General features: G+C 40.3%; 1 protein-coding gene and 1 long non-coding RNA gene across 3 annotated transcripts; one reads left to right on the top strand and one right to left on the bottom strand.

The window, feature by feature from the left end:
* Window positions 1-22,670: 22,670 nt before the first annotated feature.
* On the top strand, window positions 22,671-32,284 carry LOC110469750 (uncharacterized). The gene is made up of 2 exons (XR_014953385.1): window positions 22,671-30,589; window positions 30,973-32,284. It is a non-coding gene; the product is annotated as an uncharacterized LOC110469750 (long non-coding RNA).
* Window positions 32,285-41,358: 9,074 nt separating this feature from the next.
* Window positions 41,359-71,759, bottom strand: INO80C (INO80 complex subunit C). 2 transcript variants are annotated; one of them, XM_021528772.4, is made up of 5 exons: window positions 71,259-71,759; window positions 51,212-51,322; window positions 48,192-48,303; window positions 46,445-46,512; window positions 41,359-42,097 (listed from the first exon to the last, which is right to left on the bottom strand). In XM_021528772.4, exons 1-5 carry the CDS (start codon window positions 71,742-71,744, stop codon window positions 41,966-41,968), a joined length of 909 nt encoding a protein of 302 aa, XP_021384447.2. In that variant the 5' UTR covers window positions 71,745-71,759; the 3' UTR covers window positions 41,359-41,965. The 2 variants fall into 2 exon arrangements, with proteins under 2 accessions (XP_021384447.2, XP_021384448.2); XM_021528773.4 differs by lacking the exon at window positions 51,212-51,322.
* Window positions 71,760-72,089: the final 330 nt, after the last annotated feature.

Below are 72,089 nucleotides of genomic sequence, written 5' to 3'. Positions count from 1 at the left end.
CACATAAAGCCTTCTTCAGACAAGCTGGTATTTTTGATACTACCTTGTCATTGCTTCCCAGGGGCATGGGAGTAGTGGTCTACAAACAGTGGGATAAACACCAGTAAGTCTTGCATCCGCCACTGTTTCAACGAGCACTTGTGCATCACCCTTTATGCCAAATCAGTTGGCAAAGGGACAATTTTTGCTTGCAACAATTGGCTGTGTGCAGTTCAAAGAGCTCATCTTCTGCTGCTGTCCTGTGCTAGATGAGCTCACACGTGTGCGGTGGCTCACTTTATCTCTAACCCACACACGTGTCCTTCCCAGCACGCACCACCTACGGCCTGGATTAAGCCACTAAAGACAGGCATGGGCAGGCAGCAGTGTGTGGCTGGCTGGGCTCCAGGGGCCGTTCCCAGGGAAAGCAGTGCTTCATCAGGCTCCCCTGTGCCTTTTGGGAGCACACACATTGTGCTGCATGTTGAGTCAACATGTGGCTCATGGTGAGTCTGTTCCTGTCTCCGCTCCCAATCTCCCATGTGACTCTGTGGTGAGGAAGGTGACACGCCTTTCCTTCTGCCTTTGCTCAATAATCAACCCAATGCTCAGATAATGGGAGCAAATACTCCTATTAATGTCCCTATGGGACTGCTTCTTCCCTCAGGCAGAAATGTCTTCCCTTCATTTATCGGCTAGGGGATCCTGGAGAAATTCAAAGTTGCCTAGATATTAACCACTTCAAGGAAATAAGGCTCTATGAACTATGTTATCCCTTTAAATGGCCAAAAAGAGAATTAGGATGTGTCTGAACAATGTCTTTTTGTATGAAAATCAGTCTGGGTGAAGTAGCATCATTGCCCTTGCCCAGACACAATCAGGAGGGCTCAGAGAGTCTGCATGGTTTATTTCCTATCTGCTTTTACACCCAATAAGAATCACTTCCTCTATTAATAGCAGTTTCCTACAAGGGTAGTGTGTAGTGTTCCTGTTCAGTAGCAATGAAGTGGAATAGGCCATATCTGAATGAATTTAATACATACATGCACACTAAAAGCAAACTCAAACCTAATGTTAATGAGAACATTGTGTTGGACATCTGAGCTGCACTAGGCCCTCTGATTAAATAAAATCTGAACTTAATGTGATGAAATCTCTGCAGAAACCCTTGTAGGGTCTTCATTTTAGCAAATGGGGGAGAGATGGCTGAGATAATGAATGCCACTGTGGCCAGCAAATTTTTATGGCCAGATTGCACTGCAGAAACTTGTCTCATTCCTTGCTGCCCAAGCAACTGATTTGACATTCAACATTGCTTTGGAAAGAGGCAAGCTTAGAAATGGTGATTCCTGACAAGAGCTAAGCAGGATGATGAACAGCACTAGCAGATATATGAAAAACACCAGGAAAATTGTTTTCGTGACTATTTAGAGTTTTGAGAAGTAATCTCATACCCACGCTCCGTTTCATGTGTTTACTTTGCTAGATGTGATATTGGAGGCACACCTGCTTGCATCAGCTCCGTGGCATGGGTCCAGCTGTGACATGGAAGCAGTGCTTCTCCTCTGTGAGCAAGGACAGCTGCTCCTGCAATCAGCCACACCTGGTTCTTAGTGAGCAATTTTGTAGTCATAACCATAAGGCACTAAAATTTACTTAGTGACAGCTCTGTTTCATTTTAAGTAGGATTGCTTCAGAGTCCGAAGTTCTGTGGTGCTTACTAGAACAGGGGTGATAACTTGTATTCTTACGTTTCCAGAGAGGAGCACCAAGTGTGACACTAGAGTGTTAAAAGGCATAGAAGAAAGGGGAAATAAGAGAAGAAAGAATGGGAATGAAGAAAAGCACTTTGAGTTTATTCCCTGTATTACAGGCAAAGTTCATAAAATATTCAGCACTTGAACTCTGAATATGTGGTCAGAATTTCCTCTCACTTCTGCATGACCTGCTGCACAAACATTGGCTTGTTTACATATAATAGCTGCCTTCAAACAGGATATTATTCAGCACTCTAAAATAATCTAAAACTCATTTGAAATAGCCACGTTAATCCCCATCACCTGCTAGTAAGAAATAATAAATAAATTATTCACAACCCATTACTTCCCTAGTAAAGCACCACAGATTTTTGCAACTGTTAATGTGGCTGGAATCAATTAAACTGCTGTGCATTCTTTTAGAGTCTTAAAGTATTTGTAAGTGTGGTTTTAAACATGGACAGTGGAATACTTTCCCAAATGTGAATTCACAGCATGTGTTTCAAGGTGTTTTGGACCAATTAAGACTTGTTTAGAAAATAAACCCATAAAAAGCAGAAAGGAGAAATATTTCCCTTTAAAGAAGAGGGTTTGGCTACAAAGTGTTTGCTTTTAGCTTAAATCATACCAAGTGAGCTGGTAAGAATGATGAGATGGGGATAGATTCACAAAGCTTACTGGAAAGAAGCAGTTGCATCTGGTTTGTTTATATGAGATAAAAGCAACATGGGTCATAGTTGTAGAGTACCAAAATCTTTCCTTTGTGAAGAAATATTGAATGGACTTATTTAATTTACATTCTAATTATTTATCCTTAAAGAAATGGCAAACAGAAATGTGTTATGGAGCAAACCAGCTATCCCCCTCTATTTTCCCTGCACTTTCATCAGGGCTGGATCACCCACAGTCAGGTTTTCCACCTGCCAACAATTAAGTGCTTCTTCCTGTAACCTACATAAACCCTTTAAAAGATATGTCCTCCCAACCTGTTTTCCTGTGTTTTTACAGTCTGTTGAAGGATGACAGAGCACAGAAGTGTGCTGGAAAAAACATCTTCCTGAATAGGGAAGGATGAAAGGTCAATTATTTGTGCCCTCTCCCACCCCCTCCCCCACAAAAAAAAAAAAAAGATGAAGATGTGGGGGTAAACAATTTGGTTTATATTTTGGGGCAATATAATTTCAGATTTTTATTTACTTTGAGATTTCTCCCCATTTATGGAGGTGACTGCACAAGCTAGCTGACCTCTCTGGAGGCCTTCTGGTGATCAGCTATCCTTGACAGTTTCAAGCCTTTTTTGGGGGTACATTCCCTAGTATGGTGGATTTCACAGTTAATGAGAGGATCTCAGTGAAATCATCCTTTTGTCATGAGGGGAAAATACTTCCTAGGCTGCCCTCTGAGGCTCCTAGGTCTACTACTGGCTTTTCTCCACCATTCTTGACCTTTCTGCTTCCATCTGTTCTCAGAAATGTGCTTTTGAGAGGTGAAAGGGGATACTTCTGTCTGTGTATTTTGCTGACAGTGATCACAGTAACAGCTAATACCACAGCATTTAAAACATGATGATTCCAGTTGTACATTTAACAGCCTTCAAAGGCAATATTAGAATATTTCTTTTGCCAATCTAAAGAGTATAAATTCTGTCAGACAGCTTTGGAAGCAGGTGTGTAATGTGCTGGATCTGAAAATAAAGCATTTCATTTTCAGCCCAGTGAGCCAACAAAGCTGTGCTGAGCTTTTCCAGCTTCATATCCCAAAAGGATATTACACTGAGCTAGCAACTGGCCTTGGAGAAGGAAGGACTGAAACCCAAGAGCAGACACTGACACTTTGCCTGACCCTGACTCAGTGGAGAAGCTAGCATTGGCTAACCAATATCTGCAAATGGGCTCTTCTGGAGCCACCTTCTTGTTCCATGTATCTCATAAGATTATAACCACATCTAAACTAATCTTCAGCAATTTAGGATTTTTGGAAACACTATTGAGTCACTTTTTTACCATACAAAACCCTATTGTTGTTAATGCTGGAGAGATGTCAGCAGTTATCTGAGTGAGAGCTCTTGCTTATTTTCTTATTTATTCCTAATCATCTTGGCTTCCTTTGGTTTGTTTTGAGAGGGCAGAGCAAAGTAATACTCACAGGCACCAAAGCACCTCAGTTTGTGGTAGGTCAAATCATTTCCATGACTTGGAGGAGTACAAATGAGGAAGATTGCTATGGGGAGAGAAGTTCTGGCCATGGTTGTCCATGTGCTGCCAGAACAGACTACAAACGGCAAGAAGACAAGGGAGAGCAGTGATCAGTGCCGTGAATGTTGGCCTTTGAGGAGGGAGAGTAGTGAATGGACTGAAAGGGAAAAGAAGCAGTATGTTTTGTGATGATGGGAGAGGGAGGACACAGGTGAGCATAGAGGTGGTGGCAAAATGAAATTTTGGGGTAAGCAAGGGAAAGGGATGCGAGGTAGAATTGTTTGATCAAGAATAGGTGGCTTTAATTGAAATTCTTTGTCTTTTAGATCTGTTAGAGCCAAGCCATCCTAGTGGATTTTATTCTCAGAATTTCAAAGCCTTCCCATTAGAATTCCCTAAGGAAGCTATCTCACAGAGACACCAAGGCTTCCTGAATAGTGACACTCACCTGCCAGAGCTCCTACCTTCTGCACTTTTTCTCAGTGGATGGCTTATGCCATGATCCCTACTTCAGAAAGACTTCATCCTTTTAAATGTGCCAGACAAACAATCCTAGATCTGATAATCATTGGTCAATTGAATTATTGATTTATTGAATTATTTATTTATTGAATTATTGATTTATTGAATTATTGATCCCCTGCATCCACACTGCTTTTCTGTAACATAATATAAAATAATATAATATAAAACATAATATAAAACTAAAAGTGGGTGTTGGTCTCTCAGTGTCTTGGCTTAGTCACTTTACCACAAAGAGTCCCTCTTGCTGATCTGTCTGTGCTGATGGCTTCCACGCAGGTGAAGTCCCTTCAACAGCAGCTTGGGAAGCTGAGTTTCAGCTCCTGTCTCCTACTAACAGACCATGGCTAGAAGAAAGGCATGCTGTTTTAAGTCTGGGCACAGCTGGAGTTATAAGCACCATAAATGATAAATGATAAGTGATCCAGATGGATTACAGTGAAGATTGCCTTCATCTTAAGGCACAGTTCTCAAACACAGCTTAACTAAATCTTGCAGTGCCTGTTTTCATTCTCACAGCTTCTGCTTCAGGATCCTCTAGAACCTCAGTGCTGTTTGTGCCACTTCTGGCTGGGTGTTATAAATAACACTGTTCTGGGACCTCTTTGGTTTTGGAGCCTTCTTTAAATTTTCTTTAAATTTTATATTCCTAACAGATTAGTGTTGCAATGCTTCCTGAAGGTAAAAACTATGCTTTTACCAGGGTGGCTATCAGGATGACAACATCTTGACAACTTCTGTTTGTTAAGAGTTCTTCTAGCACAAACTAATTTTAAAGAGTTGTCAGCATGGAGAGAATAGCAGCTGCAGAATTTTCAGCTGCAGAATCTCATTGTAAAGACATCGTAGAAGATAAGGGCAACAAGGGTGGGAAGTCCTGGATAGAATTTTAACTCTTTCCAGACACCATATTAGTGACAATTCCATATTGCAGTAAATACTTTAAGTGACATTTATGATGTCCCGTGATGAATTAAAGCAGATGAATGTGATCATAAAGCCATGTATCTTCTCCAGGAGGGTGACCAGAAACAGTAAACAGTAGGACTTCTTTCTAAGCATGTTATACTAGAAACAGACATGTAGTAAGGGTTTGGTGGTTTGGGCTTTTTTTACTTAATTCAAAGCCAGGCATGATCAGTTAACACTTGTTTTAAGATACTTGATTTAGTTTTGTTAGGTTTTTTGGTTTGTTTGTTTTTTGGTTTTTTTTTGGGGGGGGTGGTTTATGGGGGGTTTTTTTGGGTTGGTTGGTTGGGGGTTTTTTTTGGTTTTTTTGTTTTGGTTTTTTTTTTATTTCAACCTGTTTCTTCTGTGCCTATGTAACTGAAGGGAAGAATGCAATGGAATTGACTTTCTAGAATTTTTTAGTCTGAGAAACACAGTGGCTAGAAGAAGCATGTGTGTACATACTTGTACCTGGACACTGGATAAGCCATTCTCAGCTAGACCTGAGTAATAATTAAACCTACTGAATGATAGAGACTGGAGTTTATTGTGAACAACCTCCTCCTGACTATAGCTCACTTTCTGTTCTGATAGGCATGGCACCAAATCTTTACTGTAAGGACACTGGAATTCATTCAAATGATCAAGGAATGAACTTGTTTAAATTAATAAAATAGGCATGCTTTTAAAACTACACATGAGGTGCTTCTGAATGCTGCCACTAAGCCTACAGACTGGGAATTGGGGAACATCTGATAGTTCATTAAGATGTCAAGAAAGGAAGAGGGATAATAAAACAGGAAAAAGCAGGTCCACAGTTGTTTTGGTTAGACCTTGGGTTGCAAATGATTCAGTGTGTTGTTCTGAAAAATTTCAAGGGAAGAATTGACCTCATTTGTGAACTCTGTGACCCTCAGTGATAATCACAGGGCTGTTGTATGAGACAAAACTGTTTGGTTTCTTTTTTTACAAAACAGCAAAAATGATTCAGTGTTGCTCCCTAAAGGAAGAACTGTTGATAGAAATACCTGCATCACTGGTTAATGGACTGGTGAGGGAAGTGATACAATATTCTTGTGTTTAAAATAAGAATTCATTCCTATGCAGATCTAAAACTACACATTTTACTTTCCACAGTTCTTTGGTCTTAAAAGTAAGCATGACCTGCAATTTGTAATTTGTGGCCATGTTCCAATAAACAGTCTGTATTATTTATTCTAAACCCCAGGTATTAAAAGAAGGATATTAAAAGGGAGGAGGGAGGCTCATAATTATTTTTATTTCAGTGTTAGCTTTCATTAAAGTAAAACAGGTAGAGTTACAGTATTAGTAACAATAAAACAGGGAAGCAACTAAAAAAGACTGATGCTTTATCTGTCCTGGGGCTATACATATATGTGTATATATATATATGTGTGTGTGTGTGTGGGTATACACACACACACACACACGCACACACACACACACACACGTATGTATCTTTTCAGTGGGTTGACCTTAATTCTATTTTTGATTTTAAAATTTGCTCATCCTGATATCCCTCAAAGGCCAGGATTTCCTTAAAGCTACAGGTTTCTGACTGACTGCAGCCAATCCTGCCCGCATTGAGGAGCAAAAGTAATCAACAGCAAGACACCTACAAGCTCCATGTACCCGCTACACAAAAAGCTCCATGAGCTGGGAGAAAGCCCTGCAGTGTCTTTTTTTGCTCTCACAATCTGGAGGCTGCTCTCAATTTCACAGTCAGAATGAAAGCCATAACCAACACATCTGTTCCTTAGGCTGACCTCTGTAAATCTAAGTTTTTATAAATGAAAATTAAAGCAATCACATTATTCTGAATATAGTGTGTCCCTCTTTTGCTTCTACTCCATTGCAATTAAGTGGGTGCGACTACTGTAAACTGCTGCTACTATGCTTCCCATAGTCTGAGGACAATTTAATCATTTATTGGTTTAATGGATCTTAAACAGAGGATTCATTCTTTTCTTGAAGCTTGGTAACACTGAGCACTTTCATTTTCTACTTGCAAATATATGATTACTGCTTAAGTGCTTTTTTTGTGGGAAATTCTTCATCCCTTTTTATGTGATCATAGTACAAAGATCCTGGCCTATCATCAAGTTAATATATGAGAGATATGATTTCAGCTATATAATTTGTGTGCCTGAAGGAAATAATTTTCCTAGGAGTACCAGAGATATTTCTAGGCAGCCAGACCTTAAAGCTTACCTGCACTTTCTAATTTAAAAATAAAGAAAGAAGACAGTTGATGGCAATTCTCCTCTTAAAGCTGGTACTTCAAAGGACAGGATGAAACCTTTAGTGTCAAAAGTCTCTCAGGTCTCATCCATTTGTATAATATTATGTTTTCATTCTTAAAATATGCTTTACTTTATATGTATAAATATATGCAATTTTGGATACATATTTTTGCAACAAAAAATATTGAAAAGGATGAAAGTCTATGCATTTCAGATAATGAAACTATAAAGAGAACGTATCACATAGCAGTCATATTATCATCATCTCAAAGCCAAAGATATCTAAAAGAAAACAAAGCAAAATGTTGCTAATATCTCTTGGTCTTGACTTAAAACCTAGCTGTGGAGTTTTTCAAAGGCTTCTATCAATAAAATCTGGTTGTAGCTTTTTATTCATCTAGTAAGTTATAATTTCTTCATTATTCATCTTAAGAGGCAACTATTACAGAGCCTCCCCAATGCTCATCCTCTGGGAAAAGAGATCATTGCAATGTGAGCTTCCAGCCTCATCCTGTTCCCATATGCTGAGTGTTGTGAAATGTGATGAGTACATTTACAGTGCTTTTGAAGGGTGTGCAAATGAAATTAAGAAATAAATGAAGTAGCTGAATTAATTCAGAGAAACAGCCCTGCTAAAATGAGCCCCTGCACCAGTCTTGATTCAGTCCTGCTGATAGTTGGGTCCGGAGCAGGGGGAGTCTGGGCCAGGCAGGACCCCATCACTGCTTAAGGCTGTTGCTTCTCTTCTGTGACAAATGTGCCCAAGTATCCACTCCCAGAATGCAGAGCACAGAGTTTAGGCTTAACCTACCCAGCCTAAGATCTGCAGCAATCTAGCCATTCAAACTTTGGCTGCAGAGGCTCCACAAGGAATTAGCGAGGTTGGGTGTGATGCTTGAGCTGGCCTGCTTGCCTGTGACCCATATAAACTGCAGTCTCAGCATTCCTGAAGCACACAAAGCTGGAAATCACTGTATCTGCTTCTAATGAATGTAGGTTCTGTCCACACTTGGCAGGTTTCTTCCTCTTGCTGGTTAGACTAATAAAAGATATTATCTCTCTCTATGAGTTTTACCTCACTTATATCCTGAGATTATCACAGCTCTGCCACTTGGAGGTCAGATAGAATAACTTTTTGAGATTAGGCAAAGCTACAGTGATATCAGAAGAAATAACCTGAGAATTATGTTCTTAAACCAACACAATTCTGAAGGCCAGGGAGTGGGTATTTTGCAGTCCCTCAGGGTGCTCTAGTTTAATTTAGTGACTCACTGCACTGCCAGAGGCTTTCTACCACTGAACTCCTTTGGCATCATGCTAAGCAGTGTTTCTTCCTAAGGTATTTACTGTGCCTGGTCTTGGGCAGGAGCTGTTGTTTATTTTATAAAAACCTGGCTATTTTTGCTGGACTTTGAATCAAGCTGGTCTTAGAACAATACTGGCATGATCTTTTGAAAGAATTTCTGTGGACTGAGGGGAATTTTGAAAGCTCTTGTGTGCAATTGTTGCATGGATTTTACCTCTTTGTTTCCTACTTGCTAAATCATAACAAATAGAGGATTGTGTTTCATACTCTTTACTGACTCGGTCATATTTTCAAAACCTATTTATTTTCAATATAAACAAATGAAACAACCTGCCTTGCCTTTTCATATCTACAATCCTCCCTCCTCTCCCTGTTTGCAAAACACTGCAGCAGCCTAGCAAAATACTGTGTGTGGTGTTTCCTGCTGTGACCCAAAACACCCACTTGTGCTGTAGCCTAGCCATGCAGGTTTGCTGCTTTTGGCTATGAGCGGTGAATGCTTTATGGCAGTGAACCATTATATTCCATAGACACACATTATCCTATCCACATTCCCTGCCAAGGCAGTTTCCTCTTGCAAAACTTCCTTTGTCATTTTCCCACATCTTTCCCATACTTTTATTTTTTGTTTGTTTCCTCTTATCCAGCACAATTATCTGGTGTTTTGAAATGCAAAACCATCCCATACCTTGTAAACATTTTTCTTTTTCTCTTCTGGTGCATCTCTGTTGATTTTGATATTTGTAAATCCTCATCTCCTATATTTTCTTTGCATACTTAATTTCTGACACACCTGTAGTTCTTGTGTCTTTCAGAGCCATGAGTTATTTGTGCTATTATTGCATTGCAGCCTTATTCAATACTCTTTTCGTTTCTATCTTTGCCCATTTGATCTTTAGTAAGAAGCAGTGATTTACAAGCATTACAGTAATGATTGTGTTTAAATGCACAGTATTATCTGACTTGGAAATAGTTGGATTTCCAGGCATGTTCTTTCATCAGGATGTATGTCTCCATATTCTGGTAAAACTCCTTAGAGTACAGTGTGTCATATAAATGGCATCCTGCTTTTCCATCCCATGCCAATATTTGTTGTCCATTATAAAAAAAAAAAAAAAAAAAAAAAAAAAAAAAAAAACAAAACACAAAAAATACACAAAGAAAATCAAAACCAGCTGTCAGTGCTTGCTTGCTTGCTTATTGCAAATTAGCAGTAGTCCAACCTCATGCAGAGCAACAACTTTCAATTTCTGCTATAGACAGGATACGAAGTTTTTTGCAGGCATGCCCTCTTTTGAATTGAACTAGGCAATGGAATGGGAACTGGTGACAAAATTAAATAATTTTTCCTATTATGGTGAGATGCAGAGGTCCAAGACATGTTCAGTCCTCTGCATGGGGAGGGGTGTGAAAGGACTGGCCCTAGACAGGAGAGCTGGAAGTTGCCTGTGTGGAGTGGCACATTTTCTTGAGGTAGTCAGACATCAGGTTTCACTGGTGTTTTCCCCAGTCCTCTACATTTTTTTTCTTTAAATATAGTTCTTTAAGTTACTAAAACAAAACCCATCTCTCAAAATTCTTATGTGTTACAAAACTGCTGGGGAAGAGAGAGTATATGTATAATAAGTAAGGGGAAAGAGGGAAGAAGAGTGAGAGAGGAATAATCACAAATACATTCCAAATTTGCATTAGGAATAATATTTTTATTAATACATAAAATACATAAAATATTCTGAAAAAATTATATTTAGCATGCAGATTGAAAAGTCAAACCAACTTATTAAAAAAACCCTGAAATATTCTGTGAAACATGAGATTGAGTTTGTAATTGGTGGGAAAGTTAATTTCATACAAATTTTCAATTGATTGCAGAGCAATGGTTTTAAAACGTCTGTAGATGCAAGTAAAAAAAATATTATATGGACGTTGCACAGGTCAGAACTGTTTTACTCATGAATTCTGAGCAAAAAACCAATCAGATTGTAACACAAAAACCCTCCACAACTTCAGTGAGGCAGTAAAACCAGAGATCACTGACAGGAATGCCTGAGTCCTGACTATCTTGACACATCCTGTGTCATTTGCATTAGTGCTAAATCAGAATGAGAATGTGTCAGTTTGGATTATTCTGTCCATTTCTCTGAGCTGCAGCAATTTATAAAAGGTCTTTACACCAGCAGTTTCTACACCAGACTTTCAGATTCATTGCACCTTGCCTGTGAATTGTGCTTAATCTTTGAAATGGGATCCTGGATTCTGGATCCCTGTTTCCAGAGTGGTGAAGTGCCCTAGGAAATAAATTTAGAACTCCCTGTTCATCAGTTTTGTCCTGTTCAGTTACAGAGGCCAAGAGAAGGCAAAGTGAAGTGGGTTTCTTTTGGTGTGTGCTGCAAAGCCCAACCAAACATGCAAGGAAATTGAAGCCCCGCACTGGCAAAATCCTTGCTGGTTTTACTGGCAGGAGAGGCAGAGGAGAGGCATGCCAAGCCAGCAGCACTGCGCTGTAGGGCCTCAGCAAGATCTGGGGTCACTGAGAAATTTGCAGAACTGAAAGTCAGCACATCCTTCCCCCTGTGCTGTGGTGTTTATAGGGATGACAGTGTCAGTACATACAGGCTCATATACAGAGTATGCTTGCCAGATATCTAAAGATTTTGTACTTCAAGGCTTTAAGGGTTCAATTCCAAAATACCATCCATGTATCTCAGGTCACAATGTGCATTTATTGACAGACTTTTCTTGGGAGAGCTGAGTAGAAACTGAAGGTGTCTTGTGAGGACAAGAGTAGTTTCTCCACACCAGACCTCAGGTCACAGGCAAGGCACAGGAGCAGACGCAGCCAGGCATGGCCTGATCAGCCCTGCCTGTACCTGAGTGACCAGACAACCAGCCTTCAGCTCCCTCCACTTCTTCCTTTCATCATCCTGTGCTTCCATGGAAAAATAATTTCATACAAATTTTAAAGGAACATCCAGTTAATCAAAACACAGCAGGCTGCCAGCACAGCCTGAGCAGAACGGTGCTATCGCACACCATGGCACTTCCAATTCTGCTGCTTCATTCACTTGACAGGGATATTAACAAAAAGAGGAAACAGGCTATTACCGTGACAAAGGCTTTGACAGCACAGGGAAAATGGCATGTTAACTCAGCATCAGGCAGGCTGAAGCTGGCTGGTAATAACCATGCTCCACACATGGCACTCAAATCCTTTCTCACCACTGCGTGGGTGGGTTTGTCTGTTTTGGAGCAGGGAATGTATTTCCATGCACTTTTACCCACATTTTACCCATCTGTTACTCAGACATTGTAGTTAAGATCCACACTTTTAATAGAATGGGATATGAAAAGATCATCTTTAGCAACCTTTTTTCAGATCTGATACCTGGATGAAGCAAGTCAGAAGCTACACTGTATTTAGTGGATGGGAGGGCTCCTATTTTAAGGGGGAGGCATCTTCCGCTGTACATGTAGAAGGACTGTCATCTGATTTTATTGCAAGCAGATGTTGGAGTGTGCTTGACTTGGAAAAACCCATGAGGCTCAGAATTATCTACACTAATTGAGGTCATTTGGTAAACTGGGGTATTTTAGTTTCTTCAAGATCCAATTCAAGGTTGCAACAAACAAGGATCAGTTTTTTCTGGGTCTCTAAGAAAGTTCTGGCCATCATTCCATTAATTTCTCCCTGTTTGAGACCGATTAATGATCAATGTTGGGGAGGCTGCTTTCTTTGGGTTAGGATTAGGTTTAGGGTGTTTTCTCTCTGTCAGTCCTATGCCATGGGTCACTGCTGCAGCAGCACACCTTAAGTAGCCCTGACATAGCAGTCTGTCAAACCCCTGTCATTAAACTGGTCAAAAGATGATCAATTACAGTTTTGGATGGTACTCTGGCCATTTTTGAGCTATGACTTCAATTGCTGTTGCTGTTCTCTGGAATTTGATATTCAAAATAATTTTCCTAACCTCCTCCCTCATAGTCTATTTAGGTCCTGAATTCCTTAAGCCAGGAACTGCCCCTCTGCCCACAGGAATAAGTGGGCTCACTGTGTTCTTGATCAGTGTGAATAGTAACAGAGACCAGTTTTCATAAAGGTATATCATCTTCTGTTACATCTGGTAATATAAAAGAGAAAGATAGACAAGCCTTGGGATGTTTATCAAGTCTGACAAAGCAACAGTAAAAAAACCCAAAGATTTACAAGGTCATGATCATTGGAGGGTGTCCAGCTATCCAATCTTTTTAAGTGATTTTCCTGGAAAATAGAATAAGTGTAAGCAACTGGTAAGTCTCTTCTTTTTCTTTTCCCTTAGTAATTGAAGTTGGTTTAATTAAGTTAATCCAAGACCGAGCTCCTGGCCATCTCCTTTCCCCTGCCCCTCATTCCTGCTTCTTCCACTGGGCAGGCACTGATGCAGAGATCCTGAATTCTGGTTAAAGGAGCTGATCTGTCTTGAAACATTTCCCTGGCCCCCAGGTGTTTGTTCCTGACCCCAGAGTAGCCTTATGCTCAAGCTAGCAGAAGTATTTCTGTATCCATCCAGTGGACCACATTGGGAAACTGATCCAGCTGAAGAATAAACAGGGAACATAATGCATTTTTCTCCCACGTGAACCAGATTCCTAATTTGATAAACTGAGCTGCTGAGAAAGTATAGTTAGAGGCAGAACACAGGACAGGGGCAAGAATGAGATCATTGGAAATGAGGATAAAGTGAACCTGAAGACATGTGGGTTGAGCGGTGTCCTTGGAGCTACAGGCAGATCCAGGCTGCAGGGGAAAGCAGGGCATTGCGACAGCTCTGGCTTATCCCGGGACGAGGGGATGTGCTCCCACAGCAGCTCTGTGAGAGCTCATAGTTAGATGCTCAGATACCAGGTCTTCAGAGCAGCTCTGGATACAAACAGGGAGGTGGTGATGTCAATTAAGAGCACTAAATAACATCTCCTTGTCTCCCTGTCATGGCCCAGGAATGGCAGCTGTGGGATTGGGGAATTGGCTGTATTAGGACTCCTGCAAGGGGGGAGGCCATGCTGTGGCTCCCAGCTGTGTTCAGACTTTTGTGGCTTTTCTGCTGTCCCCAGGATGTGATGGGCAGCTGCTGTTTCTTACTTGGGCAAACAGCTGTTGGTTTCAGTGTTTTCTTATGCTTCAAAGCAGATGGGAAAGAGGGAGAAGGTGATCAGATAACTTATGTTTAGAAAACACACGGAGGGTATAGGAACAAATCTTTACTAGAGATGGGAGCAAATGCTTTGACTGAAAGAGGAGTTTATATCTGGCAGTAAGATCTGATGTGGTTCCACAAGCTCCCCTCTGCCCCCAGGGCTCTGTGGGGCAGCCCTGGGCAGCACTGTGGGTCTCCTCACAGTCTTGACTCCCCAAGGACATTCCAAGGTTTTCATCAGCCCTAGCAAGGAATGTGAGCTTGCAGCTTTTTTGGAAAATGAACCAAATGGCTGAAAATTAGGTCTTGTCTTCTTTTGGCAGCTGTGCTGGGTGCTGGTGTTGTCCTCTTAATATCAACCTACTCCACCCCAGCACAACATCCAACCTAGCAATCAGGAAGCTCCAGCTCCATGTTTTGTAAAAAACCAAACCAACCAAACAAACAAAACTTTTGAAGTTTTTTTTTGAATGTCACTCCTAAGAAAAAGGAGAAGTTTAACTCAGAGGTAGATAATGTTAATGACTGTAAAATGACAAGAATAAAAATGTAGGAGCCCATAAGATGTATTTTAATGTGAATGTTTACCTGGAAAGTGAATCAGGGTATTTTGCCAGACTGGTAAATTCAAGAGAAAACTAATAGCATTTTCATTTTATCTAGTGTTTACCACAAAAATAAAATATAGCACAGACAATATTGACTGTTCAGAAATATAGATGCAGCCATCAATATAGGAAGAAAGATTGGTAGGACACATCTCCTCTCTTGAAAGTAAACTTAAAGTGGCTGCAAAATTTTTAATGATGTTGACACTTAGATGGTCACAGTGAAGCTTCAGCACAAATGTCTTCTGGAGATGAATGAAGCTGCTTATAATTCAGAAATACTATTTCAGCATATGATAGGTGCTGTTTTCAGACACCACATCAATTACACCTTTTTTCACAATAAAGATTTTCCTCACAAGCAAAGCAGAAAGGTTATACAAACCATCAACTAAAAAAAAGTCTTTATATTCTGAAAAAGAAATAATGGTGTCAAATGAAAGAAAAAAAAAAAAGGTTACAGAGGAATTTTATTTTACTCTGGATGAAAGTTTTGGTTAGCTATAATAATTTCTCTGCTAGCAAATACATTCTTTCTGCTTTACTGCTGACATAGCCTCCCTTCTTTTACTTCTCTGACCTTCAGCTTCAGACTTTGTATAGTTTTGCTTTCTTCTGCTCCAGGTTGTTGCAGAATTTGTGTATCTGCTTATTTCTGGTTAGTAATCTTGAGCCGTCTGGAGCATGTTTCATTTTTTGGTTTATGTCACTTATTGTCTATTTCTCTATAGAAAAGACAATTTTCAAATTATTCATATAAAACATAAACTCTGAATGAGTCCAGAGGAGGGACAAGATGATGATCATAGAGGGGGAACTCCTCTCCTATGCAGACAGGCTGAGAGAGCTGGGGTTGTTCAAGCTGGAGAAAAGAAGGTTCTGTTGAGACCCTTTAGCATCTTCCAGTACCTAAAGGGAGTATAAAGAGAGATGGAGAGGAATTTTTAGCAAGGTCATGCAGTGCTAGGACAAGGGGGAATGGCTTCAAGCTGAAAGAGATTTGGTTTAGATTAGATATTAGAAAGAAATTCTTTCCTGTGAGCACGGTTAGACACTGGAACAGTTTTCCTAGAGAAGCTGCCAATGCACCATCCCTGAAAGTGTTCAAGGCCAAGTTGGATGGGACTTTGAGCAACCTGGTCTAGTGGGTGGCATCCCTACCCTCAGCAGAAGGGCTGGAACTAGTGGATCTTTAACATCTCTTCCTACCATTCTATGATTCTCATTCTGTGACTCTATGATTTTAAAGCTGTTGAAAGAAATTGCCCTGACAGCACCAAGTATCTATTGTCCTGCTCTGCTGACTCAGGGTTACTAAGAGGGCGTGAGGCTCTCACAAGAAAAGGGAACACGCTGCCTGCAACCTCCACCCCAGCAGCCACTGCCCAAGGCTTTTGAAATTCTCATTGTAGGTGTGTGCAGTAAAGGCAGTCTCCTAACCTCCAAGAGACACTGTGCATGTGGTGTGAATATGCCATGTCACAGTGGGAAAATGTCTCTCCTTAGGATACTTTGCCAAGATGCAAAGAGGTGTACAAAATTTCCAGAGCTGACATCCACGAGAAATTCATTTTGATGTATGTCTGCACTGAGCAGCCAGCCTATATGAATACCAGAGAATGAACAATTAGGGTGCCTTTTGGTTTGATTTGTCTTTTCTGGATATCTGTTTGGGATTTTTTTTTTACACAATCAGAGCATCTAAAAAATGGATTGTAAACTGATGGTCAGGGAAGCCATCATTTACATGATCACTGAAATTATTTATTCAACAGTTACTTATCTCACCAATTCATCAATGTTTAAATTTTAATTCAGTGACAATGTAACCTCTGGAAAACACTGCTTGCATCTATAATTAATAGATTGTTATGCTCTGTAGTTTAAAATTTTATCTACTTCCCTCAAACTCCATGAAGAAATGTTTCATGTGATCTCTTTCCAAATTCACAACATATGAAAATGGCCTGCTAGGTTTCATACAAGGAGGTTCATTTGTAGGGAGATGCAGATCCAGTTTGCTGTTTGCTGTCTAACACAATTTAGTTGGAGCAGCACAGCCCTCCCCTTTTCTCCTGACAGCAATTCTCCCTCCAAAATGAGGTTCTGGCAGTCTGCTTTTGTACAAAGTAGACTCAAATGTAATTATGCTGCTATGACAACTTCGTCTTAGAGCAACTCACAGTCCTTTTTCTTCTCATCTTTGTAGTGCTGCTATGAGTAGAAAGTGATTCTGTTTTTTCTTCTTCCAGTATAAATAGAAATACACATCACTGAAGTCCAAGTTGTACTGGTATAAGGTTGGGGTCAGTCCCAGCGTATTAAACACTTGTCTCTTAAAAATAATATGAAAAGAGGGAGAAAATGTAAACTGTTCAGTCCCCAGCCCTGTCTGAATGAAGGCCATGTTAACCACCCTGTCCATACATCTGCGTGGGGAAGGAGGCTTTCTCTATTTGAATATTCAGATGGAAAGAGAGCAGCCATGGCCACATCTCTCCTTTTCTCACCTTTCCTCAGGAATAAGCCACATGAATTCTTCAGAGCCCTTGGCTGCAGTGTTTAGTCCTTGAAAAAGTCTTGTCATGCTCCCATGTGGGCTGCTCCTGGGGCTGGGATGGCTTACATCCTGAGTCACTGCCATGTGGGGGTGCCAGCAAGGGAGGAAAACAAAACCCAAAGAACTTCTCCGGGTATTGCACAGTGCCTCTGAAGGAAGGCAGATGGAAGGCTATCCATGGGAAGAGCCAGTGAGCAGAAACTGGCTGGAAGGACCACACTGGTCACCCAGCTTACTGGAGGGGTTGGCTATTCTGGTGGGAGAACATCACAGGAAATGCTTGATACCTGAGGAGTGTTTTATAGAGAGTGGGCACACTTTCTGTTCCCTCCTGCCTGTGTCCTGGTAGGGCTCTGAACCTGACATCTGAGCTGAAAGCAGAATCTCAGCTCTTACAGGTTTCAGCTTCCCCTTAGACCTTCTCACCCAGCCTTTGAGGCAGGCAGTACAAAGTGTCATTTCAGGGTCACCTCAAAATTTGGAGCATGGTACAGGCACACTAAGGCAGAATGCCTCAGGTCAGGCCTGAGGGAAGATCGTGTGGTTTCACCATCAAGATAACTATGTTAATTACTACCAAAGCCAGAGATTTTCCATGTGTTTATCTTTGATGGGTTATGTCCTGCAAAAAATTGTAGCCAACATAACTTAATTCACAGTGACACCCAGGGAGCTGTGGAGAGATGCCAGAGGTGTGATGGAGAGCATTTCAGTTTCATGTGGCTTCCTGAAGCTCCCTAGAGCACACTGAAAACAGTCCAGTCCTTTTTCCTTCTTATTTAAGGTAAAAAATATTCCCTTTCCAGCTGTGAAAGCAACTGCATAGGCCAGAACAGAAGGTGTTTGCGGTAAAAAGACACACAGGCTTAGCCACACTAGACCTTTTATTTTCCCCTCCCTGAATTCTCCAGGGAGGAGAGGTGCCAGCATCAGAGGACAGAAGAGAGACCCAGGGATTCTAATTTTTTTTTTGTTCTGAGCCAAGCTCTGGAAGAAGTAGGAAATTCTATCACTTGATGTCCTCTCTGTCATGTAGGCTGAGACCTGAGGTCAGAAAAAGATTGTTCCCAGCTGGTGTGTCTGACAGAGGGACCGGACCCAGTGAAGGGCAGGAGGGAGGTCATGCCACTGCTTCTGAAACAGGCTCTTGTCTAGAAACAGTGACCCAAACCCTACAAGTATCAGAGTCCCTGAGTCCCATGACCTTCACCCCCACGTGCTTCTTTGTCTCCACCATGCAGTCACTTTCCAGTGGAGATGGAATTGCGTAGCATTCCCCTTCCCAAAGCACCCACCCAGAAGCTTCCATGTCAGAGCAGGATGAGCACCAGGGCCTTAGAGGAAGTCACTCCTCCAACCACTTAGGGTGCCACACTAAGGCTTCAAAAACAAGCTAAGGAATAGGAAGTGTTCGTTTTTGGGGCCTATGGAGGCCTGCCTGTGCAGGGCTGTTTCTAAGTGTAACCCTCCATAGCCTTGGAGCACAGGTGGGACCTAATTCCCTAGACAAAGGAACTCTGACAGCCACAGTGGGTCTGGACTTGTGTTATGCTCTGCCACTCCGAGTGCTTGATTCTGGGAGATCCTGGGTGCTGCAGAACCTGTGCCTCCTTCCCTGGCTTCATCCTTTAGCGATGTCTGTCAGCATGGGCATCACCTACACCCATGGGTGGCCCAGAAAAGCTCCTTTCAAAATGGCATCCATCAGCCCTCTCTTCTCCTCTCTCCCCTGCCTCAGAAACAGAGAACAAACACCACTGCAGGTGTTTTCCCTGACTCATTTTGACATCTTTGTGAAGTGACACTGTCAGAGAAATATCTTTCCTATGAAGGAACATCTTCTTTTCCACTTGATATTCCAGTGGATAAACTAAGAAGATTCTGGCCTCTATTTTAATCAAGAAAGACAGATTTCATGTACAGGCTGGTTGCCCTAGAGCTTGAGACAGCATATGAGAGATGTCTTGTCTGAAACGTAGACCTAAATCCAGCACTTACAGCACAAACACTGTTTCTGTCTCAAGCCCCATGTTTGCTTCTGCATGTTTTCTGACCTGTCATAATGTTCCCTGCCAAACACCTCCTGGCCCAGACCTCACATTTGCTCTGGTGGGTGGCTCCTTCTCTGTCTTGCTTTCTAGAATTCCTGTGTTTTGCAGACTAAGAGTTTGTCTGAGACACTCATGAAAGCTGAGACTGATCCTTGGCAAAGTAATGTTGACCATGACTGAGAGGTAAATCTGGGAGGAAAACTTCCTGTGATTCCATTGACCTACTGGTCAGATGGTTGACTGCTGCAGCCTGTTTGTTGTGGGAGTTCCTGGGGAACCTTTCCTAGGGGAAGTCTTAATGCATCTCCATATGCATGGCATTCTAGATAATCAGTGTTCTCAGGTTGATTTTATATCATGTCCATTTGACTTGCAAACTCCCTTCCCTCTTGCACATACTGCTCCCTACACCTCCCCATTGCCAAAGGGACACCACCACCCCACTTTACCTCTCATCCACTTTGTTTTCAGCTCTGAGGGTACTTTCCACACAATCCCTGTGCAGTTCCACTCTCTGCAGCAAATCTGCTGTGCTGCAGCTGCAGGCAGAGCTGCACCTCAGCCCCACACTGGCTGTCTCATCCTGTTCACGTGAATGATTCCTCAGAAGCAAAACTCCTGGTTTTGTCTGAGATTACAATAACTGAGCATGTTCATTACTAAAGTGCACCACATTCACAAGAGAAAGGGGCACATGAAAAAAAGCTTTATGTTCTCACAGTCTTGATTCTTCCACAGTCTTGCACCATCAATCATATCCCTGCAGAGTACAAAACAATGCCCAATGCTGTCTCTTGTATTTACTTTCTGAAGATGTTAATGACTGTGGGAGCAAAATGAAGTGGTCCTTCCCTGAGGAGATAATACCATTTTGTTCTGAGAGGCAGGTCATAACAGATGGGATGTACGTGCACTTACTTCTTGTGTGCACTTCTCATTTCTCCTTCCCTGTTTTTCTTCAGAAGAAAAGTTAGGAGTCTTGCTGTCAACCATCAATTGTTATTGATAGTTGACAGCAAGACAAATATTCTCTGTTTTGAGGGGTTTGTAAGAGAAGAAATGGGAATCACACTCTTCCCTCCTTCTCTGCAAAATTAAGTCTCTCACAAAATGGTAACTTTCTTCCATATGATTCTTATACCTAATCTTAACAATAACAATATGTGATCAATGAAGTAAAAGTCAACTGATCCAGCATCATAAAAAGAGCTCAGAGCTCATTGCAATTCTAGTTTAGTTTCCTTTGTTGGCTTATATAGTAGTTGGACAAACAATGTTTCCTGGTTCTGATTCCATAATAGATGCTATGGGTCTGTATTTCACAGCTACCATAAAAGCAGGTGCTGCAGTGATGGGAGCCATATAAGAACCTGGATAGATGATAAAAATATTGTTGCTGAGCGCTTCAGGGTGTACTTTGTGTGAGCAGACACTTAATCTAAAGAATAAGGGATTGTTAAATTTTACTATATAGCATATGCAATACTAGAATTTATTAGTCTATTGTTCAATACAGGAACTGATGTGCTGTTTTAAGTATTTTTTTAATCCGTGACATAAAAGAAGTTCCCAAACTTCCTGACTCAGTTTTCCTGTTTGCAATATGTGAATAGTGTTGATACTAAGTGAAAGTGCAGTAAATATAACAGCAGAATAGATATATAGCACACAGGTGGAACATAATTCATGTGTGTCCGTGAAAAGATTTGGGCTTTCCCCAGACTAATGAAGGACTGATTTCTAGTAGGGTTATGATAGAGAGCAGACACTGCTTGCTCCCCACATGTTTGAGAGTGTGCAGGAGAGCTGGTCAGGGTTATCTGTACTGTGGCACTTTTCAAGCTGCCTGTAACCAATAGTTAATAACACACTATTGTGTGGATATCCAGAGCTGAGACAATTCAGTAACTCAGAGGGCTGTGCACTCATTGCTTTCCATACACATAACAATTAGTAGAAATTATTGACAACCTTTTTTTATATGCCTGCCATCTAACACATTTTTGGATTCTTGCATTTACATTCCGTTTCTATTTTAAATTGTCAGGTTTAGCCCATAGCTGCTTTCAGCACACTGGGAGAGGAGAGTGCCATTTCTTTACCTCCCTGCTGTTTGAGGGAAAGGCAGTTGTTCTTTACACAAAATCTCTATCAGTGGCAGCTTTTAAAGACTTCCTTGTGTGATGTCTGAATTTTTAAAAGTTTTGAAGTGCCAGGTTTTTCTGCATAAAAGCTGCTTATCCCTCACCCTCAATAGCAAGAACTTCAAACAGTTTGCTGACAGCACGTAGACAGCCCCTACTTAAATAATTTGAGTTGGTTGTAGCTTCTCCTGGCAAGTGGGGGAGATTAAGGGCAAAATCCTACAATGATGAAGATCATTATGCTGAAATCCCTCTCTGCTCTCAATCTCTCCACATCTCCAGGCCCAACCAGCATCTCCCTGCCTTGTAGTGAGTGTTCATCTCTGTTGTGCAGGTCCATCTGCAGCAGCAGCAGTAGCCTGTCCCTCCGTGCTCTCTACATGCTGGAATTTGACTCAGCCAGGAGGCAGCCTGGTGCTTGCACATGGCTGGTGGTTGTCTCACACTGTTTCATGCTGTCTTGCAGAGCTGAAGTGGCTACTTCATCCATTTTGGTGTCTGACACTAATTCATCCCTCCTCCATGCCTCCAGAGCAGTAGAAGAGCACAGTCCATTTATGCTTTGTTAAATTTTTACAGGAGGCAGAAGCATCTTAATCTGAGTATGTGCAGCATAGAGGGACATTGTATTGATTTTTCTGTTTATTTTTTCCATCTATGAATAAATAAAGCTTTTTTTTTTTTTTCATTTCTCAGTAGCTGTATGCTCAGGCTCTCAAATATTTGTAATTTCAGTTGACTCTTCCCTCCAGCTTTCACTTACCTGTTTCATACCTTCAGGATCTACCTTTACTGTAAATGATGCTCAGAGACATTAAATGTAAGATATACATTGATATCCACTCCCTGGTTTTCAGGATCTGAAAGGAGAAAGCCACTACAGGAATAGGAACCTGCAGCAGATGGGAAGCTGACCCCTGTGGCTGTGGTGTGTACAAGATGCCTGAGTACCTTTGGGAATACAGACCCTGATGTCTGTGTTTGCTGTAAAAAGAGTACCAGGGTCTGCAGCATCTCTGTCTGTCTATCCACAGGCAGTTTGTACTGGAATAAGCAGAGACAACAAAGGTCAGTAGTTGTGGGAGAGGAATTTTTTACTGAGGGTTTTTTAGATCCTGCGCTAACACAATTCCTAGCAGCAGGTATTGGTAAGACTCAGGAGGTCCTCCTGTGTCTTACCATTCTGTCAGCACTCAAGTCTGGATGCACACACAGGCAGTGGATTTCAAACAATCACTACAAGCTGTTTGTCTCTTTTTTAATGTGGTGCAAACACTGGATATCTAAGGAAATTGAAACCCCTCTCTAACAACAGGCTTAGTCTCAAAATGCTGTTCATATGGATTCCCATTTTAGAAATCATATTTTCACCTGACTCTCAGGGAAGCCTGCTGCATTTTCATTGTAGATGGAATCAAGATAGGCAGCTTCACAAACCTCATGGAAGTTTTATGTAGCAGGCAGACCAAGGCTATCACCAAAAACAGAAAATACTTTTGGAAAGGAGTAAAAACACTGTGAGGAAGGCACTGGAACAGGTAGCCCAGAGAAGCTGTAGATGCCCCATCTTTGGAAGTGTTCAAGGCCAGGCTGATAAAGCCTGAACAATATGATCCTACTGGAAGGTGTTTCTGCCCATGGTTAGGAAGTTGGAACTAGATGATATTTAAGGTCCTTTCCAACCCAAACCATTCTATGATATCTTCTGGGTTTTGTGCTTGTGTTGACATTCCACACTGCAAATAGCTGATGATCCCTGCCTGGCTCTTTGGGCCCCTGCAAAGCTCCAGCAGCCGTCCTGCAAGCTATTGCTTTAAACCTAGAGAAAAATGAGCAGCTGCAGCCTTTTGGGCTTATTTGGTAACAGCTGTTGCTTGCCAGTGTGCTTTCTCTCATCTTGCAAGTATTCCTGTCCTTTTTTCCCCTTTGGGCTCCTTTCTTCTTTCATTTTAATGCCCTCCATGATTTAAGAGAACTGGTCATGAGAAAAATTTGGTGGAGGACACAGAAACTTTCTTTGCAGCACCCATATGTGGCAGTGTGCTGGGAAACCTTCATGAAGCCCTTCAGCCCTGTCAGAAGGCAGAGATTTTTAAAGCACCAAGTACCACTGTGCTTCTCTGCTTTATCTTCCTCCACTCTGTGCCTGCATGGGATCACTGGTACAAAGGCGATGAGCAAAATTTTCTTCCCTCTGAACAGCCTGGTCCAGTTGAAAGTGTCTCTGACCATGGCAGGGGGATGGAACTAGATAAGGATCTTTTCCTTCTGTGATTTCTCCACTCTTTCCTGGCAGCCCCATGTGTAGACAACCCTCAGAACAGTATGCCAGTACCAGCTCAGGGGAAATCTCTGTACTGGCAGAAGGTTGTTCAGTAGTTCCTTTCCTTGCCAAGCCCCTAAGTGTGCCAGTCACTGGTGGAAGCTAAGATCTGAAATGCTTTTCCTCTCTTTCTGCCAGCACAACATATGAGATGGTTGTACTCTTTGTGATATTTTAGTAGTTAACAAACATGTTCATGCTATAAGAAAAATCCTACATGGAAATTAGATGGTGTTTAATGTATGCCTGCCTTTACAATACCTTTTAAATAATTTTTCTTTTTTTTTTTTTTTTAAGAAGCCTGTGGAACTGGAGCATAACAGAGAAAGACAGGGTAAGCTGAGAAGAACCAACAACCAACTGAAAGGAAAATCTTCAAGTTTGTGGCTATCAGAGCAAAAGGCAAAAAGGTAGGATTGCAGCCATGTGGTTGTTCATCTTTCACCCACTCACACTGACTATAATGGGGCTGCTGGCTCTGCTCCTGTCTGTTGGACCCTCGCTTTATGAAGGTGGAAGAAGACATTAAGACTCCAGAAGTTGAGGGAGATGGAAGCCAGACTAGGGCAGACTTATGTAGGCTTGTGCTCCAGATGGTTTGGCTCCAGTAAAGCAAGCGAGGGCTTGTATGCTCTGCATATGAGTTGGCTCTCTCCAATCCTGTGTCACTGTCTCTTCGAGACCAGCCCAACTTCACCACCAACTCACATACAAATACATGGAAAAGAACAAACCCTGCATTTTTTTGCTGAAGCAGCTACCTGCTTAGTGTTCAAAACAGTGCCTTTATTTCCATAATGTTAGATGGCAGCATCATAACCTTTAACAGCACATGAATCAAAAGTTGTCAGCTTTTCCTCTTCTGCCATGAGCCTTATGATTCTTGCCGTGTGGTTTATTTTCTTGTGGTTAGCCCAAGCTTGCATGCAAATTTTTCCGGTTTAGAAATGTCCATCATTTCCTGTGGTCTTTAACAAGAGTGGAATGGCAGCCAAGGCAGGCAGCCTCTCCACACAGCTCGTTGCTCGCACACACTGAGGCTGCTCTCGGTAAACAAGGTCACTGCCTCTCCCTCTCTTGAAGCAAACTGCAACAAGACTCCGCTTTGTGCCCTTGTCCTGGCAGGAGGGGGGATTTGGGAGGCTGGAGGGGAAAACTTCCTTGAGAATGTCAAAAAATAGACCAATCCCAAACCCCAAACAACCAAAAAGAACTCCACAACCTTTTTCACCAGTTGTCGAAAAAACTCTTATATACTTATGTGGAAATTTTCCTATTACTGTTATTATTTCAGCTTGCAGTTGGCTATGGGAATATTTCCAAAGAAACCAGTACTCTGGGAAACCTTTTGTTTTCCAGAAAGGCTGTTATTCAGAAGAAATTAACATAAAAATATTAAAATTGTCTAACTTCAGAGACAGAAAAATGGGGGAAGGAAATGCGAGGGTTTGTGTGTGTGTGTGCATGCAGGAGGGAATACTGCAGTCTGGGGTAATGTAAGAGGCAGAAGGAAGAGACAAGAGCACTTGGGTCAGCATGGGATAAGTACAAGGAGGCTTGGGATGGTGAGACCCCACACCTGTAGGATGCAGGAGCTGTGACATCAGCTGGGGGCTGCTGTGACCTTGGAGGGCAGCGCAAGGCAGGGAGAGGCGTGAGGCCTGGGGCAGCAGGAGTCCCAGGAGTGAGAGTAGAGATTCTCAAGTGTCTCTCCATTCTTCAGGCCTGGTATGAAATGTGTATTATATGTTTTGGCAGCTCTGAGTGCCTGTTGTCATGAGGTGCAAGCTGTGGTTTTGAGACCAGGTTTGTGCTTGGCAGTTCAGGGCAGTGCTCCCAAATCCCCTTGCATCCCACTGCCAATGCTTGGTAAAGGCACTGACAGCAGCAGTGCTGAGGGTTTTATTTTACATTTGTACTGGGCAAGTTTTCTCCACCGTTTCTCCTGCAGGTTTTGAACCAGCTGGCTGATTTCAGCCTCACTCGAGAGGGCAGAGGGTCACTTGATATTAAGGTACTGTCTGCTTGTGTGGAAATGGAGTTCGATCAGAGGGAATTTCCAGATAGCCCAAGGCAGATCTACCTGCCTTTTTCAAAAGAGCACAATTATTTTAAAGTGTGAACTGTACCTTATGCAACCTGAAGTAAGGTGTTTTCTCTTACAAGGGGGTGCCATAGCTTTAAGTGTGCAGATTATCTTTTTAGGCCTTTTGATGTTTCTATCAATTTTTCCTCCTCCTATGTTATCCCATCCCTGACCCTGCTCACATCCACATGTGTCAGTCTCAGCCAGGCAGAAATGTGGAGATCTCAGTCCTCCTCAAGGGGGATGCAGGAGACTTGGGAGTCAGCCAGAGGTAACACACCAAGGAGGAGACCCATGGAAAGGAGGAGTAGCAGTATTATTGGGAAGGTTGAGTTCACCGTGACTGGGAGACAGGAACAGGAGTTGCAGGAGTGCATGAAATATCCCAAACTAGCTAGGATTCCTAAGATCAGTGACACTCAGAAGAGCCTACCTGTGTCCCAGAAGTACGTTTGAAACAGAAATCGACAAAGACCTTTGATAAATGTAAGTCTGAATTGCAAAAGCTTGTTCTAAACTAGACAGTGGTCTCACACTCTGAAAAACCCAGAGAAGTGGAGCAAAAAGCATCACATAAAAAGGCAAAAGGCATGTGAACAACATGCAGAGCAAAACTTACTTCAAAAAAGGCTCAGGGCAGCATGTGATGCCAGTGGAAGGGGTGGAGGCATCTGGGACTTTCCTCCTGCCCCAGAGGGAGGCTTTGCAGGTTTTCAGGGCAGTGTTTCTGTGCTGGTGTTTTCTTGTAAGCCTTCCCTTCCATTCAAAGGGCAGAAAAAACTTTTAGTAGATCATGAGTAGCTGGTACAATAATGTCCCCCTACTTCCATCCTTCTGTCTGTTTCAAGATCAAATTTTCATTGAAACAAGGTGCTGTAGACAGGATGAGTGTCTACAAATAGGTTCTAAACTCTCACATTAAGAGGAATGTATGTGACCAAGTTCAAACACCAATAGGAAGAAAGAAAAATTATTAAACACATAGTCCTGTTAGACACAGGAAGGTCCCCTTGTTGATTGTTGTAATCTTTGGAAGATACTTATTTACATTGGTTCCAGCAAATGACAACACATTTTCTGGTTTGGGGCCCAGTAAATGCATTTTGTTAATAGATTCCATTCATTCCATCCACTTCACATGTATTGTCACTGAATTTATGGCACAGATAATATGCATGCTTACTAGTTTCTCATTCTTTCACAATTTTCAAATAATTTAATTTATGTATTCTGTTCCCTGATATGCAGAAGAGATTTTGTTTGGGTTTTTAACCAAATCTTTGTTTGAAATACGTAATTTTTGATATAATATTCTAGGTTGACCAATAATTTATCTGAGAAAGCATTTAGAATACTGTAAAGGTTGTGAAACCTATGTAGGGTGTTTAAACTTCCAGTTTCATTTATATAACACAGTATTTAAGTCATCTGAGCCCCCAGAAGATTACCTGTATAAGTAGCAAAGGCAGACAGGATTCAGCTTTTGTTATTCAATCTCTTTTCAACATATGAAATGTTTTCCCAACAGCTGGTTATATAAAGCAAGGTTTATTGAGGTTATTTTTTTAAAGGCCAGTAACAACAATACTGTGTTTCTAGAGGTTTTATAAAAAATAATTGCTCCTTATCTGCTCTATGAAGCTACAGAAAACTATCCTATACAACAGTGCTGGCTGCTTGCATATACACTGGAGACATTTGCAAATCTTTTTATACCGCACAATGGTCCGGTTGGAAAAAATCTCCTCACTGAAAGAGTGGTTAAGTATTGGAACAGGCTCCCCAGGGAAATGGTGGAGTCCCTGGAGGTATTCAGTAAGCAAGGAGATGTGGCAGTTCTTGATATAGTTTAGGGAGCATGTGGTGTTCAGTCAAAAGTTGGACTTTATGATCTTGGAGATGTTTTCCAACCTTAATGATTCTATGAAATTTCTTGAAAGAAAAGTAGTTACAGCTTTGAGGTTAATGAACAATATTCACCAGTCATAGATGCAGACTACAGGCCTTAACTATCAAAATATAGGTGTCTTTTTGTTTTGTTTTTCATTTGTTTGGTCTTTCATTTGTTTTTTGTTGGTTTGTTTTTGGTTTTTTTTTTTTGTTTGTTTTGTTTTCCCTTTGTTAATTGACTGGTAGGTTTAGAAATAACATCCTAATGGAAGCTGTGAGTTTTAGTATCCTAGGCAATTTCTAGAAGGAGAAGTCACAGAGCTTGAATTACAAGATAAAATATCAAGTTGCCTCCAGCCACAGACAGCAAACTGTTTTGATAAGGTTTTTGGGACAGGCTGACAGTTTAGTTCATCGACTTTGCTATTGCTTGAATTTGGGTGTTAATCTTGTTCTCTAATGAATACATCTTAGGATGTGTTTTAAAACTTGTTAGCCTGAATACCAGGGTGCACAAAAGCAGGATAAAGAGATGGGTGGTAGAGGAGAGAGGTCCTCTGCCTAAAAGCGTTAAACACATATTTACATAAAAACACAGAAGGCAGAAATCTCAGGAGACAACACTCTGCCCCTGTTTGACTTTTTTCACCAGTTTTGAGACTTCTCTCTGGACACCACATCAAAGGGCCTCAATTGCTTCCAGCTCGTCGTTGCTCTTTATGATGGCAAGAAGTCAATGGGAGAAGAGAACTTTGAGCTGAAGATCCCAGCAACCAAGAAGGCCCTTGGGCTTCTAGATTCTCTATGCTCCTTACACACCTGAAGTGCTGTACTTAGCCAGCCACATCATGATATAAAGCAGACATTCAGAGAACCAGTAAATATGTAAAGCAGTTTGAAGTATGTGCCATATGAAAGTAAGCATGTCTGTGAACCTTCAAGTTCGCATTTATATTTCAAAGCAGTAAATTCAACTGTTTGCACATTTTGCAATAAAAAATTGGAGGCATACATGTACAAGGAAGGACTTGGAGTAGATGTCTTGAGTAAAACATCATCTTGGAAGGTGTATCTGCAAGCACAGAAAGAAGGTGGGTATTTTCAAATCTGAACTGCACATGTCCAGCTTTATATGAGGTACTTTATTTTGCAAGAGAAGACTGCTGAATTTTCTGAAATTTACTTTCTCCCTCATTCCATAGCCTTTTAAAATTTTCCAGATAGACCTGGCTTCTGGGTAGGAAGTAGAAACCATATTGTTTAATACTGGTGACCAGTCATGCAGCATATTTGAATCCTGAACAAAAATACTTGGAGATGTTGGTACCATTCAGCAACCCATGGCAAAAGAAAATATTTTATTGAACCTCTTCACCACATGGTCATCAGAAAAGACTGTAAGAAATGTTACCCATCTGTGGTCAGAAGTATCAAATACAACAAATTATGCTTACTGAATACTTCAGTTACTGTACTTGGCAGTGGATTTTCTTTAACTGCAGGAAAGCATTACAAATGAAATCTTTAGATTATATGTAAACCAATTGTGCAATACTGGACTTTTTGTTCCTCAGATCCCGGTCCCAGATTTACTGTGCCTATCAAAAGATGCATTCTATTAAGAAAACAGAAAATGTGAGCAGTTCCTAACTACAGAAGACAGCATAGCAGATAAGATATTTAGAATGAAACCACCATGAGACAACTGCAGTTCCAGCAAGATTTGGCTCAAGGATCATGTGGGAAGCATTTACCCTGCCAGACCAGTGATGAAAAAGAGACAGAGGGTGAGGGGGGACACAAGTTCCAAGTTGTGAATCACCCCTCATGTTGGCCAAAGAGCCTGCAGACAGAAATAGGAGGGAAGCGACCAGTGAGGCTGAGCTCTGCAACCTTACTTTACCTGTTCCCACTTGGAAGAACTCTGCTTGTTTCCCTTTCTGAAATTTGCCTTTTCGTACAGCATTTGCCATCATTAATTGGAGCATCTCCCTTCTGCATCCTAATCAAACAGTGCTGGCAAAGAAGAATCATTATCACCAGCAGTGTTGGACATGTGCTGGCCAATTCAAGCCATGAATTGCTTGCCTCAGGCCTGGCAGGTAGGAGTCTCCATTTAATTTTATTCAGAATAAAATTACTAACAGCAATGAAGCATATGTAGACCATCCAGAAAAGGAAACTGCCCCTATTGCTGAGAGAGAACTCAGTTTCTGTTTTTCCCTCAAGTACATTTAAAACATTGATACTTTCTCCCATGGGAGGAATATACCATCAGGTAAAAGATGGCAGCAAACACATTAAAATTGGTGCTACACCAAAAATCAAGAGGTGAAAACCAGCTGAGAAACAGTTCAAAGTCAAAACTGCCCACATCCATCGGTGCCCCACATCTTAGCAAGTGTATCTTTCAGTCAGAGAGTTCCTACTTCAGGGCACAGGTACTCCATGCCAGACCCAAATGTCCTACAGCAGAAGTCAGCAAGGAGTGGGATTTTGGCCAAACCTGCAGTCCAAATACATGTCAGCCACAAACAGGCTTCCAAGTTGGGGTTGTAACGTTCCCCAAATGTAGAACAGAAATGAGATTTTGCTACCAGAAAATGTTGGGGGCCTGGGCTGATTTATCAGGGAGCTGCACTCAGAGTGAACTTCCCTAGAATTTCATTCCAACAAGGGGTCTGCTTTTCACCCCGCCTCCTCATCCCTAGAGAAACAACTGCGGAAAGCAGGAGCCTTTGCAGCAAGCCTGATCCTGTGTCGCAAGAGATGGAGTCACCTGCGTGTGCGTGTGTGTCACTGTGCCCGTGTCCAAGGCAAACAGCGCGCTTCCCGGAGTGCCCGGCCAGCGGGGAATGCGGCGGGGCGGCAGCGGAAAGCGGGCGGGGAATGCGGGGCTGTGCCCGGCTGGAGCGGAAAGCGGGCGGGGAATGCGGGGCTGTGCCCGCTGTGCCCGGCTGGAGCGGAAAGCGGGCGGGGAATGCGGGGCTGTGCCCGCTGTGCCCGGCTGGAGCGGAAAGCGGGCGGGGAATGCGGGGCTGTGCCCGGCCGGGCTGCGGGAGCCGCTCCGAGAGCTCCGTCCTGCGCTCCGCGGCACCAGCGGCGCACGGAGGCGGGGGAAGGGAAGGGAAGGGAAGGTTTTTCCCCGGAATTTTATCTGTCTGGCAGATACCAAGCCCAGCATCCGTGTGTTCTGGGAGGCTCAGATAGACGTGTTCCACCACTGAATCAGTCCGCAGCTGCTTGGCCGCTTGAGCCGACTGGAAAAGTTCAAAGGGTATTTTCATAAAATATAATGGTTAATATAAAAAAATAGCTTTTCTCCAGAAAAATATGTTGCAGATTGGGTGAAAGTCGTGTTTCTTTCCTTTTTCCATTTCTCTCCCTTTTAGCAATGCTTATACACGTCTTCTGCAGTGGGGTTCCCATCACTGAAGTTTTAGGCAACTTCCATCAGGCATTGCTGTACTGGGACTGGGCTAGGACAGCAGGCAGCAAGCCAGCTTTCTGGGATAGAAGCATTCCCTCTGGAGAATGGAGGGAGGAGAGGACAACATGCCTCTCTACTTGTCAGCATATAGTGATTTAGATAATGATAAGGCATGCTGAAGAAGTGTGGATGTCTTTTCATCTAAGCTTATTAGTATGGTGTGTGTGAAATATTGGCTTTAGTGAGCTACGCTGGCTCTGGATGGAGGGTAGAAGATTTTGCAGTGCTTCTGTCTAGCCTGTTTATCCATCCAGGCTACCTGCAGGAAAACTTATTTTAAGGTGGATTTATGAACCAAGATGCCACCCCCTTCTTGCAAAGCTCAGTAGCTACTTGATTGCTTTTTAGTGTGAGAGTTCAGAAAAACATTCTTAAATTATGATGTCTCCAGAGATTTGTAGTAAGAAAACAATGTTAATTTGCCCAGTCTACAAGCAAAAAGATTAAAATAGAGTAAAGTACACTGTGTTCTTTGTTCCAATTACCTGAAATTAGTGTCTTTGTTGGAGATAAGTGCCATAAATGGCTTTAATATTTTTAGGTTTTTCTCTCATTTTGGAGCAGTGCTGTACTGCTGCCACATCACTGCTGCACCACACAGCACAATCCACCTATTTACACTTTTTAATGAGCAGTGACTCTACTGTAGCTGTTGCATTAGCTGTGCAACCATGATTTCATTTCCAAAGGAGAGTGTGTCATAATAAGCTTCTAGAAAAGTTCAAGACAGCTGCCTGTGTCATGGAAAAAATAAGACTTGATTAACAGAGGATGTAGGAAGCCAAAGTAAATACTAGAAATGTGTAAAGCTGTTATGGTGGTGTAGATTAGTTCATATGAAGGGATGTGTAAATCTGACTGCTCAACATGATTGATTCTTACGTCGAAAGGGAAGTCATTGTGTTATTATGTTTTTAGTTGTAAGTCCCTGCTGACAGCACTGGAGGTGTTTCAATGTCCCACTCAATTAAAAATCTCAAAGATTGTGAAGAGTTGGGTCTGCGTTGCCATTTTTCCTGGACTTCAAATATGGGAAGAGAAGTAGCAAGAGAGGAAATGCTAAACTTTGAAGACTGTGTCCGACAGCAAAAAACATTGGTGTGTACATGCAGCACTTCTTTGTTGAACCACATATCTTGTGTTTAAAAAATATCCCACCATGAGAGGTAGATGTGATGGTAGCTGGGTGACAGGACCATCTAGAAGGCAGGAGGAGAGCTCTGTGAGCCCATGAATCTTGCAATGCCTTTCAGATACTCTCACCTCTCTCACATTGCAGACAAGTGGGCGAAAAGCTGCAAGTTACTTAAATCAGTCACTGTGACACATCCAGTTAGCTTGGTTATGAAGAGAGCATGAATTATGATATTCTACTCTGTCATTTAAAGATAAATGTTTTATGGCAAAAATCCCATTATTATGTGTACATTTTTAAAAGAAAGATTGTGTTTTGTTTTGGGTCTTTTAGTTTGCACAGTTGAGGTTATTTGATGGGGTATTTTGTTGGTGGTGATTTTTTTTTACAGCAATTTTAGGAATTTTTGTCTTGCTAAGAGGTAGGTCCAAGTTGTGGTTAAATCCTGCAGATGATAGTCTTGCTGATCTCAGGATTTTCCAAATATTAAAATGCATGTCTGGATTTCTCAAAACCCCACAAAACTTCAAGAACATTAGACCCATTTCACCTTTCCCTAGATAACCAAGATGGCCATAAACTGCTTGAGTGTCCTGGTCCTAGCAAGATTTCATGTAATAGACAGTCTCTTGAATAGCTCTTGGTGACTTATTAGCTCTTCAGGTATTATATTTTAGCAAATAAAATTAAAGTTTTCCCCTAAGCTTTTGCTTAACTACAATAAATCATTTATAAGGTGCAATCCTATGTTATGCAGATGTTTTTTCCAGTCATGTTGTTTTATAAAAAATGTCATGTAGGGGAGTTCTGTATAGAGATGTGTATGAAGTCAGAGCAAAGAAAAATAAATCTTCCAGTAAACCCTGTCACTCTTGTGACTATGATCACTGTGCCATCCTCAGCACTGCTTCCTACAGGAGCCTGAGGCCAAGGCTGGAGGTTGGTACATGCCAATCCAGTGCTGCACGGCACCAGATGTGGGCTGGTCTAGATGGGAATTAGTTTTAGCAGAATCAAATTGAGTCCTTACCTAGAGAGAAGTCTGAAGTGCTCATGCACTATTAAGTTCCTGGCAAATTTTTTGCAATGTAGATATTTACACTCAGGATTTGTACATACACTTACACTTGGGGTTGTAGATACAGTTACGGTGTAACAAATATCCCTACCTAGACAAGCTAGTCAGAAAAGAACAGGGTAAGCACAGGAACACTAAAAGAACAAAATAAGTGTCCATGTGCCTTCTTGAGTGAAGTCTGGAGGGTTTTAGTGTGCATGTGTCTTTTTCTTTATTTACTTAAGATGGTTTAAGTTTCTCAAGTGGTAACTGCAAGCCTTGGGCAGCAGAAATACACTTGCTGAAGTATGCTTGTCCTGCATTAGGACAGCTGACTGGCCCCATGGCAAGATATTTTTTATTTTCAGGTGAAGCTTCTGGCTTTGGCCCACCCTGGCATTTTGTTTATCCTCTGTAGAAGTCTGTATATTTTGACAACATGGGTCATTATCTTTCCTCTTGTGGTTTCAGCTTTTTTTCTTGCTTTTCACTTGGGAGTTTTCCTCTTCTAGTGGTTCTTCTCTCTTTTCAGCAAGCAGTTTCTGCAGATCTGCAGGTGAATTCTAGTCTTTCTGTATAAACTCATTCCTTTTATTTAATCAGTTATGTATTTTTCAGTCCTCGTTCCTAAGATGAACATCCCAGATTTGTGGTTTGTGAAGGGTTTTGGCTAGTTGCTTATTAGGTTTGTTGGAGCAGGGAGGGGAAAGGAGGGATGGAAGGAATCACATCTCCCAGGGAAGGTGCTGTTACTAATTATGCCTTGGAGATTATTACTTCATGGCTCAGATATAATTAGTACTTGCTCAAACTCCTATGTGCTACTTAGGACAAAAGAAAGATTCTCTTTCACTATGACCCAAAAAGCCAGCTGTTACTTCAAACATTCATTTGTAGGGGTTCTGGAATTCTGTAATTCTTATGAGTCCTAACAGCCCTTGAACCCCCTCCAGCAGCTGCCATGCCTGCAGCCCTCCTCTGGCCAAAACTTTGCCACCTATAGTGGTACAGAGGTGCAAAGGAGTACTTTTAGGACACCTCTTACTGTTGGATTCTGGTTGTCTTTTGAGAACTCCTTAGAAATGTATGTTGTAGAACAGGATTTTTAATCTTGCCCATGTCTTTTCCATGTCAAGTTGGCAAAAGCTGGAGGTAGAGGGTAGTGCAGCACAGATCATTAAGATAATGGGGACATGGCTCAGAGACAGAGAAGCTCTGGGAGAATGATAAGAAGACCTCTGTCTTACCTCAATTATTTTATTTGTTTCTCTAATGCTCATGTTTCACCAATTCAGATCCAGTGCTGGAAGCAATACTAGGTGCCTTCTGGTGACAAGAAGTGTGTGCTGTGTGAGCTTTTCAGAAAATAAAGGTGTTGAGTCAAAATCCACTGAATTGGTAAGACTCATTCCCAAATCTTCATAGAGCTGCAGATCCCCAGTAGAATCTGGGCTGGAGTTTAGACAGCCTATGCCCAAATCTGCATTCCTCTATCCTCACACAGCTGCTTGACTGGATGACTTGGTGTTACCAAGCTAGCGGAAGCTCCTGCCTTTGGGCATGCCCAGAGGCATATCAGCTTCAGGAGAACTGAGCCGCTCAGTGCCAGGTCTGTCCTGCAGCAGCAGAAGCAGCTCTTCCAGATTGCATCTGCAAAAAGGCTGCTGTAGGCTACTGCCTTTGTTTGAAGTACAGCAAGGATGCTGCTGCAGCTCCTGTTCTCCTTGCCCCACCACACAGGGTAAGGATGCTTCCCTACACCCAGCCTGGTCCTCTCATCTTTCATATTCTTTCTTTCAGCTAACAGATTCAAGGAAGCTTTCCCATTCTCTGGGGCACGTCTGAACTTCCAGGGTTGTGTATAACTGCTTTGCAGTGGGTACAATCCAGATTTGTAGAGTTAGAAGTATTAATCAAGAATCTGTGAAGTGCAGTGAGCAAGGCAAGTGTGTGAAAGGTGGAAGAGCATGATTTCACTGCTTCTGCCAGAAAACATTCCTGTGGCTTGTGCCTACTTTTCATGAAAGATATAAACAGACCTTGGGGTGACAGTCACTGCCTAAAAGCTCTGGAGAAGTCTGTGTGTCCCAGTGGCATTGTATACAGGAAATCTACAGGAATGGCATTTGCACTCCCTGTCCCAGTGTAAAGCTTCCAAAGGACATTTCAAGGTCCACAGAGAATTTGGCTTCCAATTCATTATTAGGTAAATTATACCCACATGGAGAAAGCTGTTTCATGTGTTTCAGGGCTGTTTTTCACAGTGGGAGTCAATGTGCTGTTTCCCAAGGGTTCAGGAGGCATGGGCCAAACCCATGGACATGGAACACCTTGTACCTCACTAAAATGGTGATAGTAATTACATAGCTCATGGGAAGGGCTCATATAACACTGGAAAGGAGTTACTGGTACTTATTTCTTAGCTGTCGGATTTTATACTGCCTGGTAGAAGAGATGAAGCATAACAAATTAATTCTTCATTGTTAGAGGCCAGAAATGTTAGGTCGATTATGCTTTACCACCAGCTTCAGTAACACAAGCCACTTTATTTGGAGAAGAATAAGTTTTGTGCCTATTAGCTGCTGCCACTTGTGCACATGAGACTGATGTCAGCCATCGACTTCACATCACCAGCTATGACATATATACACCTTCTTGAAAGGCAGAGTTTGAAGTGGTCATTTAAGCTCTATCTATATTCTTTATTTCAAATATTAAGGCCACCATAATGCCGTATGTATTACTTCAGAGGATTGCAGATCACACCACAGAGTGTTTTATAAATGATTTCTCTTCAACATAGCCTTATATTGTCAGGCCAATTGCTTCTACAGTCCTACTTCCAGTCCTTCTACCTTAGTCTATGTCCAACTCTTGTTGAAATTTCTGAGATTCTTCTTTATTAAGGTTATTATCAGATCCCACACTGCCTCTGCTGCAAGAATAAGATTTGGGCCCACAGACAATTTATTAAAAGATCTTTAATTCTGTCCCCTTTGCATCGTCTCTATCCATTAGTCATGGAACTAATGACCACATGCACAGTATGTCGGCAATGTACATGTATTTATGGTGTCCTTTTAAAGGCACTTCTTCCTCCTGGGAGAAGAGAATTGAGAGAAGCTGCTGTTTCCCAGGATATAAATGGGATTTCAGCAAAAATTAAAAAACTCCCTACTACTCTTGCTTGCTCAGTGTCCAGCTCACACCAGGCATCAGCCAAGCAGACCAGGCCTGCATCTCTGCTCACAAGGGTTTACTGCTGCACATTTATCAGCTCTATACAGCAGCCCTAAATGCATGCACACGCCATTTATTTCAATATGACGAGGCAGGAAACACTTTCTTCCCATGCATGGGTAGGCAGCTATCTTTCCCTTCACCATAAACTGTACTTTGGATTCAAGACTTGCTGAGGAAAGGGACATTAATCACATGGCCTCTGACTTGTAAATGGTTTCTTCCCTTGAGAGATAAGTGGTTTTCCCATCCCAGACTGGGGACATTGGAGAAGGCTTCAGGCAGTCCATGAGCCATATGCAGTTTCCTGAGGTGCAGTGCTGGGTGCAATGCTGGAGTCAAGTAGCACAGCACAGCAGTCAGCACACAATACCTGAGGGGACCTCTTGCCCAGAGGAGAACACGATAAACAGAAACCACAGCCAGCCCCAGCTTACTCTCTAGTCCTTTAGTTCTATGCTTTCTGTGTAGATTATTGATTTTAGACTACAGTGTCAAGAGACAGCAGTGGTCTGTACAAGAGACCTCATAAGTCATAAACCATGTAAAATTACACAGGCAGTACTAAACTATACAGTAGTTTAAACAGTGTTTGTTAGTTGTTGTTATTACCTCTCCCAAGAGCTTAGTGCTGCTGCTGACCGTAGGCTGTGATTTACAGTAGTGTAATCACCTGAAAATACCGGGTTTGTTAAGCTTCTCAGGTAATAAAAAAACTGGTCAAGCAATACTTACAGATACCAAATGGACTTAAAATGTTTTTCTTGCCTGAAGATGTATTATTTTATTATGTTTGACCCATCCACTCGACAACAGACAACGTGGTCTTTCATTGGGGAACACTTAAAAAAAAGAGAATTATGAAGGAATTTCTGTGACTTGTAATATTAGTGCTATGGCCATCATAGTGTGACTGAATGTTCAGTGACAATACAGATACCACTTGACTCTTGTTTAAAATAGCACTAAGTCAGGGTTTTCCTCCTGAAACCTGACATCAGGTCTGTGAAACTCTTCTTTCTTGAAGTGATTCAGAAAGAAAAACTGTGCTATTTGAGAATGTATGCCACACACATTATTAAAGATTATTAGAGACCTTAAAATCCATTGGTTAGTTTTTTAGTAATAAATTGTTGTTGCATGAATTTATTAAAGATTACTTAGCCCTTCAGGAAAATGATTGTAATCATGCTTTTCGAGCTTTTTTTCTTAACAGGGTGGACTTGGAAAAACCTTTTTATTATTATACTGGTTAATTTTTGGTTTAATATTTTGTACCAGTAAAAAGCCCTCCCATTTGCTCACTTTCATTTTCCTCCGTCAAAGGAGATTAAGGCACATCTCCTTGAATATGACAGCTACTCCCGTCCTCTGCAGAAGCCCATATATAGCAATTCCATAGAGATCTAGAACACTATGATGGGAGAAAGCCAAGAAATACAGGACAGTGAAATGGAGGGGCTCCAAAATGAGCTGGCCCAAGGCCTCTCTCAATTGAATTTTGCAGCTTTCTAGGATGTGGGGCCAAGGTCATTCCTTCTTCAGATGCAGCAGAGGGAAGGGCTGGGGCAGGAAGTTTCCATGGGCACACACCTGCTGTTTGAAACAGCAGTGAATAATCAAGGGAAGAGCCGTGGAGCTCCAGCACCCTGTTTTCCCTTCCTCTAAAGAGCATGCAGGCAGCAGCTGCAGCTGTTGATTGCTTCATTCCTGTCACGGCTCCCAGCAGAGCCATTCCCTTGGGAGCAGCTGGATCTGCAGTCCCTGACCCCACTGGCCCAGCCCCTGCCCCAGCTCAGCATTAGGGCCACACCAGGCAGTTCAGCTACAGTGGTTCTGCTGCCCTGGGGCAACAGCTGCCTACTTTGTCTTGGCCTTCAGGGGCAAGCAGATCCACTCAAAGCTATTGCAGTCTTAAACAAAAACATTAAACCCCACAGTAGGCTGGAGAAACTCCCCATATCCAGTGTTTACTGAACCAGTGTGTGTGTGCTGGGCAGGAAGCTGCACAGGAAAACAGGAGCTTGGCCTCTGGGATAGGGCAAACAAGGCATGGAAAATGTGCTTTCCACCTGCCAAAAAGGCTGAGGCTACAGCTCTGAGAGCTGCTGGACAAGCTCACATCTCATTAAGGTCACTGGGATTTCTGTGGGCACTTAGCAACTGGTGTGCTGTAGGCCCTTACAGGGGGATGATGGGGAACATCACAATGCCAATGTGTCTGAGGCTGAAGCCATCCATGGTCTGGTGAAGTAATGCACTCTGGGGATACTTCCCACACAGTAATGGTTGTACTCCAACAGATTTGTCCTCAGCCTGACTGCTGGCTTTTGCTTTAGTGATATGGCAGTGCTATTAGCCAAAGCACATTCTCCCCAAGTCTGAAATGGTAGTCATTGTTGTTTATCTTCTCAAAAGCTTTTATTTTGCCTTCTTTTCAATTTTAATTCAACTTATGTATGATTATCTAGATAATATCCTGTAAGGACTTTTACATATAAATGTACTTCTCAATTTTTATTTCTTCTAAAGCTGTCAATAAAACATTTAAAAACTTCTCTGTGGCACAGACAAGCTTTTCACTCATCCATATTTTCTCTTAAATAAAGCAAGGGAGGTACTACTCAGTTCTCTCATGGAAGGCACTGATGAGAGCAGCAGGTTCTTACGCTGTTTTCAAAAGAAACCCAGCAGGATTGAGTGCCATCGTACATGTTGGCCACTAAATCTGTTGTGTCCTCAGCTTCCTGCTAAATGAAACCTGGTTTGATTGTTCCACATAGTGTAAACTGCTGTTGATTGATGTAATGCTGAATGGTGCTGGTGGCGATTGATCACTCTTGGCTTGACCATTGTACATCCTAGTGAGTAAAAGGGAGGTACTACTGACTAGGAACAAAAAGTCAACAAAGGAAGAAACATGGAAGGGAAGAAAAGGGAATCTCATAGCCATCATGTGGACACAAAACAAGAGTCAGTAAGTTTTTTGCCAAATTTAAGATATATTTGATTTTCTGATGCTGATTTATTCAGCAAGACACTTAAGATTTTGAAAACAGAATGCATAAATGCTGCATGGGAGAAATAAGCTGAGAAGCAATGTCTTAATATAGAGTGCAGGAGTGCATGGAACACTTCTGACAGTGGAGGAGCCTGGGCTCCTACACAGTCATTCCCAAAGAATGTCAAAAATATTTGTGGGAGAGAACAAGCTTGTGAAATCGATTTTCTGAGCTGCTGTCTGCTTATTTAAAACAAAAATGATCTTAGAGTTCTATGTGTTTTCATATCAGTGTTAAGCTGATCTTATAAACACATGTTCAGTATGTAATGTAAGTTTAAAATATCCATTATAAAACTCAATGCAAAGAGAATGTAGCTTGGATGCTTGCTGGCATGCAGAGAGATATCCTGTCTTATTCTTTTTTGTACTGCGACACAGTTGTAGCATTATCAGATATCTAGGGCTTTGAAGGATCTATTGTAAGCATGTCAAAGGTGTCTAGAATTTGTTTTTGGCAATATTAGATCACAGAGACTGAGGAATTCCTGAGTCTCACTAACTTTCATTAAACAATGTATCCCATTATTGTTTTTCCTGTTTTAGAATTGAAATTAAACTAGCATTAATAACACTCTGCATATTTATTCTTTCAATCAGAAAAAATTATCTTAATTATTATCATGTCTGTAGAAATATGCATTCAAAACACATCTTAGCCAGTGAATAGTCACCACTGCTGCTTGTGCAGGCAGAGAAGGGTGTGCCTTGCACACATCCTGATGTCCATGGTGGAGTTTGTTGAGTCAGGAGTGCTGTCTCCTGATCAGCACCTCACCTCCCCAATGACCTGGGAGAGTCCAGGACTAATTATGGCACAAGTGTTCCACTGGGCAGTTTTGCACATGGGAAAAGAGCATTCCCACAGCAAGTGGTAACTTGTGTAGCAGCCGCTACGGTCTAGTGCCACCACTACAGGACTGTTGATGGGATGTGGGAGTGCAGGCTGTGTAACTGGGGGCTAGGAACAGCTGAGCCTGAACTTGGAGTCCAGATTACAACTTAGCAAGAGTTTCAGGCTGGGACGAAGACTCTGAAGTGAGAAAACAGTTGCTTGTCATAAGAAAGAGGACAGAAAAAAAGAATGGGCAGAAAATCCTGTGCCCCTTTGCCTCTAGACTTCATTTCAGGAAGTCATGGTCATTCTTATGCTGGTGTGTTGGCATGTATCTGTCAGCCATTTTGCCAGCAAGAGTCCAAACTCTCTTTAAGTCTCCTTCTTCTAAAGTATGACAATGTTCTGTTGCTGTCAAATATTCTTTTGGTGCCTCATGGTGCTAAGTTCAGCCTTCTAATGTAGAAGGTCTTGCCTTGCTGGAGGCCATCTGGGTCTCAGAATGCCACTGGAGAGTAGAACTCCTGCTTCTTACCATTTTTTTTTAAAGACTTGGAAATTAGTACTTTCTTCATACTAATTAATACTAATACTGTAATCACTAGGAAAGGTAGAAGAATATTTAGGCTGTGAAATGAAGCACTCAAAAACTGCAAAGTATTATGATTAAGAGTTACACAGTGATTTGACTGGATCCTCTTACACATGTTCACAGATGAACATGTAACAAGCAATGTATTTTACAAGCAGGTTTGAGTCCAACTTTATTTATGTTGGCAGTTAATTAAATACAAACATTTGTATCTTCATTTCCACAGTGCCACAGAACCCTGAAAAGTCACTACAACAGCAGCACTTGCTGGGCATTTTAGCTTCATTTTACAAATTTTAGCTTCATTTTACAAACTTCATAGCCAAGTGGCAAGCACATCTAGTAAGGCAGGTTTAGACATTTCGATATCTTGTTACCTTTTCCTTAAATGAAATGACAGTTCCTTCTGAGCCAGGATAGTAAATAAAATATACAGGGTGGAGATGAAATCCTGTCTTTACAGCAATTAATATAAATTATAGTACATGAAACATTATAGTACAGATACATATCCTTACGGTCTTAGTTATTCTGTTCACCAAACTAAATTGCTAACAAATTGGCAAACTAACAAATATCAGCATTTGTGAAAATTAAATCCATATGTTCTTCAAATGCATGTATCATCAACTATGTCCAGATGTATAAATCCATGGATAGTTTTAAAGAATCTCAGTCCCACAGTCCATTTCCATTATGATACTCCAAATGAGCACTGTTCACAAGCAATACACAAGTATATTTAGTCTGTTCAGGAAACAATACTTGTTGCTTTCCTTAGAGCCAGGTATCCTGTAACCACATCTGAAGGGAGCATCCGAATATAGGCAAATTCTTCGATAGTACTAAATCTTAGCTTGCTCTGTGGATCTGTGTAATTTGCCTGAAAAGGAAACAATGGTAGAGATATGATTAAAATAAAATTTCTAACCATAATAGTAAAAGAAGTATCTTAATTACAAGATCACAAAGCAGTGAGTTTCTCTTCCTAGTTAATAGCACTGCTGTTCTACCATGCAGCCACAAGTCTGTCTTTTTTTCTTTCTCCTCATGTGAAAACTTATGAGAAGCTAACAGACCTCCTAAAAAGCAGATTAGAAATGCATTAAACATAACAGAGGGCTGAAGTAAGCTTCCTATAAAACACAGCGCAAAAGAAATTCCTCAACCCTCTAAACTCACCCTAGCAACTCTGTGCCTTGTGCAGTCTCTCTCAAGGCAGCTCTCCAAAGAGTCAAGCTGTTGCCAATAAATTACCCACAAAGAGGCTGAATTATGGGTGCTCTGATAGCTTTGGACTGCCTTTCTCTTACTGCATACAACTTAGCTTTTAATTTACTTTAAAGTGGTTGTTAAAGCTAGGGAGTCTCAGCTTATGGTTCTGTGACTGCACTGATAAGAGATTTGAACCCAGTATTGTGGTTTGCTCCAGATGCCTGCTTTCAGGATAGCAGCCTGGCCAGCTCACCCTGGGCTACGCTTATATCCTCGGCTATATTTGGACCCTGGGTGCCTGGGAGCCGTGCCAGTTTCCTTCTATCCTCTCCCCTTCCTTGTTGCTACAGAAACATGGAGCATGGCTGAGCTCAGGGGTAGGCCAGGAGGCTGCACTGGGAGAAGGCAGGCATCAGGGCACTGCCTCTCCATGCTCAGCCTCCAGGACAATCCCTGCCTCTTCGGCACTGGAGCACCAAGTGCCTGTTAAGACCCTGAAAGTGTCTTCTGTGCTTTTCTTTAGCACAAGATGGTGGCAGGCTGCAAGGCACAGGCAATTGAGATCTCTCAAGACATTGGTACTAAAAATAGGAAAGGCCAGGAAGAATTGCTTATAGTGCAGAGCTCTCTACATTTTTATGTTGGAAAGCACCTGTTGACCATGGTAACAATCCAGCCAATCATTTAGTTTCATATGACTTAGAAAATTTAGTGTTATTTGTAGCTTTGTTTTCTTTACAAATAAATGTTGCCAGGTTAATTAAATGCAGTCAGCTAACAGTTCAAACCATCAATTAAGTTTCAAACAAATGGCAAAGTTAGAACATTAAGAGGTATAAATTTATACAGCAGGTATAAATTTACTTTTATTTCACTCTTTACATCTGGCCTCATGTAAGAAAATGCTAAGCAATTAGATTGCTTTTCAAATGTGCATAATTTTGTGATAGAGTAACCAAGCAATATCTGCAAGTTTTATTGTGCACCAATCTAGGTTAAAAATATTATCGCAGCTCTTGACTGTTCTGGTATTATGTATTGGACTGTACTGTTTGCAGACACTAATGTATCATAACCAGCCATTCATGCCATGGCTTCAGCTTAAAAACAAACTTCACTAGTACTCTAGCAATAATTAGAGATTAGAATATTAAATTAAGATTAATTTGCAAAGAAAAAAACTCTTTAATGTTTAAAAACTAAGTCAAAGGCCATGGAGACATGCTCTTAAAATACAATAAACTGGGTATCTCAGTCTGTTTCTATAGTAACAGGTCTGATCCATTTTCAGAAAAGGAAAAGAAATATAAACATTTGAAGGTTTGGGGTGTTTTTTAAAATCTGCTTTACAATAAATTACTCTGTTTGGAATGTTAAAATACCTAAATACTCATTTTGCAAGTTTGGGAATAATAGGTTTATTTTGCAGTGTCAATACAGTATATAATAGCTTTAGAATTCTAGGCTGCCTTACAAATATAAATTGGCTGCTCTGCTGAGACCACTGGTAAATTTAATTCCATTTGTGCTGCACACAGAAAGAGAAGGGGATCAGTAGAATTTAATTGTGGCATCTAATATAAGAGCAAGTATGCTGATTGAGAATGTTTTAATACACTTCTCTTTTTGTACCTAGTAGACAATTTAATTCTTCTCTAAATGGGTAATGCTAAGGAGTTCTTTTTCCCCCACAAGGGGAATCCAGCATTCCCACAGAAAATATATTCTTACACAAATGCTTTTATATTTTACTCAGAAAATACAGGGACATTTTTCTAATACTACATTTCTACAATATTCTATTGTCCCACATAAGCTCCTACTAGGACATGATCTTGAAAGCGTATTTAGTGCTTCTTATGAAACATTTCTAGCCTAGCAATTTAAAGGACACACAGCCTCAGCTATTTTAATAAAAAAGTTTTTTTTTTAAATGTGGTAATTTTATCATAGTCTGGAGAAACCTTGCAGGCCAGGTAAAATAGGAAACATGACTCACAATGCAATTAGAGGATGGAAAATTGAGGAAAAAAAGTGGAATGAGAAGAAAAGAAAACAAAAGCAGCACTGAATGGATTTGTATAGAGAGTATCTATACAAAGCTAGAATAGTTATAGTACATAAACCATTGATGGAAAAGAGCTGCTGGTAAAGAAAAGCTGAAGAACTGAGAGAATTTCCTAAGGTTTAACTGACCTTTAACTGGTAGGGATATGATCTCCACTCTCATCTATACCCTGCATCATCAGCTCACTATAGGTGTAACGACTGACTAGTTTTGAAATACACCAAAGGTTAGTGCTGGAAAGCATTATCTGGTTCCTTGGAGATGGGGCAGGAGTCTGCCTGGCTGGAGGGAATTATCTTCCCTGGTTTTGTGAGCATTCTCTTCCATTTGTTGTCTGCCAGTTCATCTGTGAGGGAGATTTGCTTTTCCACTCCCTCTTGAACACCAAGGGTTACCAGCCTTTATCTGAGCAACTCACTCCCTTTCCAAACAACATTCAGAGGCACAGGCTGGACACATGCCACCTCCTAGGTGCCTCATTTAAATGTATTACTTAAAAAATAAAGTCTAAGAAAATATGTGCTACCAAATCAAGATCAAATGCTAGGATGTGCAGAATTACAGTTGGAGATATAGCTATTCTTTGATGCCTTACACTAAATATCCCCTATGAGGCAGCCCTTAGTTAAGTGCTCACGCATTTTCTGTCCTAATAAGAACTTTTTGCCTAATTCAGTTCACAGAATGCAGGGTGGTATGCTAACCTGCATCAGCGTAACAAATATGTACCTTTAAGGATATCTCCAGGAGGTGATATCAAGCCTGTAAAGATGTGCTAGTGCCCTATGGGTGAGAAACAGTTTAAACTGAGGGAAGTGACACAGAAATTCTGTGCAAGGCTCTTTGACATTACAAAGTTTTCATTATTGTACCTATTCAGTGTAACCATTACTTAAGCATGTTTTCTTTTTTCAAAATAACAACATTCCCATTCATTTCAACTGTAAGAAATGCACAGACTTCTGCAAAATAAATCACTGGCATTTGAAGGCGAAAAGTGAAAAGATATGCTGTTATTAATACCTGATTTGTTGCAAGTAAAATTATTCATGTAACATAGGAACAGTTTCAACAGGAGATACAAAATTTTTGTTGGGCACAATTCAATGACTTTACTCCTGTTTTGTGCCAACAGAATCTTTGGGGAATTCAGGCACCAAATGATAACTACCAAGACTTTCTGGAGCATGTGCAAACCATATCTCAGTCAAATGTAGTTTGTTTGGTTTGGTTTTTTTCCCCCTTTCTCCTCTTTCTTTAAAAAAATACCTAAAAGAGCCCATCTGTGACACACAGGCTATACATCTGCCAAACTCCAACTTCCATCTCTGAAGAATAGGGGTATTTGAAATTCTCAACAGTCTATGCCAAGTATCTGTTTCAGGCTGATTTGTTTGAGAAAAGTTTGAGAGCAATGATAACAAGGGTTTATTTTTTTTTAAACTTGGTGGTAAAGAGGACAAACAATAAAATTTTGCCTAATCTCATTACTGAAAATTGCTGAGCCATATTTTTAAAACTTCCTCTACAAGATACAATGAAATAAATACATATCCAGGCAAACAGGCTGGAAAGTTTCAGTCAGTGTGGGTATACCTTGCCAAAGCCAACAGTAATGGAGACTGTGGACTACCAGCTTTCCCTGCAGCTATCTTAAGAATTAGAAATTATGGGCACCAATGTAGATTCTACAGGTGAGAAAGAGGTGTCATAGGAGTTACTTGGCAGGACAAGGTATTTAGTCTGTCCTGACATCTATTAACAATGTAAGGATTTTTTGATGTAGTGACAAATATTTGGGGTTTGGCCCTAAATCAATGGATAATTATTAAGCCCAAGTCTGAATAGGAACTTCAGCATATACATCTTTTACAAAAGAAGGCACCAGCAGTATTTCATTGTGGAAGTTGAAATGTTGGTTTTAAGGGAAAAAAAAAAAATACTTACCGGAAGTCCTGAGATATCTGAATATTTCTTAGCAGGTTTAAAAGAAGGAGGAGCATCAATATTAAAATCTAGAGAGAAAGAAAGACATAAATTCAGTGTCTCATTAGATATATATATGTTCTACAACATAAACCTGCTCTCTGAGGTCTTTATTAACTAGCAACACTAAGACAAAGAAATATGAAGTAGAATTACCTGTAAAAACATTTAGCCTGTTAGCATGTAAATCACAGCCTAACCCTGCTCACCTATTAATAGAGTTTAGCAAACAGAAATACCCTCCCCAAAAGGAAAATGACAGAGTAATTTGAAATGCGTCCATTTCTTCCAAGTCTTAATGAATTCCCTTGCAGTCAGTCATGTGTAAAGAATAGCCATTATCAAATGCATACTGTATGCTGAGACTGTGAAACATTGCTCAAGATTGCAGCTCTGAAATACTATAATCCAGAAAAGCAAAGTAATCTTTTAAATCAGTTAAATCTTTAAGCATGTACCACTTTAAGCCCAGTCAATGACCTAGAAAATTGTCTGAATGTTTAAACTGAGGGTTGGAAATTGCTGTTCTTTGGTGCCCTTTAGATAGCAATTATCATTCATAAACATTTTTTAACATACAGTTGCTATGCTTAAGTACTTAAATCCTCAGTTTTGGATGTTTTCAAAAATTTCTTGTACCTGAATGATTTCTTTCCTCTTTCCTGATCTCCCTTGCAATTCATTCAGATGCTATGTTCAATTCAAACACTCCATCCATATCAAATTTCTAACCCATCATCTCATAATTCAAAAGACCTAATGCCACAGATAGCTGGTTTTAATATGAAACTGAATTTCTTTTTCCTCCTTCTTATCCTGTAAATTTCTGATTGCAAACAGAGCATAGTAGAAATAGCAACATCAGCAGATTGTCAGTTACAATGGCCAGGAACACACAGTAGTCTGCATTTTTCTGTAACAGTTGCATCTAAAACACTTCAAAAAATGGCAAGCTATTTTTGGATAAAGCACCAAGTCTGACAAAAAGTATGCATATGTTCAGTTCTGAAATGCCTCCACTTGCCTAAATAAAATCTGAGGATTGCATTCTGCCGCCAGCTACACTCAGTAGTATCCTAATTTACAAGCAGACTTGAAGAGAATCTAGATTAAGACCACTGCTGTAACTCTGCTCCCATGGATGTAACCAGCTAGGACTGCTAATCAGCACTGCTAATAGTGTAGTTTCAGCTGTGCTGCACTAAAGAGAGGATGTGGGATTTAAATCTTCCAAGAATATAGGATAAGGAGCTGGATAGGAAGCTTGGGCTGAGGCCTAGGCTACTGCAGATATGTGGCTTATCAGAAACTATTTGAAAAGTGCTAAAATATAGCTAATCAAGCAGCAGTCACCCACCAAAAGACCTCTGGACTGTAACACAGAGGAGGAGACACCTAACCAGTAAAAAGGTGACAAAAACCTCATGGGAATAAGGGCTTCTGACTTGGTTTGAAAAAATATATTTTCCTTATTAAACTCTTCCCAAAAATGTATTTGAACTTTGCCATAATACTCCAAATTATTTGCTTCCTCCTATTTCCACTTAGGGCTGACAAGTGTGATTGGAGAAATCTCAAATGTACTACTGGACCCTGTTCAAGCAGGATACTGCATGCATTGATGAAATAATTTAGCTTAGTTTTAAAGAAAGTTATTTGTGTGGATTCTATTATTTATAAATACATGCAAAGCATCTAAGAAGCTTACAGCTAGGATCATTTAGTTGCCATGGCAATGCCCTTTCAGAAGCAAGAATTTGTTTTAGGTTCTTCCATGTTCTGTTCTTCTTGCCAGCTGCTGCTCCACCAATGCCGGAGTGCTAGAATTAAAAATATGGTGTTTAGAGAAAAAAATAAATAAAGAATACTATTTCAGAACATGACACTTCTATTTCATAGTCTTTCTGATATGTCTCATCTTGTCATGAACCATTTGTTATTCTCACTTATTTCATCAGCAGGCTACTATACTGTACACTTTAATCTTGGCTGCAAGCAAAAACAAAGCTTTTTGGACTGTGTCAAAGCTTCTACGTTTCTGATTAACTGAAGGAAAGTAAAATCTATTTTTTACATGGAAATAGAAAATCAATGTGGTTAGGCTTAGCCTGAGATTACAGGATTCTGTATGTACTTCCTATCATATTAGAAGTTATTACTATGAAGTTGTTTCTAAAATTGTGATTATACAGCTAAATTTTCTTTCTCCTTTTTATGGCACATTACAGGTGCAGCTCTTTTACAAATTATCCGTGACTGCAGAAAACACAACTGATCTTGCAAACTGTAATGAATACTATGAGAAACTTTCTGGAAATTTTAATTTTCTTTCAAAGACTAGGAGACAGAGTAATAGGAAAAGAATAATAAATAGAATGTTGGCTGCCAAGACAATTTTGCATTTTGAAAGGAACACTAATGGAAGGCTTGCCACAGGTACTATAATGGCAGTTGCAGTTATCAAATGCGATTGCTACAGAGTAATTTATTTATGTCCCTCCAGAGACAGAAGCTGCACAACATACTGTACTACTTCTAAATGATCAAAGGACATAGATTTATGGCTTAACTTCAGAAAAAGAAAATTTTTCTTACAATTGAGAAGTTGCTATTTCTGTTAATAATTACTACTTGCCCCATGAGTCTCATTGAAACTCAGCGAAGTTCCGTAAACACACTTCTGCTTTGAATACTTATAAATTAACCAGTTAAATTAATGAGGATGACAGGAGGAAGGATTCAATGAGAAAGCTTTATTTTGTAGACGTAAGATATATTCAGAAAAGATGCTCATGAGCTGATGATATACTGGGTTTTGGTGATGGATATCTGATTTAAAAGACACAAGCAAATATTTGCTGTTAGGGTAACACCTTAGACATCTAAAGATCATTGCATAATAGAGACAGCTACAGCGTGAGACGAAACTATGTACTTCCACACTACTAATTCAAATTCATTGCATGAATTTTCTCCCAAATCACTGAATAATGACTTTTTGTTCAATAGTCTTAAAATCAACCTGTTTTTATATGAACTTATGCCTCCTAAAAATGGGGCTGAGCATCACCTCACATACCTACCATGAAAAGGCAACAACTGCAAAGTACATATGAACCAAAGTTCAGAGAAAACTGGAGCTAAGACAAGTGGAGCTCCTGCTCTGCAGCAACTATTGCTCTACACTAGTGTTAGAACCTCACCCATTGCCAAAGGATGTGGATTCCAGTCAGAAAGCTTAGGAAAAAGTAATTTCTTCCTCCTTCTCTTAAGTATATCCTCTGCAGTGAGCTACTGGTTCAAACTTGGGCATACATATGAGACATAGACACTATTTGATTTATTTTCTTCCTTTTAAGGCAAATTAGGCTGGAAAGATGCAAAAATCCATCCAAATTGTTACAATCAGGTCATACCAATGAAATGCTGATTAACACTCAATGCATTTCTTCTCAAATTAGTTACTGTATTGGAGGGGACAATTTCATGGTTTTTATTATCACTGCCTATTATTTCTGCAGCAGTTGCCAAAGATCCTGTACATTCATTATTATTTCAAGCATGCACACATTAGTATCGCCTCTTTGGAAATGGTGACATCCTTCTAAGAACTGAAGGATCAGCTCAGGGCTTCATAGATATTTAAATCCTATGTGGAAGTTACGTTGCGTGCCTCTGGGCGCAAAAGGAGCTTTTGGAATAAGCCCCATTTCTCAAAGATGTTGGTGGTTGCTGGAGGATTAGTGAGCAAAGTATACGGTCGTTTGAATGCCCCTCTCATGACTGAAGTTGTCTGCAAAGCTGATGTAGAGCAACTCACATGTCAGAGATTAACTTCATACCCCCTGCCAAACCTGTGCTTAGTGAGCTGTGCATTGCCCAAGAACTCGTTATGTGCTGTGCTGTGGGATATTGTATCTTGTTCATGCAGAGTGAAATCTGGGATAAAATCCTGCTTTCTAAGTACTGGCTTAGGACCAGCAGTCTGAGAGGTTTGCTTGTCTAGAAAGCATTTGTAGAGTGTGCCAATGAGTTGATCTTGGCACAGCAAGATAAAAAGATAACAAAAACAAACTCAGCATTACTAATTTAATCTTCTTCACCTTCTCTCCTAGTTTAACCCTCAGAATGTTAGAAGCCTGCATTTTATCAGCTGTCAGTGTTTACATGACTGAATGCTGGCAGGCCAGACTTCTAAGGAGCACAGAGCATTTTGCTTCTAAATCTAGCCATGACTGGAAGAAGACACCACAAATCTGTTAAGAGTTTCAGGGCCCAGAAGAGGAGCAAAATGCCATTTGCTAATGACTCTCTGGCTAATTTCTAGCTCAAACTGCTTTGCAGCCTGCCTTGACTAGGAACTGGAAAATGGGATTCATACATTCATAGTCTCAATTGTTCCTCTCTAGCTGTGGTAGTTTTTGAGACACCATATCATAAAACTTCCACACTTACCTGCACCTAACAGGTTTCCTCACTCTGTTCCAGAATTTAATAGAACAGTTCTGCCTCTGGACCAGTGCTATTTTCATGATATAATACAGTGTGCACTTAAGACCATGGTGTTACATGGATTGAGGTGAATTTCTTAAAAAGTGTCAACCTTTTATTTGGCTATTAAGCTTCATATTTCTTAGTATTTACACTAGGAACATGGTTAAATACAATCCTAGTAAGTCTTTCATGGGAAAAGTTTGAAATTTTAAATTGTTAAAATAATATACTTACAATGAAGTTTGGGTCTTTAAATGGTAAGGGCTTGGCAGTAGTTTCCACTGATCCTGTGCTGGAGTCTGTGTTCAGAAATTTATTTTCACTCACAGCTTCTCCACCTGCACCCTGCATAAAAAATACAGTCTTACTGCTTGTTACTCTGAGCAAGTTTAACTGGAGACAGAGGCATCTGTTGTACTACCTGTTGCCTTTTTAGCTTTCCTATCTCTTTTGAATCTAAAGATGTTGTATGCCAAGAGTGGGGAAGCGTGAAACAGAGTATTTCTCAATCAATTTACAACTGACACACAAAAGGGAGGAGGGGAATAGAGTGGCCAAAGCCCACCGAGTAAAGATTGCACAGCGTTTATTGCAGTATTAATAAAAGCCACCTCATCTTATTTTATAAAGTACAAGACAGCATGTGCAATCCAAAACAGCAGAAATTTACACTGTTTTAGAATGTTTTGTATAAAGTATTAACAGGAATATATAAAATTTATAAAAAGGCTTTTCATCAACTTTCTAAAGAAAAACTGATTAATCATTTTATTCTTCATCCTTGGTGCGAGCTGTGCTTGAGTGAGAACTGAGAAAAGGTATTTTATTATATATTATTTTTACATGCAAGCTTCACAAAATCTACATGTGTTCTAGTTACTGTTTTCTAGGTTTTCTTTATGGTTTGTTTATTAATTTAGCAGGAAGAGCAGTCAGAAAAGATGTGTGTGACTGGAGAGCTAAAAAAGTTGTGTGGCAGTCTAAGCAATTTCTGATAATTCTGCATGGCTGAGTTTATGGGTTTTTAAAAATTTGTTAGTGACCTATAAGGCTCCACATTACCAGAACTAGCCCATGCTACACACATAAATATTTCTTTGAAATCCTCATCTACCCCAAAGTCAGTGCAAATTTTGCCACTGAGTTTGGTAGTTCAGTCAATAGGAAATCATACCTTGATTTTTTTTTTTTTAATTGGAGTAAAAGCTTGGCTAAAAGCTAAGTCAGTATTTACTGAGCAGATGGTTAAAATGTTCTTTCATGTTATGTTTAGAGAGATAATACTTAGGAGAAAAAAGTGTTTTCCTGTAAAAACCTTTTGTGTTGATACAATACTCATTTAAGTATGAAAAAAAGGACTGCTATTATTTGTGGCTTATTGGAGTATCTCTACAAACTGGGCTATATAGCAAAGGCCATGATTCAGCATATCTTTCTCCATGTGACTACAAGGAAAGTGTTTTTACTCTTATTACATGCAAAAGTAATTACAAGATTAGGGACTAGGCAAGGTGAACTCTTCTTAGGGGAAATACTTCAGTCATTCTACAGTGCCTGTTTTCAACACAGCAAAGACAGGTCTTAAATACTGGAAGTATAAAGTAAAAAAGCAATGTTTCTAGTGCCTTACTAAAATAAAAATATGAATAGAAATAATCTGTTTTCAAAACAACACAGTCATCTGTAAATTCATATTACAGGAGATAAGGCAATAATAACATCAGCAGAAGCAACACTGAAGCCTGTAGCTTAAACTTGATTCTTCCATTGAGGACAGAAAACATTAAAAGGCAGTGACTGTCAGAGAAACAGAACAAATGCAGATGGATGTTTAGAAACATGTACATTATGTGGCAGTGAGCAGAGAAAATATCTTCATCAATCCTGAGTAAAGTGGCTTTATACACTGAGTTCCTAGGTTTCAAAGTATATTCTTGTACATGCATGCTTCCAGCACTTCAGATTTCAGCAGCAAACATTAGTCAGCTTTGAGAAAGACAAGGCTTGAGATACAAGATTATTTTTCATGAATTCATTATCTCTGATACTGCTCATTATCAGTATAAATTCTCTTAAGTAGGAGAATCAGCACAGAGATTTATTCTTCAAAGCATTCTTGCCTTTTCTTTGGTACCATCTGGTTGGTTTTAAACCCAGTTCTACAGATAATTACTTTATCACTTTTGCCCCTTCACTGATCTTCTCCTAAGTATTCTGGTTTCTGTGAAACAGGCCTTGAGTAGTATTTCAACAATATCTCAAAACTAGTAACTAGTACTTTGAGACTCGGCAAATAAAAATAGTTAAATAGTAAAGGGGAAGAAACTTCCTTATACACATAGTCTGTAATTTTTGAAGCTGGATATACTTACATACTACCCTCACTGTCTTCAGTGTTTTTTTCTGTGTGGATTCAGTACTAATTTTGCTGGTGCAGTGGGAAGGAAAGTAAGGAATTGTTCCTGGCAGGACAATTCTTGAATGTAAATACTACATGTAATTTCTTTTCCGTACAAAATCCTAAGGGATTTCAGGTATTAGAGCTGCTAAGAGTCAGGCTAGCTCTCATTACAGGACAGATGTTGATTTTGTTGATGCCGATATCTCTTGCATGGTGACAGGGGCAGCAGGATCTAGAGCAGCAACTGCTGCTTTTTGGGTTTGTTGCCCATCAAGGCATCAGGTTCAATGATGGATCACCCAAGTCATCTTCCAGTGCCAGTGAGACATAATGCCAACAGTAGTTTCTGGGATCTGTCATGGACAATTTAAGAGCAGCAGTTTCCTGTCCAAGGCAAAGGGTGCAGGGCTCTAAAGCAGTTTTTGTATCACTGAGGCATGAAGCTGATACCATGATTTCAGAGCCCTGTGACAGACTGTGAAGCAAATAAGACTGAGTATTATGATTCCACTTAAATGCTGGGAACTGCGATAAAGACATGCTGTAGAGGCATGCCAGTTCCCTCACTCAGCACTGCTTGTATGAAAACTCTGATTTTCAGCAATGGGACCATGACAGAGAGACACTCAGCTAATGTGCTTCTCTTTCTGGAAAAACATTAAAGAGTTGAGCAGAAGCACTGCTTCCCAAATAATGTGCTATTGCACAGAGGCGTGAACTCTGGCAGTACAGAGTTTTGAAAAGCTCTTCCCATGCAGCCTGCAGAAGTCACAGTTGATATTCTTTGCAGCATTATAGCCACAAACTGCAAGTGCCTCTAAAATCTACACATTTCTCTGGCCCATGTTTTAAACGTCAGGATTTAAAGCATAGGAAATTTAATGTAATTTTTCAGGGTCATTTTCTGAAAGTTTTTTAAAGGCAGGGGATATGGATCTACCTTTGTTCTGCAAAACACATGTCTCCTGAAAGTGAATAATACAGTGATAATACAAGCCATTATTTACAGCCTGAAAAGAGATTCCTCAGTAAACAATAACTGAACAGTAAAGGTAATATTTAACTTTTAATATCAGTTGAAACAATCTCTCCCAAATGTGCTTGTTCTCTTGGTCGTTTAGATTGGAAGACAGTTCATTCTTCACTGTCATGCATTGGGACAAACAAACAGGAAGAATTCAAATGCCCTTTGTAGTCCTGTGAAGTGACGGTGATGTTGTGAGCACAGTGAGGAAGTGTCTGTCACCAGGGAACATGCTCAGCTCAACAATGTGTGCAGTAACCCCCAGTCACGTGTGGGGCAGCTTCCCCTTCCTGCCCAGTCCACAGCCCATCCCCAGCACATTTTCCCTACTGAGCCACTCTCTTAGCTAACTCACTCAACCTTAGACTCCTGGGATAATCCCAAATGCTTTGCTGTGGGGCTAAAAAGAAGGTGCAACCAAGGGCTGAAATGCTCAAAAGCTTCTTTAAAGTTTATTTTTAACTGATCTTGTAAACAATCTTTATGGGAAATTCAATATACACTTCAAGTAGAGAGCAGCTTTTAACATACACTTTATAACTAAATTGTGTCTCTTAAATGGTAGTTTATGTAACTAGGGCTACAGGGAATTTGTGCTACATTAGTCACTAAGTAGTATGTTTTTCTCCATAGTCTGTTGAAGATCATAGCAACAAAGATTCTGGAGTGGCTTTAGGTTTACAGGGTACACCTGCATGGAAAAATGAATATGTGATGTCAGTACAGCTGAACATGCTTATGCTAGTTTTATCTCAAATAAGGATAAAAATACTGCAGTAAAGACTGCAGCTATGTCATCAGTAACTATCAGTAATTCATCCTCTCCCAGCACCTCTTGCTGTGGCTATTAACCCCCATTGAAGTCCATGTTGCCACTTCTCATGTTACCCCTCTCTTTTCTTCTCCTCCTCCCAGTATCCCCAGGCACTGAACAACCTTGACTGGAATGGCATGTATTAAAAGTCATAGGCAGCAGGTCAAATACTTCTTACAGGAGCACTTGAGCAATTTTATTCCCTCTGTAAAGTTGTGTTTATGTGCTTCAGCTGAATTTTAACTACAACCACAGTATGGCAAGTTGGCAACCTTTATCCCTCCTGGGATAAGCGAGAGGAATAGTGAGGGGATGAGCTTTTAATTTGCAGTTTTTTTCACAAGACCATCTATTGAGTATTCAGAGCATCCCTGCTGGGTAGGACAGTGTCCTCCCTGTTTTGTCCTAGGACTGGGTGACAATTGCCCAAGGGAGGAAGATGGCAGAGGACTTGGTAGCAGAAATTTGAGAGACTGAAAACCTGCAGCAAACACTTGGAAGTCCTAATAAGTTTGTTTTATGAGCAGCCAAATCTGGGGAAGAGACCTGACCTAAGCTTTGCTAACTTTACACTGGTTTCTTTAGAGTAAAGCCAAACCTCAGGAATGAGCCTAGCTTGGACCTTACTGTATATACTGTCTACACTGGGAGGAAACACACTGGGAGGCTGCCTATTCACATACTACTTTCAGTATTAGGTTTTGGTATATCTTTTAATTTTTTGTATATATTTTGTTCCAAATTCCCTACCACAGATGTTTTCACATGATTTCCAAAGACTGAGCCATCTGTCTGGTTTTATTTAGAGAGGACAAGCAAAACTTGTAGATCATGGAAACTGATTTCTTTGTTTTGGCTACTTCCAGGTGGAATCAGCTTTGTGGGATTTGGGATGGGTGTCTACAATGACACTAAATACCAGGTGAAATTAGCTTACTATGAAAGTGCTTGTTCCACTCCTAATTTCTTTTTTTTTTTTTTTTTTACTTCCCCCAGCAAGGATGAAAACTACACAACATCAGTATATATCAGAAGGGCTGATATATACTGAAGCAAAATTTCTTTCCTATTTACTTTCAGATTACATTCTGTAACAATTTAAAAATTATTTTAAAATAACAGGATTTTCCTATATATCAAAAACCCATGAAAATATGAAATATAAAGTCAAGATGTTAATGCGTGCATTTCTGGCATCCTGTCACTGCATACCACACATGTCATGGCTTACAAAAATAAATGGATTTGCACATCACTGAAGGTATACTATGACCATCAGTGGCCAGTTTCACTAGGTGTTAAGTTTTACAGGCTAAAACAAAATTTAAAACCAGAAGGTAACTGAACAGTGTGTTTCATTTGTGAAAATCAAAACTTAAATGCATAAATAAATTCTATGAGAAGTGGAAAGGTAGTTTCTAAGTTAAGGATGCAAAACAAATACTGAAAACATTGATTCTTTCTGTTTTCTGCAAACCATTAATTTGTTATTTTTGACAATATATTGAGTACGGGAACTGTAAATGAAGGTGACTGCACATGTGGGATTCTGGTCTGGTTTTGTTTCTGCATTCAGTATGTCTGAAATGCTGGCTTTGTCTTATAGTGATGATGAGAGTGCTGCATGTCACCATTGAAAAAGAAATAATTAGAGGGGTCTGACCCCAAAAACCCAGTTTACTGAGGAACCCACTTGTCTTCAACCTTTCTACATGAAATTCAAGAAACAATTTAAATTACTTTTACTTTCTTTTGGCAGCTGATTTTAATAATCACTATGTTGCTTTAACTCAGCTTCAATAAAGGTGCATGTCTAATTATTCCTGTAGTAGGTTACTTCCTAAGCAGCAATACCCAACTTGTACCAACTTACTTGGCTTTTAGTTGTGTGTAAGTTCTGTGATATGCTGACAAGAGCTGTGGCATGAAGCCAGGGAAAAAAATGGTAATTTAGAAAATCAATGGATAATACCTGTATTTTCACTAGCAGACAATTACAGTGAGTGAGAATGCCATGTGGAATCAGAGCACAAATGTCACTAGATGACAGCAACAATGATATGAGCAGACTTTTTAAAATTGGGAGTAGGTCCTGAACATCAGCTATTTAACCGAGTGCCAGCTAATACTGCTCATACTGGAACATATATTAAGCTGTTTGATTAATATATTAGCTCTCACTATAACAAGGCTGGCCCAGGCTCTTGCACATTCTGAATATTTAAATCATTTAACTTTGCATGATGACATGACAGGGGCCATTAAAACTTGAACATGTACCCTCTGGCAGACAAAAATGCAGCTCTTTACATTGCTGGGAATAATTCACTGAGAAAGGTGTCAGAATTAGATGTGTTTAAGCTCAAGTTAAAATGATGGTTAAAAATTTCTCATTGTCAACATTATAACCATGCTACATTTCTGAAAGCAAACTTACTGAAGACACAGTAACAATGCAGGGCTGACAAAACAGCACTGTTTAGAACATGATTAACTCTATCCATGTCTGTAACAGAAGGGTTTCCTGGAAAGGCCTTTTCAGTAAGATGTATAAACATGTCTTCCTCATCTGGTTGCATTTTACTAGTTCTTGGATTCAGTAGGAAAAACTTTTCCCCTCTTCCTTTCCGCTCACTAAAATGAAGCCCAGTGCAACTTCCCCATCCTTTTCTCTCTCAGCATTCAGGTACATGGTAGTATTTTAGGAACGTTCTCCCTTCACAGAAGGTCCTACCTTATTTTGGGCATAGGACAAAAAACAGTTCAGCTTGAAAATGTTCAAATGCCAAGATGGGAAAAAACTAAACCCCTAATCTTGCGCATTCACAGCAAATTCTGTTCCACAGGTCACTGAAAAACTGAATTTACTTTAAAAACCCTGAAATCCTGAGTACTATCTAGCTATTAAGTACAGTGCAGATCATTGTCTTCGATTTCAAGCAGCAGCTTGAGTTGCAAGTTGGCGAGTCATTTGTGTATATTATTTAAATTGGGAGTAAACCCATCTAAGTCAGTGGGTTTCATCACTGTCAACTTGTCTTAAAAGACAAAGGTCCTGGTATAGGTTCCTGCTTCCACTGACATCACAAGTAGATATCCCAAAGGCCTGACAACAAAAATATTTTTTGCTTAAATTGTGACATTGTCCTCAAGTAATACTGCTGGTTTCATTTATAAAGAAAGCTGAAAGAGGGTTATTAAAAACAAACGTAACAATACAACGTTTGAAATTAGATTGTTGGACTATTATAATAGTTTACAATTCCAAGTACATGTACCACTAAATGCACTTCGACTAACCATTTCCCAGAGGATTTTTGAGTCGTGTGTCAAACTACTTACAAGACTTACAAAACCTGCCTTTCCTAAAGCAGAGGTCCTTTCCCTCTGACTTGCTGAGTATTTCCACTGAGCATCAAGAGTTAATCAACTCTGCAAATTAACTCCAAATATATTACTAAAATTTAGATATAAACTCTGCTGTTGGATATATAAGAGCATGGAGAAAGATGTTTGAAGCAGGACAGGAAAAACACTTCAACTGCAATTTAAATAAATAAAGATAATACATAAAGACACATAAGCTTCCCAGATAGCAATCTTGACATCATACTTTCGAACTTCTGCTGTTCTGAGGGGAGTTAAACATCTCACATTCCAACTGCCTCAGAAGGGCTGAATAAAATTTTACTCGTGCACTAAAAGATTGGACTGTCACAAAGTGATGGATGGCTTTTCTATGCTCTCTGTAGGGCATTTCAATACCATAGACTCCAAGTGCTCTTGATTAAAAGGCGACATTCTCATTTAGGGTCCTGTCAGTGCCTGAGCATAAAACCATTATCATTCACCTGCACTGGTGGTTCCCGTGACAAAATACTTACCAAAATGTATAAAATACTAATTACTTTAGTCACTTTGATAGAGGTATAAAATACCCTAATGCAAAGCTCTATTATGATGTGTGAGGGTTAGAATTCAAAATTAAAAATGCAATCAAAGGGAGAATAAGATTTTAATTACATTCCCCACCTCAAGCATTTTTTAAAAACCTGGGGGAAAAAGACATAGCAATTTCATGACACAAGATCTCCTTTCACAATGGTACTGCTCACTGAAAAAAAAAACAAAAAAACAAATAAACCGAGAAAAACTCAGGTTCACTTTCTTCTCTTCAAAATTATTAAACAGCCAAACACAGAATAAGATGAACAAGCCTCAGTAAGAAGCTTGCATTTATTCTCAAGAGATTTCAAATGCCAAACATGTTTTCCCATTTAAAGACTTTTAAGTACTGTGATAGGCAAAGTTTTATAACTTACAGATATTTAAAGGAAAAAAAAAATGCTATTTCCCGTGGGGAAAGTCTCAAATAAAATGTAATTGGGACACAACTGTGAATAGCTTCATGCTATTCCAGAAAAGCTTGGTTTAATTTGCATTTGCCACAATGCTCCCTTTGGCTTAAATAATTGCAAGGGATCTCTCACTTTTAGATTTCATTTGGTGGATTGGGACTACTCCTTGTTTATACAGTTTGACAGTTTTCTTTATGAAGAAAATTTTAACTTGGACAAATTCATAAGCATAAGCTGAATGGCATTGCCAAAGTGGCCCTAGAGGTAAAACTTTCAGTATATTTAGAATCCAAAAGCATGTGTTGGGTCGTACTTTCATCAAGGCTAAAAGTGAGTTCAGTTAACAGAATATTTTGATCCCTCTAAATAGAAAAAGTCTCCTAAATTAATGTGCTTGAAGACTGAAAACAGATGGAAGCATACTAGCAAAAAAGACTACAGTAAATCACAATTGGATTTTTATAAAAAAACTGCCAGTGTGTTCCTTTTTCTCTATCAGAAAAAATCAAGGACTTTGGCTAAACTGCATCTTAAAGTTTAAAATACATCATTTGATACAGAACAGTTAAGGTCAAAGTTCTTCTGGAGAAAAGTGTGGAGGATTACAATATGCTCATGTGCCATTAACACTGTAATGCTGTTCAGGGGGCATACCAGAATCTCTGTGCTGAGTAACAGCCTTCAGCCAAGATAGAAGGATCCAAGTCCATTCATCTACACGTGACTGAATCAAGGACAAGGAAAGCAAAATGTTATCAGCTCCTATGATTGATGGGAGAGTAATTTCACTCTGAAAAAACAAAACTAAAACCCTCAGTTTCCTGACTGTAGTTTATTCTGTAGAATATTATCCATTCTGATGGGAAATAACACTTGAGTAACAAAGAAAAACAAAACAACATTTCTTCAAGGAGAGGCGATTAAATAGTTTCAACTGAAAACAGGGGGTATCTTTCAGAGCTCCTACTCTATCTATTTTGCTAAGGAAAAAACACACCTGAATTAGAGAAGTTAAATTTTACCTTCAAAATGTTATGGACTACTGGGTAAACCAATACAGAAAACAAATATTCACTTTTGCATTTTCCCTATTTTTTTGCACATTTCAGCACTTAATTCTGTTTTTCTTGTGACTTTAAGGATATTAAAATTCTAGTTCTATTTAATTTTTTGCTAACCACACTATTTCTGCCATGGTGCATCGCAGTCTAAAGTTACTTAGAAGAAGGTTTTTCCATTTGTGCACTGGTATTTAACATTGCCACACCATGTCAGAAACACATAGTTTAGGTACACTGATCTACGAAACATTGCAATGCTACAGGAACTGAGTGTAAAAACATTCTTTCTACAGAGCTTCAAAAAGTTATCAAAGGTATAATGTATCAGAGAGCAGTAATTTTATCAGATGCTCCAAAGGTCTTTTAAGGAAGACAAGAAAATAAAACTATATCTTAGACTTTAAACTCCTTCAAGCTAAATCTGTCATCTTTATTGTTTGTCTCATATTATGGGACAAAATAATCTGGTTGCACATGCCCTGAATACTGCATTCACATTCTTTTCTCTAGTAAACTTATTACCAACCATTCCAACCTTGAATAGCACACCAGTTTCCTGTACTCAGCAGAACTGTAGGTGCATTATCCGATGGATACCTACGTTTAACTGGATAATGAAAAAAAATAAACAAACTTGACAACTGAACCAAAACAAACATATGGCAAATTCTAATTTAGATAAAAATAAGGTAAAATAAGTATCTCTTGTAGACTATTTTGAGGTAGCTCAGGAGAAAAAGGGAAGACAGAGTTATATGGTAGAGCTAATTTGAAGGCAAATTTCAGATGTATTTCTGCAGAAACATTTGTACAAGTAGGTGGTTGTTTACTCAGCTATGCAAGTTCTGTGGCACTTCACCCTGATACCATATATTGAAGCTGAGGAACTGCAGCAGATCTGAAAAGTGCCAGACAGTTCAGTGTTTTCAAATAAACGTCTATCCCAACTGCCTTTTTTGCTTGAAATAGAACAGAACTATTAAAAGACTTGACTTGCCACTACATTAGAATCAGTGAAGATTTGGTATCACATTCACAATTGTAGGTGAGAGGGGAAACGTAGTATTTAACATTTTGTGGTGGGTTTAACAGGATCCTCTTTTAAGACATTTCCCACAATGAATTATTCAGCAAATAAAAAAATACATTCTGAACAGATAAAAAAAGGACAAGCATAAAAAAGGCAAGTCTGTATCTGTAAAAAAAGGCAATTCTGGCTGCAACAAGTAGGTTTAACAAAAAGTCAGATGAAAACGGAATTTCTGACTGCAGAAAATTCCAGGTTATTAATGTGAATCTTAAACTAGCAATTCTAGTTCTAGACTACGTAAATAAAGATAATCAACTTAAAGAATAAGATCTTTCCAGATTACTGCTTTCTTTTGAGGAGCCTGATTACACTGCATACATCAAGGAAAAATGGCCTTCTTCTATTCCAGTTTGTTGACTTTAACAGCTAATTTTGCTGTCAGAACATTGTCCTGTCCTTTCAAGGGAAGAGCAGTCTACTAAAACATAACCATTGTAACAGGATAGGGAGACTTAATACTGTCTGAATGTAGTAGTTGATTTTTTGGTAATTTTCACATTTGAATCTGCCTACGTCATGAGTGTAGGACTGTGTTTATGGAGAGGACATACCTTAGTGATACAACCAGACATCGGGAAGTTGACACAGGAACACTGAAACACTGAGGCTGGAAGGGGTCTCAGGAGGTCATCAGCTCACCTCCAGCTCAAAGCAGGGTCAAAACCGACCTTGGATCAGATTCTTGGGGCTTTGCCCCAGCAGGCCCAAAACACTTCCAAGCACAGAGATTGCACAACTCTCTGTGCAGCTCTCCATCTCCCTGGCTAGAAATCAATATCTTATAAAATAGAAAACACTGGTTTTAGTAACAAAAAGCTCTTTTGGACATAAGCAGTCATATAACTTACATTAATTACTGCCCTAATTTCTGTATGTTCCAATTCAGCAGTATTTTGCTGTAGTCCTGATGATTTCAAGGCATAACTGTAACAAAGTTTTTAGACAGAGGAGTCATCTTTTATTAAAGCTACCACTTTATCTGGAAAATTAAGACAAACTTCTGGATGGACTGCATACCAATACACCACAGACTCAACTTAAAGATTTTTTTTTAGCACATAACTTTCACACAGTTTCCTAGAGAGTTTTAACTCCCTCCATCTTAAATGATGAGTGTTTTCACAATACTTTCTCCCTCACCTGATGAACATTGCCTATACTCCTGAGATGCCAGTAACCTTTTCTTCAGATATGGTCTCCTTAAGTCATAGCTAACCAAACTCTAAGCAGTAGTTCTGTATTTAGCTTGGGAAGTTGCTGTTTTACTTTCAAATATGAAAAAATACTTAAATACCTGAAATTTGATTTGAGTTTTCCAGCTGTACTGCTTAAGACATTAGCCACACCTGTAAACCTTGTCTAATTTATGCAGAAACTATCATAGGTGTCTCAGCCTTTCCTGCCTTTCTTCTTGTTTTCTCATTAACTCAGAAAAGTAAAAATCTGAGGAAGCAATAAATAAGGCTGTCATGACAAGCACACTGCATCCTTATGAACATTGGGGTAAGTAAAGCTACAAGCATGTCAACTCTCCAAGGGCAAAAACTCAAAAACCTAAGTTGTTTAAAACTGTGTAGAAGGTTTTACCTCTAGACCTGTAGATGTTTGCAAAATGAGCTATCTTTTTAAATTAGATCAGATTTTATGTACACATATTAGGTAGGTTGTACACAGAAGCATGGAATTTTGTGTGTTTATTGAAAATTAAGGACATATGATACACAACAGATCATACTTCTCTATTTAATAAATGATAAAAGCAACTATGATACTAAAAGTCTCTTTTCACATGGTAAATCCCAGCAATGGCCTACAATGCTTTATAAAATGAGTTTTATCTTTTAATTCTCAAAAACAGTCCTTATCCACAGCAGGGTCTTTTAATCAGCAAGGACAGTTTTTCTTCCTCAGTCAACCAGTACTTACATCCTCTGGTAAGACAATTACAAGACATGTAGCCACAGACATTCACCCCTTCCAAAATGATGGCTCCAGCACAGTGTAAGTATGTATTACTCACAAGAGTTTCCTTCCATCCTTCCATCCATTTCAAATTTGTTTCTTGAATTAACAGTATTGCATTTTTACTACAACATAAACACGTCTTATTAGATGGCATGACTACTTCACTTTTTGTCTAGAGTTTACAAAGGAAATTAGTTCTGATCCCTGTTTGCATAACTGTGTATTTTGTATTGAAATTATCATAAGACAAAATATGTAACAGAAATAAAGACCTAAAATACATAAGCAGACCATCTTGATAACTATGTTCATTACTAAACTATGGATTTGTTCTCTTTGGAACAGAGAGAAAACCTCCATCCTTGGCTTTAGAGGAGAACACCTTTCCACACTCCCACACCAGATCTGCTTTTAGCCCAGTAGTTAGGATGTGCTTGGGAAAAAGAGAGTTTGAATCCCTTCCAGCAGTGGCAGGAATGGGTAACTTCAAGAGGAGGACAGATTAAGGAGTTGTAAGGACAGATGATATAAAAAGTGCACAAGTGTGCTTCTACTTTTGAAAGAAAGGATTTAATACCTGCTTTCAAAAAGGCAGATGTTCATGGTTCTGAATACCAAGTAGAGCAAGTTTCCTAAATCTTCAGGGAGAAGTATAATTCGGACTAGTAAATATTTCTTGATAACTTATTTTGGTGGCATCTCACAGTTAGCAGAATCAGCTGAGGGACTTCAGAGGCTGACAGACAAGCAATACGACAGCTGAAGCTGTTACTTTCCAGGCCTTCCTGCAGGCAGGGACATGGGATCAAGCATTTCATTTAGTCTGTTAGAGACAACTAATGAAATCTGGAATTAAGAGTATGCAAGCTCATGAAGTAGGTTGCTTGTAGTGGACAAGGGGTTTTCTTTGCCACTTGGTCATGCCTCTTCCTTGTGCTATACCCCACAGCTGTTAGACTTCCCTGTGAATCAGTCCAGTTCACCAGTGCAGCAGCAGGCAATGCAGCTTCCAGGAGAGGGGGAATGTGTGGCAAGTCCTGACACTAGACCTCTTCAGTGGGAACAGGTCTGGGGAGAGCCAAAGCTGGCATCATGCACGCAGCAGGAGCACGCAGCTGAGACTTGCGGAGGTGGATAAGAGGGAAGAAGATAGGAGGAGACTGGGACTCTTATAATTAGAAACTTATCAATTTGCCTAATTGAGCCTCTTAAAGTTGCAGGTGTGCTTTGCAGTGAGGCAAGACACGCTGTTTATGGATATGAATTCTTGTGTCAGGGCCAGGCATACTTTATAACACAGTGTGTCACAGCTTTTATGGCTTTCTGCAGGTTTAAATCTGCCAATCTCTCCATTCTGTTTTCTTGGAATGTTTGAAAAATATGTTTGCAACCCTCACGGCTAATAAATTAATATTAGCCTTTCTAATCCAAAACAAACACATAGAATAAATGGATATGATATATAATTGATATAACTACAAATGCCTTGCTACAGAAAGAATTGCAGTGACTACCAAACACAATTATTGCACTTTAGAATGTGAAAAACAGCCTAACACCTTTTCAAATCTGCAATATCTAGACAGTTGTTATTGTAAATTTTCTTTAGTTAATCTGAATATTTTATAGCACTAACTGGATTCTGAGATCCACTGTTTAGGGGTACTACCTCTCAAGAGAAAATTTCATGCTAAAGTACATGTATGAGGTGTTTTAGACTGCTCTTTCTCCTTCAAAAAATAACCTATCATATTTTATCTCCTTATGATAGAAGTGGTGAATCGTCTTTATTAAGTCTCCTAAATTTCCTGCATGTTTATTATGAATCCTGAAACTAGGTGTGATCATAGTAAGACTCCATTTTCTGTTTGCTAAAGGAGAGATTAAAATTGTATGCTAGGACAAGTGAAGAAGGGTAAAAAAACCCATGGCACCAGCATACTGATGCCCATAGTAAAAGGCAACACACATATGCTTTTGCCTTTTTACAACATACAACATCTGTGTTTACTCTAAAACTACGAGCTATTCACTTTTGGTTGGGGGAGGTAGGTAATTCTCTGAGATTGGCACAGTCTGGTTTAGAAATTCACATACTTTTATGATTACAGATCATCTGAAGCCTTCAAAATGTGATGTCAAGCAAAGTTAATTCTTAGCTCTGTTTTGACAGATTCCATTTTAACCTAGATTGCTCTTTAAAAGCAATATTCTTTTAAAATAAAGCTAAGCTTAAAACACACATAAATTTTGCCAGATTTTTGTAGAAAATCTGCTTTTTGTCTTTTAATTACCATTTTTCCCCATCAGGGACTGCAGGGATTCTCATTCTTTAATAAATTTAACTTCAAATGTGCAAGTGACAAAAAATGGTGCTTTGGGATAATCTCGTTTCTCCTTAGTGGACTGCCTGAAAATAAGATGCATTTTGGGAAGAGTATTGCAGCTATTCACTATCAGCTTTGTTGCAGCAAGTATCTTTGTGTTGCAGAGTCTGAAAGGATTAGATATAAGTGATGACCCTCTGAGAGCTTCATTCCAAGAACTGCAGGTCTGGGGGATTTTCAGTGCTCTGTGGTCTGGTGACATGCACTGTGATGCCAGAGCACGTTGATACGTGGGATAGCTCTGCCAATTGAAATGCTATCTGCTAAAACTCTTGTTAAGACACAGCAATTTGTTTTGAACTGGATGCTAGTTTTTTAAGAGCCAAAACTCTTGGGTAGGGCTTGGTACAATTGTGCAAGTGGCTGAACTCCAAAAGCTCACCTTAGCAGTTTTCATCACTAACTAGCAATCACCTGCAATTCATCATGGTGTCTATATTTTATCCAGTGGAAGTGTCATTTAAATCAATTTAATTAGGTTTGAATTAACATACCGTGGGAACACATTGTATCTTTTAAAGACATCATTCCAGGCAAGCAGTAGCCTCAGACTGGAACAGCTTTACTGGTTAAATTAATGTATATTTGGTTACAATCTTACAGAATGAGAGAGGTTTTAAAACAAAAAGTGTAGTCTAGAGCATAATGACATGGTAGTTTTTTAATAAACTGGCAAATAGATATGTACTTATATCTCCCTACTAGTATCTCCCTACTAATATGTTGTGTCAGGTTCCTTCTGTCTTTCAGGGCAGGTGGATTGGTGAGAAATGCCACTTCTTTATTAAATTTCCAACTACAAAGGAGAATCATGCTTTTCCGTAGCAGAAAGTCTAATATGGAATAATACTAAAATAATTTAAATAAGTTTGGTATCATACTGACTGCAGTAAACAAGGCCTGAAGTGGTAAGTAGGTAATTTTTAATTTTCACTCAGAAAGTTGTCATACTGTGCCCCACTGAATGAGGTCCTCTAAGAGGTTGTCCCAACACATGGTGACAGCAGCAGCTCAGCTCAGTAGCTCTAGTGGTCACTTGATGATTCCATAGTCAAACTCACCCTAACCTTGATTTTCAGGAACTAACAGCCAGATCATGGGCTCTTTAAAAAAAAAAGTTAATTTAAAATTGATTTGATGATTTCCTACTAAGAGTGCTAGGCTTGGTAAAATAGCATGACAGGAGAATTGATTAAATTTAATGATATTTAGGGTTAAATTCTGTGCTGTTTATGTACTAGGATAAGCTTCCTGCATTTAGTGGGCAGCTTTTGAGTACATTAACAGTAACCATGTTAATATTTATCTATTTAAATCCACTTATTGAACTTACATGGGTCTATCAGAACTGTGAAATCTGATGATCTTCAGTTTATGACATAAAACCATCATAATACAGATACATCTAAAATAAAATGGAGTTCTAATTGTATCAGAGTCACTCCATTTATTTTTGTGTGGTGCATTAGACGAGCTTATTTAACAGGATAGTAACTAAATAATTTTGATTTTATTTTCTAACATTGTTGTATAGTTTTTGCTTTTAAGGATAGAATGAGAAATACAGAAAACATTAAGCAGACATACCAGTAGTAATGCTGCAGTAATATTAATTATAGATAAAATCAATATAAATACTTCAGTGGTTTGTCTGAAGTTATTTTACAAATAATGTAAGCAAATTTAATTTACCATATTATTTAGCATAATTTCTCTCTTTAATTTTTCCTATAATAAAATCAAACTGTCCTATAATAAAATAAAACTTTTTTTCTAAATCATTCTCCTATCTTACTGCAAATTCTATCTTTAAAGATTGTTAGCTGTCACAGAAAAGTATTTTATTTCATTACTTACATCTTGATCTAGAATATACTCTTTTAAAAGATTCCTGTTGCAGTATAATTTATAAAAATAATGGTGTGAACATTAAGGTAGAGCAACTGGTGGCATTTTAAGACCAGGATCGAAGATTCTATCCCAGTTTAAGTGATAGTAATTAATGAGAGGAGACCTGGAAACAAGTCTGCACAGGAGCCAGGGATAGAGCTGAATCAGCAGCTACTGGAAACCACTGGGCAGGGATATCTAAGGGAATGGTGCTGTATAAATCACTACACAGCACTGGTTTTGACACATTAATGTTACCATTTAATATACATAATAATCCTCAACATGGCTGCAGCAAAGACTGAGGTATTTTGCAATGGCACAACAACATGGGAGGAATAATTGTGTAATGCTGATGAAAGTGAAGTAATCAATTTGCAATCATGCTTTCCTGAAAATTCACTTTTAACATTATGTTTGATAAATACAGGCATTTTGTCCAAAAAACATGTGTCTCCTTCTGTAGACATGACTGACAAGCCCTATGAGCAACGTGCTTCCAAAACAGATACGACTCAATACCTTTGGGTCGGTAACTCACACAAATCACACAGAATGTTCTGAGCTGGAAGGGACTGACAAAGATCATCAATCCCAGCCCTCAAGTGAATGGCCCATATGGGAATTGAACCCACAACCTTGGTGTTATTAGCACAATGCTCTAAAAAAAAAATGAAGAATGTTTTTTGGTAATGTTCCTAAAGTGTCTCTTAGAGAAAGTAGCAATTCACATGTTGGAGAAAAAAAATCAAAATGTGGTTTATAAAACTCTGTAGGGTGTGTGATAATTGTGTCTTCTTGTAGGATATAAACAGTTACTTGAACTAGGTGATTACACTGTTAGTCTTAAGTAAATTTGTTATATAATAATTGAACACATTCCTAAAATTTAGTTTTACCAGACCATTCAGGGTGAGCATTGTGACAAGGTGTCTTTCAGGGTGAGCATTGTGACAGCTGCTTGTGGCATAGAGCCCAAGAGAGAAAAACCAAGTATACAATTTGCAGAACTAATAAAAATCCCTTTTTGTTTAATTTCAGAAAGATGGAATCAGAGACATGGGGATGTTCACAGCTGGCACAATGTGAAGTGTATTTTCATATTGGCCAGCACAAGGCTCTCAGTATGAGTTACTACTTAATACAAAAGGGGGTCCCCAGATCTAAGTTGACCCTTGCAGGTAGTTTTAAATCTTCCAGTAGGGATTATCTTACCTGCAGTTTGCTAATAATGCCAGTTTATTTATAATACAAATCATTTAATGCTGAGCTATAGCCTGACATGTTTTGGTGAACTATGGCATAATCAACATTTTTAACTCAAAACATGCAGAGTCCCCATTTCATTTCTGTTTGAACTGGCCTACTCCAGAGCTAACCAGGAACACTGAATGAGATTGCTAGAATGAGCTGTTTCTTGTCCCATTCCTAAGGTTACACATTTTCTGAGACATTGTTTTTATTTTCCTTGTGGGATTGATCTGCACTGCTGAAGTCAATGAATGCGTACAATGACTTGGATGTTGAGAAATTACTTTTTTCTCCACTGAAATGACTTGTGAGAAGAATTACAAAAACTGTTTATCACACGCTATTGAAACCCAGCTTGAGTAAGAAATCATGGATTGTCTCGTAACACTGGAAGCTGTCCACAAGATTAAGTTTGGTATGAACCTTGGAAAACATTTTTAGAGGCTGAAGGGTGTGGGGAAATCTTATGCATAAATTATTTTATACACAGTTAAGTTATATATCAATATATAATGCTTTGTATCTGCACACAGACACACACACAGAACAGACTGCTCCACACTGTAAAATTCAGATCATCTATCACACCTTGAAAAAGTTGTCAAACATGATCATGTCAGGCAGTAATTTTTCACAGCTGTGGCACAGTTTGTTAGCAACATTAAGCACTGTGGTGTGCTCCCTGTCCTAGGATAAGCCCACCAGGAAAGAAACCATGTAACTGCCACGGGTTGAAAACAAGAGCATCATTCAAAGGAGGAAGAGTTTGTGTCTGTGCTCTCGTGCGTGCACAATGGCTTTTATTTGCTTGGAGAGAAGACTGCTGAAAAATACATAAGCATTTTTCCTGATGTGAAAACAAGTAACCTAACTGGCAGCAGGGCAGACTTTGTAGCTATGCTACTGTTATAGCTCATTAAATATTACTGAGAAGAATAATTTCTAGGGGGAAGAAAGGAGTCTGCCATTTTCTCCAACCCTCTTTTGACCACTGCAGCTACCAAAATCTTCCTAGAAGTAATCCAAGACATAACAGCATCTCAAGTCTATATATGACTATAAGATATCATGTACATGCTGACACTGAACCTCTTCTAGGATTTAATTTTGGAGCATGAGAGGCCACCTCATCATGAAGAGGCAGATGAAGAACAGAACTTTTTTGAGTGATTGTTTGTTTCTATAATGGTGTGATCTACACCTCACATCAAGAGGCAGATGACATCAACTGGGGATGAGTGCTGGCATGGCACAATGTAGAAAATGAGGCTGCACCACCCACTAGGACTGAGGTTTGGAGTTTAGGACAAACTGACATTAATAGCCCTTCTCCCTCCCTGATTGACCCTGTTCCCCAAAACTCAGGCTCTGAGGTTACATTTTCATTTCACATGTAAATCTTCAATCCACTTGGCCCAACTGAGAGAAGGCCAGGTGCGCTGCACACGGGAGATCCAGCAGCTGCTGAACCGTGCTCTGTGCAGCACCAGTCCCTCCTCCGCACAGCTCAGCGGCCTCACACCAAGATCAGCATCACGCAGGGTGGGAGATGCGTGGATCGGGGGGCACGCACCGAGCTCCCCCCGCCTACCGAGCTGCTACTGGAGGCGAGCGCAGGCAACAGCGAGTGCGGGGCGGCTTGGTCAGAAGTGTCCCCACACAGGTGTGGTGGTCACAAACGCAGCTGACACGGCACCCCGGTTAAGCTTCGCCTCACCCGGTCGGGGACGAGGGGAGAACGCCGCCACCGGTTATGGCGGGAGGGGACACAAGCTCCACGCTCAGCGGCATCAAGCAAGGCCCGACAGTCGGCGGCCCGACCTCTGCAGGGCCCGGCCGGCCCGAGGACACCGCAGCAGGCCCGGCGGCTCCCAGCGGGCGGGCCGGGAGAGGAGGCGGCGGGCGCGTCCCGGGACAGCCGCGGCACCGGGAGCGCGCCCGGCGGGACGGGCTGCGCGCGCGCCCGGCGCGGCGGGAAAGGGCGGGCAGAGGCGGGTCGGTACCGCGCATGCGCGCCGGCCGCCCCCCTCTCACCATTACCTGAGAGCCGCCAGGCGCCGTCGCCTTCTTTTTCTTGGCGGCGCCGCCGCCGGTGCCCGGGCTCGCCGGGCGTTTCTTACTGCGGGACGCGGCTCCGGCGGGAGACGAGGCGGCGGCGGGGGCCAGGCTCGCCATGCCGCCCTGGTCTGCGCCGGGCCGGGAGCGCTCCCGTTCCCCGGCGGCTGTGGCGGTGCGGCGGCCGCGCATGCGCAGTGGCGGCGGCGCGGCTCCGCCGCCCCGGGCCGGGGCTGGCCGGGGGCGAGCGGAGCTCGGGCGGCGCTTGTGGGGCTGGAGCTGGGCAGGGAGCGGCTCTGCCGCTCCTCGTTGCACTGCAGTGTCGCAGGCCCTACTCGGAGACCTGGCTGCTGTGGCAGTCTCGACCCTGGGGTAGCCCGTGTGCGTGGGAGGGAGCAAAATGTGTCTAAGTGAGGAGTTTCTTCCCGGAGAGGGTGAGCGGGACTGGAAAAGGCACTGCGTCTGAGTCATTTATAGCACAGAGGCCTTTGTGGTTGGACTTAATGACATTAAAGAGCTCTTCCAACCTTGACAATTCTATGATTCTCACTGTGTAACCTTTGAAAATGCAAGTTACTACAGTTATCATAAAAAAAATTTCTACAGCTGGCTGATACTGATTGCCTGTCTGGGTAATGCGTACTGCTAAGGATTTGGTTGCTTCTACAATGTTTTGGTGTGGCTAGTGGCCTGGTCTAGTGATTTTTCCTCTTCTTGGAATCTAGAATAGTTTTGCACTGGAGAAACATACCAGAATAGATTTGAGGCGATTTGGACTTTGCTCTAGAGAGCTTTTGCAGTCCTCTTACTGTCTTT

This window comes from Lonchura striata, chromosome 2 (assembly GCF_050655825.1).
Source record: "Lonchura striata isolate lonStrDom1 chromosome 2, ASM5065582v1, whole genome shotgun sequence".
In the NCBI taxonomy this organism is placed as follows: Eukaryota; Metazoa; Chordata; class Aves; order Passeriformes; family Estrildidae; genus Lonchura; species Lonchura striata.
The sequence above is the reverse complement of the archived record's forward strand: the minus strand, read 5'-3'. Positions and strand labels throughout refer to the sequence as shown.

What these genes read in the sequence shown, in the direction of transcription:
- INO80C (XM_021528772.4), bottom strand. Translation starts at nt 71,744, where the DNA reads ATGACTCAGACGCAGTGCCTTTTCCAGTCCCGCTCACCCTCTCCGGGA. An exon ending in GCAACTAAATGATCCTAGCT is followed by an intron (nt 46,513 to 48,191) that starts GTAAGCTTCTTA and finishes CTTTCTCTCTAG; the next exon opens with ATTTTAATATTGATGCTCCT. An exon ending in CAGATATCTCAGGACTTCCG is followed by an intron (nt 42,098 to 46,444) that starts GTAAGTATTTTT and finishes TTTCCTTTTCAG; the next exon opens with GCAAATTACACAGATCCACA.